At 44.1% G+C, this 72,089-nt stretch overlaps 1 protein-coding gene across 3 annotated transcripts; it reads left to right on the top strand.

The window, feature by feature from the left end:
* Positions 1–31,014: 31,014 nt before the first annotated feature.
* dram1 (DNA-damage regulated autophagy modulator 1) lies at positions 31,015–70,404 on the top strand. Of its 3 annotated transcripts, none has more exons than XR_010976808.1 (7): positions 31,015–31,459; positions 39,036–39,103; positions 39,953–40,095; positions 42,337–42,459; positions 49,724–49,820; positions 64,325–64,417; positions 67,834–70,404. XR_010976808.1 is itself a non-coding variant. In XM_068050149.1 (7 exons), the coding sequence occupies exons 1-7, from the start codon at positions 31,329–31,331 to the stop codon at positions 67,900–67,902; spliced, it is 741 nt and encodes a 246-aa protein (XP_067906250.1). In that variant the 5' UTR covers positions 31,023–31,328; the 3' UTR covers positions 67,903–70,404. The 3 variants fall into 3 exon arrangements, 2 of the variants coding, with proteins under 2 accessions (XP_067906251.1, XP_067906250.1); XM_068050149.1 differs by having other exon boundaries at positions 31,023–31,459; positions 42,337–42,514; positions 49,762–49,820; XM_068050150.1 differs by lacking the exon at positions 49,724–49,820 and having other exon boundaries at positions 31,019–31,459.
* The last annotated feature ends 1,685 nt before the right edge of the window (positions 70,405–72,089 follow it).

Below are 72,089 nucleotides of genomic sequence, written 5' to 3'. Positions count from 1 at the left end.
CTCACCACCACCTTCTCAAGGGCAATTAGGGATGGGCAATAAATGTTGGCCTGGTCAGCGATGCCCACATCACATGAATGAAAAAAAAATTTAGGCACTAAGTGAATATTCCTTGCCAAATCAAAACAAGGAGTTAAATAGAAGTCATCATCAAATCTTACTGTCACTCTCTGTTTTTTTTCTTGTCCAGTGCAAATTTCCTGGATTTTCTTTCTTTTTGTAACACTTTTTTTCTTTCTCCTTGAATTCAAACCTTCTCTGTGCAACTTGAAACTGACAGTCTTTTTCCGTTTCTTCTTTATCCAGTTGTCTTATTTAGAAACATAGAAAATAGGAGCAGCAGCAGGCCATTTGGCCCTTTGAGCCTGCTCCGCCATTCAATATGATCATGGCTTATCATACAACTCAGTAGCCTGTTCCCACTTTCGCCCCATAACCTTTGATCCCTTTAGACCCAAGAGCTATATCTAACTCCTTCTCGAAACCTACAATGTTTTGGCCTCAACTGCTTTCTGTGGTAGTGAATTCCACAGGCTCACCACTCTCTGGGTGAAGAAATTTCTCCTCATCTCAGTCCTGAAAGGTTTACCCCTTATCCTTAGACTATGACCCCTGGTTCTGGACTCCCCCACCATCAGAAACATCCTTCCTGCGTGTACCCTGTCAAGTCCTGTTAGAATTTTATAGGTTTCTATCAGATCCCCCCTCACTCTTCTGAATTCCAGCGAATATAATGCTAACCGACTCAATCTCCCGCCATCCCAGGAATCAGTCTGGTAAACCTTTGCTGCACTCCCTCTATAGCTAGAACATCCGTCCTCAGATAAGGAGAGTAAAACTGCACGCAATATTCCAGGTGTGGCCTCACCAAGGCCCTGCATAATTGCAGCAAGACATCCCTGCTCCTGTACTTGAATCGTCTTGCTATGAAGGCCAACATACCATTTGCCTTTTTTACCACCTATTGCACCTGCATGCTTATCTTCAGCGACTGGTGTACGAGAACACCCAGGTCTCGCTGCCTATTCCCCTCTCTCAGTTTATAGCCATTCAGATAATAATCTGCCTTCCTTTTTTTTGCTACCAAAGTGGGTAACCTCACATTTATCCACATTATACTGCATCTACCATGCATTAGCCCACTCACTCAACTTGTCCAAATCACCCTGAAGCCTCTCTGCATCCTCATCACAACTCACCCTCCTACCCAGTTTTGTGTCGTCTGCAAATTTGCAGATATTACATTTAGTTCCCTCATCTAAATCATGAATTTATATTGTGAATAGCTGGGGTCCTAGCACCGATCCCTGCGGTACCCCACTAGTCACTACCTTCCATTCAGAAAAAGACCCATTTATCCCTACTCTTTGTTTCCTGTCCATCAACCAATTTTCTATCCATCGCAATACACTACCCCCAATCCCATGCGCTGTCATTTTACACGCTAACCTCTTATGTGGGACTTTGTCGAAAGTCTTCTGAAAGTCCAAATAAACCACATCCACTGTCTCCCCCTCATCAACTCTACTAGTTACATCCTCGAAGAGTTCTAGTAGATTTGGCAAGCATGATTTCCCTTTCGTAAATCCATGCTGACTCTGCCCGATTCTACCACTGTTCTCTAAGTGATCTGCTATAAAATCTTTGATGATGGACTCTCGAATTTTCCCCACTACCAACGGCAGGCTGACTGGTCTATAATTCCCTGCTTTCTCTCTATCTCCCTTTTTAAATAGAGGGGTTACATTAGCTACCCTCCAATCTGTAGGAACTGTTCCAGACTCTATAGAATCTTGGAAGATGACCCCCAATGCATCCACTATTTCTAGGGTCACTTCCTTAAGTACTCTGGGATGCATAACATCAGGATAAAAGCAAAATACTGCGGATGCTGGAAATCTGAAACAAAAACAAGAAATGCTGGATTCACTCAGCAGGTCTGGCAGCATCTGTGGAAAGAGAAGCAGAGTTAACGTTTCGGGTCAGTGACCCTTCTTCGGAACTGACAAATATTAGAAAAATTTTCTAATATTTGTCAGTTCCGAAGAAGGGTCACTGACCCGAAACTTTAACTCTGCTTCTCTTTCCACAGATGCTGCCAGACCTGCTGAGTGAATCCAGCATTTCTTGTTTTTGTTGCATAACATCAGGCCCTGGGGATTTATCGGCCTTCAATCCATTAATTTCCCCAACACCATTTCTCTACTAATACTGATTTCTTTCAGTTCCTCTCTCTCACTAAACCCTGTGTTCCCCAACCTTTCTGGTATGATATTTGTGACCTCCTTTGTGAAGACAGAACCAAAGTATGCATTTAGTTGGTCAGCCATTTCTTTATTCCCCATCATAAATTCTTCTGTTTATGACTGTAAGGGACCTACATTTGTTTTCACCAATCTTTTTCTCTTTGCATACCTATAGAAACTTTTACAGTCAGTTTTTATGTTCCCCGCAAGCTTGCTCTCGTACTCTATTTTCCCTTTCTTAATCAATCCCTTGGTCCTCCTTTGCTGAATTCTAAACTGCTCCCAATCCTCAGGTCTGTTGTTTTTTCTGGCAGATTTATATGCCTCTTCCTTGGATCTAATGCTATCTTTAATTTCCCTTGAAAGCCATGGTTTGGCTACCTTTCCCATTTTACTTTTGCGCCAGACAGGGATAAACAATTGTTGCAGTTCATCCATGTGCTCTTTAAATGTTTGCCATTGCCTATCCACCGTCATCCCTTTAAGTAACATTTCCCAATCCGTCATGGCCAACTCACGCCTCATACCTTCGTAGTTTCCTTTACTAAGATTCAGGACCCTTGTCTCAGAATCAACTACGTCACTCTCCACCTTGATGAAGAATTCTATCATATTATGGTCGCTCCTCCCCAAGGGGTCTCGCACCACTCGATTGTCAATTATTCCTCTCTCATTACTCAATACCCATTCTAGGATGGCCTGTTCTCTAGTTGGTTCCTCAACGTTTTGGTCCAGAAAAACATCCCGTATACACTCCAAGAATTCCTCCTCTACCGTATTGTGACGAATTTGATTTGCCCAATCTATATGCAGATTAACGTCATCCATAATTACAGATGTTCCTTTATCGCATGCATCTCTAATTTTCTGTTTAATGCCATTCCCAACATCACCACTACAGTTTGGGGGTCTATATACAACCTCCACTAACGTTTTTTGCCCCTTCGTGTTTCTCAGCTCTACCCATACAGATTCCACATCATCAGAGCTAATATGCGTCCTCACTATTGCGTTAATTTCCTCTTTAACCAGCAATGCAACTCCACCGCCTTTTTCTTTTTGTCTGTCCTTCCTAAATACTGAATACCCCTGGATGCTCATTTCCCATTCCTGGTCACCTTGCAGCCACGTCTCCGTAATCCCAACTTTCTCATACCCGTTTACATCTATTTGCGCGATTAATTCATCCACTTTATTGCAAATGCTCTGCGGGTTAAAGCACAAAGCCTAAAGGCTTGTCTTTTTATCTTCGTAATGGAATTCTAGCTAACTCAACCTGAGAGCTACCAGAATCACCCTTTCCTGCCTCAAGATTAAAATGCTGAGCTAACACTTCAATAATTTCTGCCTTTTTAGATTTTGATTTTAAACGAACTCCCATTTGCTCTGCTACAGCCATTAACGTATCCACTGTTAATTGTGTTAAATCTTCCCTCTCCACAAAGGCTTGAACATTAAAAGTAGACATGCTGACTTTTCCTGATGAGTATAGCAAATGTAATTGTGAAATCTTGTTCATTTAAATTCTAGCAAATTCCAATGTACTTGTTTTACAGCCTCTGAATTCATATCCCGGTCCTGATTCCTCAGTTTATGACCCAGTGAGACCGTTAACATGAAAAATATGAGATATCAATCCCCAGACCAATTTAAAGAACTACACAACGGTAGTTCATGGTTTAAAACTTTTATTACAACAACTAAACTGAATGAAATCCCCATTAACTAAATAATACTTTGTGAGTAGCTGTTACCCCAAATACAGTGAAAGATATTTTCTTTACTTATTAAAATACTTGAAAACCTGACACCACACTTATACATTACTCAGTCCTTTCTGATGGTGAAATTCTTTGCTGTTAAAAATCCCAAGCTCCTTCCAGTTGCAATGGGTTGGATCTCCCAGACCTTTCGCAAAGTGAACATCCTCTTCGCTTCCTTCTCCGAGCACTTTCGACCTGGACGTCGTGAATAAAGTGATTCCTGGCGATCCTGTTGGCCATTTATTTCTCCACAAAACTCAACTTTCAAAACAGGGTCAAGTCTTTGCAGCTTTTCGCTGTATCAGTATTCTCTGAGAGCAGGTCTTCCCTCTCTCTCCCTTTAGGCTGCCACCACTGGTTGTCTTCCTTACAGCCTGCTCTGAGACTGCCACCGCTCGTTTCCTTTCTAACAGCCTTTATGCCTTTAGAAAATCTGTTAAATTTACCTGGACTCAAAAGTCAATATCCTCTTGTCCTTTTCCAATATGCAAAGTCCAGAAGGCTGGTTTCAGCCAAGCCACCGGGGCCTTCCATTGTTCCCAAGTGTAAACAGCTGCCTGGTACATTTGCATCCTCAGAATCACTGACTCCTTGTTTATGATCCGAAAGTTTGGGAGGGTGAAGCCCCTTGTTCTTCAGGTGTTTCCCCTGCAGTCTCTGTTTTTCAAAAAAAGTCTTTGATCCCTGTTCTCTGTTGTCCTGGTAACCAAGATTTCCATCTTGTCCCTGAGCAGAGGGGATGTGAGGTCACCTGATTTCTCAGACTCCATCTTAAACTTTTAAAAATCACAATTTTAAAACATAATCATGTTACAAAGTCCAACATTCATAAAAATTCTATATTCCACACAATTGAACTTTTGATTCATCCTTCACTCAAGCTGCCTGAATGATCCTTTCTTCCTTTGGCACAAATGTATGCTTTTAATTCAGGTACCTGGTAACATGCCATAATTCACTGGCGTTCTCAAAAGCCTGAGTGCTTTACCAACAGGGCAAAGTTTGAAGGAGAATGGGGTAATCCTTTGCAGATTCTTGAGCACATAGAATGGCTGTCTTAAGAATCTTAAGAAGATTGCCTTTAAAGATCATCAATCTATCCTGTTATTTCATCATTAAACACAAGGTGCACCTAACTATTTTTATTACTAATTGGGCATTGGGCGTTGCTGGCAAGACCAGCATTTATTGCCCATCCCTAATTGCCCTTGAGAAGGTGGTGGTGAGCTGCCTTCTTGAACCGCTGCAGTCCTTGCAGGTACACCCACAGTGCTGTTAAGAAGGGAGTTCCAGGATTTTGACCCAGTGACGGTGAATGAACGGCGATATAGTTCCAAGTCAGGATTGTTCTATTCCAGATGGCCAGGTCGTGAAGGGTAGAACTGGAACCTAGTCTTTAAACATTTACACGCTTTTATTTAGAGAGACAGACATTACAAACATGCAGCTCCAATCCTAACAAAGACAGTTTCATTCTGCTCCTATGTTTCGGAGAACAAGTGAATCCCCAGTTAATGCCCACCACCTGAATACAATTAGCACTCAGTTAATATACAATTAACAAAAATGATGTGTGACTTGCAGGAGAAGTTGCACGTGTTGGTGTTCCCATGCTTCTGCTGTCCTTGTCCTTCTAGGTCGCAGGTTTGGAAGGTGCTGTTGAAGGAGCCTTGGTGAATTGCTGCAGTGCACTTTGTAAATGGTACACACTGCTGTCACTGTGCATTGGTGGTGGAGGAAATGAATGTTTAAGATGGTGGATAGGGTGCCAATCAAGTGGGCTAATTTGTCCTGGATGGTGTCGAGCTTCTTGAGCGTTCTTAGAGCTGCACTCATCCAGGCAAGTGGAGAGTATTCCATCACACTCTTGACTTGTGCCTTGTAGATGGTGAACAGGCTTTGGGGAATCAGAAGATGAGTTACTTGCTGCAGAATTCCCAGCCTCTGACCTGCTGTTGTAGGCACAGTATTTATATGGCTGATCCAGTTAAGTTTCTGGTTATTGGTGACTCCAGGATGTTAATGGTGATGAATTCAGTGATGGTACTGCTGTTGAATGTCAAGGGGAGGTGGTTAGATTCTCTCCTGTTGAACATGGTCTTTGTCTGGCACTTTTATGGCACGAATGTTACTACATTTTGTAAACATCACACATTTTAGTGATTGACACGAGGCTTAGTTCGCTAATTGTTAGATGAGGGAGGGCTTCCGGTGCAGTTTTGAGAGAAGCAGTCTCGAGTACTAGCAGACAAGCCAGAATAAGCAATTCAAAAATGGACACAATCATTACTGCAGCTCATCGAGTGAAACAATTTGGAAGCCAAATTCTGCATACTGATGATGGTATACTGTTTTGTACAAGCTTCAATGTACTTTGCATCACACATGTCAGGCAACAGTTCAGTGCCACTTAGGGTCCGAAAGCCATCGCAGCAGAAAGAGAGCATCCGACATTGCACTGATGGAACACTCAAAAAGACGAGCAACAATTTCATCTCTTTTTAAGAAGTTGACTGAGAGCTCAGAAAATCGTCAGTTGGTTACATTGGAACTAGTGGATGCTCTTGCAAGTGCCAACATATCACTGGAAAAACTTGATCACCCAAAACTGCAGGTATTCATCCAACGTGATGTGTAAAATAGCGGTTGCTTGCCAAGTGCAAACAAACTACAACAGGACTACCTGCCAAAGGTTTTGCTATACATTGTGAAATGAAGTCTCAGGTTAACGCATGTGAATCTTGTGCAATTATTTGTGATGCGCGACCAATGAGCAAGACAACTACATGCAGCAGGTTTTGTTTGATTTTATGTCTAGTAGGGCTGAAGATGTACAGACAGGAAAGCTAACAACAGTGCTCACACATTGCATTCACTTAGAAGCTGTTAATTACACCACAGTTTCCCAAACAATGTCAAAACCATTTCAAAATGGTGCAGATATCAACAAAGTGTCTGCTTTCATTAGTGACAATGCAACTTACATGAAAAAATCTTTCCAATCTGTGCTCCAACGTGTAATCCCTAATGTTGTCCATATTACATGTAATGCACTTATAATTTGTCTTGTCACTGAGCTGTGGAAAAACGAGTTTGGTAAAGTCGACCAACTGGTCAGCTGTGTGAAAAAGATCTTCAAACACTGCTCTAGCCGCAAGCTTTGATACAGGCAATACATTTCAAATGTGGCTGAAGTGGCTGAAATTGGGGAACAAAACATTGCCCTTTCTCCAGAGCCAGTGATTACACCTTAGAATTCTTTGTTTTGGGCAGTACAGTATCATGCAACACACCTGAAATACTACTCGGGCTTCATCTCAAGAGCTCACACTGACAGCAAAAACACAGCTTTTCACAGACATTGTAACCTTTAGAAATGATGCTCAGCCTAATGAGGTTCAGTTTGTTGCCAAGAATGCTAAGTGACTGATGGATTGAATCACTTGGTTTGAATTTCAACATGTCACAATCCATAAAGTTTACAATAAAGTAATAGATGTACTGTTCTGGGCTGAAGCTCAGTCAAATGAGCAACACTCTGATGCTGAATTAAATGTTTGCTCAACAGGTGTTTTCTTGCATGGCAAAAAAGCTCAAACAATGTTATTGCTGTAGGAAGAGACAAGCGGTGAAGAAAAAGTGGCTCAGAGATTTCAACAACCACCTGCAGCATTCCTGAAAGCTGTGCATATCTTTGATCTTGCAGAAATGCACCTGTTGATGGTGGATTTAAACTCATTTGATGCGATTCCTGGCTTTAACAAGAACTGTAGGCTTCAGATTCCTGCTTAAAAATATTACAAGAGAAATGGATTGTACTTTGCCTGTGCTGCAGTTTTGGAACACTATGGAATGCAGAATCCCCCATCTTGTAAGGCTAGCATGACACTGTCTGATGATTCAAACAAACTTTGGACCAGGAGAGAGCTATGTTCTAAACACGGACAGGTGTTCACAGCATACAGACAGGGAATGAAGAAAGAGACATTTGTAGATAGCTACATGCTCACATTCAACCACTGATCTCAGTGAGTAAAGAATGTGACCTGTTTCTCGTCAGCTTTTTACAATAGTTTTTGAGTATACAATAAATACCATTTGAAACCAGAACCTCCCTTGTCTTTTTTTTGTTTCAAATAGATCACTTTCATGGTTTGTTGCGCCACTGTGAAATTTACGATTTAAATATGTGAAATCGTGAAATTCACGATTCTCAAAAATGCTGTGACTGTGAAACTTGTAAAATTTGACAGTGAATTTGGTAGGACCTTAGTCATTGATGAAGCAGCTGAAGATGGTTGGGCCTCGGACATTACCCTGAGGAGCTCCTGCAGTGATGTCCTGGGGCTGAGATGATTGGCCTCCAACAACCACAACCATCTTCCTTTGTGTTCGATATGACTCCAACCAGCAGAGAGTTTTCCTGTGATTCCCATTGACTTCAATTTTGCTAGGGCTCCCTGTTGGTGCAATGATGCCATGGGCAGTTACTCTCACCTCACCTCTGGAATTCAGCTCTTTTGGACCAAGGCTGCAACGAGGTTTGGAACTGAGTGGCTCTGGTGGAACCTAAACTGGGCATTGGGGAGCAGGTTATTGCTGTGTAAGTGACGCTTGATAGCACTGTTGATGACATGTAGACTGATGGGCGGTAATTGGTCGGATTGGATTGGTCCTGCTTTTTCTGGACAGGGCATACCTAGTCAATTTTCCACTTTATCAGGTAGATAACAGTGTTGCAACTGTACTGGAACTGTACTGTTTGGCTAGGGATGCAGCTAGTTCTAGAGCACAAGTCTTCAATACTACTGCAGGATGTTGTCAGGGCCCATAGCTTTTGCTGTATCCAGTGCGTTCAGCCATTTCTTGATATCACATGGATTGATTCGAATTGGCTCACGACTGGCATCCATGGTGTTGGAGACCTCAGCAGGAGGCTGAGCTTGCCCTGGGTTGTGTATTACATAGAATTACTATATGTACAGTTCAACTAGTCCATGTCTGTTTGTGATTCATATAGTCCTCCACCAGTCCTATTTCATCTCATTCCATCAAAATATCCTTCTCCCTTTGGGATGGAAATCAGACATACTTGGGATGGGCAATAATTTGCACAGCACTTTTCCATTTTGCTTGGAAAGGGACATCTGAGAAGTGATCTTGTTAAAGGATTATGAAAATGTAACCTGGAATATTACTTTAATTGAAGCTGTAGGAGTGGAATTAGGAGGGCACAAGTTTAAACGAGTAAAAATTTTAGGAGCAATATCAGGAAATTCTTCTTCACAGACTGAACAACCAGTTTGTGGAATAAACATTCAGGTAGAGAAGTGGAGGCAAAACGCCCCCAGGAGTTAATGATAACTTTGGGTGATCAATGGGAATGAAAATTAGGAGAAATGTGTGCAGCTGAATCAATATTTCCTATTTTACAATACACCCACCTTCAAAATTATCCTGCCTTGATTTTTCTCAACAGTACAAAGTGTTTTCTCAAGATAAAACACTCTGCTTGGTATACCATACGTTTAACACAACAACTCAGGTTTTAATCACACCGTACCTCAAAAGTAACATTTCCAAAGATGTGAGATTTTTATATCATTCATTTCTTGTTAACACAGAGACAGAATCTGAAGCGCCACTACCAACTGTTTCAAAATAGATTTATTCATCATTTAAAAAAATGTAACAGACCAATTAAAAAAGACTAAAAGATTTGTATGTTGTTCCTAAATATATCTTTAATTTTTAGGTTGAGCAAATTACATTAAGAATACCCCAAAAATCAAAATTACTCCCTTCCCCTGTCAGCATTCTGAAGGGATCATTCCCTCCGCGACACCCTGGTCCACTCCTCCATTACCCCCACCACCTCGTCCCCTTCCCACGGCACCTTCCCCTGCAATCGCAGGAGGTGTAATACCTGCCCATTTACCTCCTCTCTCCTCACTATCCCAGGCCCCAAACACTCCTTTCAGGTGAAGCAGCGATTTACTTGTACTTCTTTCAATGTAGTATACTGTATCCACTGCTCACAATGTGGTCTCCTCTACATTGGGGAGACCAAACACAGACCGGGTGACCGCTTTGCGGAACACCTCCGCTCAGTCCGCAAGCAGGACCCTGAGCTTCCGGTTGCTGGCCATTTCAACACTCCCCCCTGCTCTCGTGCTCACATCTCTGCCCTGGGATTGCTGTAATGTTCCAGTGAACATCAATGCAAGCTCGAGGAACAGCATCGCATTTACCGATTAGGCACACTACAGCCTGCCGGACCGAACATTGAGTTCAATAATTTCAGAGCATGACGGGCCCCCCTTTTTACTTTTATTTTTAGTTATTTTTTTCTTTTTCCTTTTTAAAATTTTTTTTTTGTGTTTATTTTGTTTTATTTCATCTTAGTTTGTTCAGTTTGCTTACCCACTGTTTTTTTCATGTTTGTACTTGCGGCTGTTCAATTTTCAGTCCGTTAGCACCCTTTCTGTACTAATGCTTTTTCTTTCAACACACCATTAACATATCCTTGCTCCATGACCTTCTAGTCAGCTATTCTGTGACCTTGTCCTATCTACACCTTCTCCTTTGTTATCTCTTGCCGCACCCCCACTTTACTTGCTTATAACCTTTTGACATTTCTAATATTTGCCAGTTCTGAAGAAGGGTCACTGACCTGAAACGTTAACTCTGCTTCTCTTTCCACAGATGCTGCCAGACCTGCTGAGTATTTCCAGCATTTCTTGTTTTTATTTCAGATTTCAGCATCCGCAGTATTTTGCTTTTAGTTCAATAAATTTATTTTGAACAACCAGTTTAAAGAATCAAGAATCTACTCTACTTTATTCAAACAAAATGATCACACAATAGTGGAAGTAATTAATATCTTTGTGTAACTATATCCTTTGTACAAAAGAGGGAGTGCTCCTAATTTTAAAATTGAGTCATTGTAGGAGAATGCAACTTTACATGATCTCACAAGCAGATCTGAGGCTATGGAAATAATTAATGAAGGCAAAAGAACAACAGCCAGTGATGAATAAGTCAGATAATCACAAAAGGAATTAAAGGGAATAGGAAAAAAATTCTTTAAACAATGTGAAATTGTCTGACACAAACTGTTGCTGATGCAGAATCTGTAAATTATTTTAAAAGAGCATTAGAAAGCAGCTTGAAAGGGAGGAATATTAAGGATTATGGGGAGCAAACAGCAGAGTGGAAAGAGACTGGGTGGGATATTAAAGGGGATGGGGAGTGAGTGGGAGAGTGGGATTAGACTGGGTGGGATATTAAAGGGAGTGGGGAGTGAGGGGGAGAGTGGGATTAGACTGGGTGGGATATTAAAAGGTGTGGGGAGTGAGGGGAGAGTGGGATTAGACTGGGTGGGATATTAAAGGGTGTGGGAGTGAGGGGAGAGTGGGATTAGACTGGGTGGGATATTAAAGGGTGCGGGGAGTGAGCAAGAGAGTGGGATTAGACTGGGTGGGATATTATGGGGAGTGAAGGGGAGAGTGGGATTAGACTGGCTGGGATACTAAAGGGTACGGGGAGTGAGGGGGTGAGTGGGATTAGACTGGGTGGAATATTAAAGGGTGTGGGGAGTGAGGGGGAGAGTGGGATTAGACTGGGTGGGATATCAAAGGGTGTGGGGAGTGAGGGGAGAGTGGGATTAGACTGGGTGGAATATCAAAGGGTGTGGGGAGTGAGGGGGAGAGTGGGATTAGACTGGGTGGGATATTAAAGGGTGCGGAGAGTGAGCAGGAGAGTGGGATTAGACTGGGTGGGATAGTAAAGGGTATGGGGAGTGAGCAAGAGAGTGGGATTAGACTGGGTGGGATATTATGGGGAGTGAAGGGGAAAGCGGGATTAGATTGGGTGGGATATTAAAGGGTATGGGGAGTGAGCAAGAGAGTGGGATTAGACTGGGTGGGATATTATGGGGAGTGAAGGGGAAAGGTGGATTAGACTGGGTGGGATACTAAAGGGTACGGGGAGTGAGCGGGATTCGACTGGGTGGGATATTATGGGGAGTGAAGGGGAGAGCAGGATTAGACTGGGTAGGATATTAAAGGGTACGGGGAGTGAGGGGGAGAGTGGGATTAGACTGGGTGGGGTATTAAAGGGTGTGGCGAGTGAGGGGGAGAGAGTGATTAGACTGGGTGGGATATCAAAGGGTGTGGGGAGTGAGGGGAGAGTGGGATTAGACTGGGTGGGATATTAAAGGGTGCGGGGAGTGAGCGGGAGTGTGGGATTAGACTGGGTGGGATATTAAAGGGTATGGGGAGTGAGGGGGAGAGTGGGGTTAGACTGGGTGTGATATTAAAGGGTATGGGGAGTGAGGGGAGAGTGGGATTAGACTGGGTGGGATATTAAAGGGTATGGGGAGTGAGGTGAGAGTGGGTAGACTGGGTGGGATATTAAAGGGTATGGGGAGTGAGGTGAGAGTGGGATTACACTGGGTGGGATATTAAAGGGTGTAGGGAGTGAGCGGGAGAGTGGGATTAGACTGGGTGGGATATTATGGGAAGTGAGTGGGAGAGTGGGATTTAACTAAGTGGAATATTAAAGGGTATGGGGAGTGAGCAGGATAGCGGGATTAGATCAGGCTCAGGGAGAAAATTATTTTACAAACCTGCTGGGCGGAACAGCCCATTTCAGTACTGAAATATTTTATGTTTCTATTTGTTGGGACCATTAATGAAGTGTAATATTACTATTAATTTTCCATACAAAGATTTGCATTACATTTTGTCAGCTATTCTCATTCTCCAGTGATAACTGTGCAATAAATATCCATAGTAGAAATGTTGGTTGTGACATGTTGGTGTCACGTACTGTGTCACCACATTTTAGAACAAATTATAACAGATGTGTAAACAGCGGTGGAATTTTGTGAAGTCCGTTCGAGTACAAATCAGAAAATTGAAATTTTGAAAGAAGTTCTTGCATTTATTTCACACCTTTCACATCCTGAGGATGCCCCACAGTGCTTCACAGCTAATTAATTACTTTGATTAAGGAAAATCCCAAGGCTTTTTATACATATATAAAGAGCAAGAGGGTAACCAAGGAAAGGGTTGGCCCACTCAAGGACAGAGAAGGGAATCTATGCGTGGAGCCAGAGGAAATGGGTGAGGTGCTAAATGAGTACTTTGCATCAGTATTCACCAAGGAGAAGATGGAAGATGAGCCTAGGGAAGGGAGTGCAGATAGTCTCAGTCATCTCATTATCAAAAAGGAGGAGGTGTTGGGTGTCTTGCAAAGCATTAAGGTAGATACGTCCCCAGGGCCTGATGGGATTTACCCTAGAATACTGAGGGAGGCAAGGGAAGAAATTGCCGGGGCCTTGACAGAAATCTTTGCATCCTCATTGGCTACAGGTGAGGTCCCAGAGGACTGGAGAATAGCCAATGTTGTTCCTTTGTTTAAGAAGGGTGGTAAGGATAATCCAGGAAATTATAGGCCGGTGAACCTTACGTCAGTGGTAGGGAAACTATTAGAGAAGATTCTTCGGGACAGGATTTACTCTCATTTGGAAACAAACGAACTTATTAGTGAGAGGCAGCATGGTTTTGTGAAGGGGAGGTCGTGTCTTACTAATTTGATTGAGTTTTTTGAGGAAGTGACGAAGATGATTGATGAGGGAAGGGCGGTGGATGTTGTCTATATGGACTTTAATAAAGACCTTGACAAGGTCCCTCATGGCAGACTGGTACAAAAGGTGAAGTCACATGGGATCAGAGGTGAGCTGGCAAGATGGATACAGAACTGGCTCAGTCACAGAAGACAGAGGGTAACAGTGGATGGGTGTTTTTCTGAATGGAGGGATGTGACTAGTGGTGTTCCGCAGGGATCAGTGCTGGGACCTTTGCTGTTTGCAGTATATATAAATGATTTGGAGGAAAATGTAGCGGTCTGATTAGTAAGTTTGCGGACGACACAAAGGTTGGTGGAGTTGTGGATAATGATGAGGATTGTCAGAGGATACAGCAGGATATAGATCGGTTGGAGACTTGGGCGGAGAAATGGCAGATGGAGTTTAATCCGGACAAATGTGAGGTAATGCATTTTGGAAGGTCTAATACAGGTGGGACGTATACAGTAAATGGCAGAACCCTTAGGAGTATTGACAGGCAGAGAGATCTGGGAGTACAGGTCCACAGGTCACTGAAAGTGGCAACGCAGGTGGATAAGGTAGTCAAGAAGGCATACGGCATGCTTGCCTTCATCGGTCGGGGCATAGAGTATAAAAATTGGCAAGTCATGTTGCAGCTGTACAGAACCTTACTTAGGCCACACTTAGAATATTGCGTACAATTCTGGCCGCCACACTACCAGAAGGACATGGAGGCTTTGGAGAGGGTACAGAAGAGGTTTACCAGGATGTTGCCTGGTCTGGAGGGCATTAGCTATGAGGAGAGGTTGGAAAAACTCGGATTGTTTTCACTGGAATGACGGAGGTGGAGGGGCGACATGATAGAGGTTTACAAAGTTATGAGTGGCATGGACAGAGTGGATAGTCAGAAGCTTTTTCCCAGGGTGGAAGAGTCAGTTACTAGGGGACATAGGTTTAAGGTGAGAGGGGCAAAGTTTAGAGGGAATGTGCGAGGCAAGTTCTTTACACAGAGGGTGGTGAATGCCTGGAACTTGCTGCCAGGGGAGGTAGTGGAAGCAGATACCATAGAGACGTTTAAGAGACATCTTGACAAATATATGAATAGGAAGGGAATAGAGGGATATGGGCCCCGGAAGTGCAGAAGGTGTTAGTTTAGGCAGGCATCAAGATCGGCGCAGGCTTGGAGGGCCGAATGGCCTGTTCCTGTGCTGTACTGTTCTTTGTTCTTTGAAGTGGAATTACTTTTGTAATGCAGGCAAATGCGGCAGCCAGATTGTACATAGCAAAATCCCCAAAACAGCAATGAAATAAATTACCAATCGATCTGTTTTTGGTGACGTCAAGGTGTTGGAATAAAACTCCTATTTGGAGTTGGTCTCTCAGACCTGAAGCATTGATTTTCAGCTGATCTTCAGATGAGAAATACAGAGTGGCTGGATAATGATACTGTCCACCATCTACAAGGCACAATCAGGAGTGTGATGAAATACTCTCCACTTACCTGGATGGGTGCAGCTCCAACAGCACTCAAGAAGCTCGACACCATCCAGGACAAAGCAGCCCACTGGATTGGCTCCCCATCCACAAACATTCACTCCCTCCACCATCGACGCACAGCGGCAGCTACAAGATGCACTGCAGCAACCCACCAAGATGCCTCAGACAGCAATTTCCAAATCCCTCAACCTCTGCCACCACATGTGAACACCATCACCTGCAAGTTCCCCTCCAACTCACACACCATCCTGACTTGGAACTATATCGCCATTCCTTCACTGTCGCTGTGTCAAAATCCTGAAACTCCCTTCCTAACAGCACTGTGGGTGTACCAACACCCCAAGAACTGCAGCGATTCAAGAAGGCAGCTCACCACCACCTTCTCATGGGCAATTCGGGTTGGACAACAAATGCTGGCTTTGCAGTGACACTCATAGCTCATGAATGAATAGAAAACAAGATACCAGTTAAAGCTGCTGGTTCTCCTGCTTTAAGAACCAATTGTCCCTGAAAGTCACTTAAAAATAACCGACACTATTATATTTTTCTCTTTTAAATGGATAACTAAACCCTCGTTTCCATCTGGTCTCCTGATTCGAGAATATTCTTGCAGATTATCAAGAATGCAGATAAATGTGATTCTGATGTACGTGTTAAATTGAGATCACTGTAGGTCTCTTTAAAAAGTGAACTGACAGTTTCCAAGTGTATCTTTTCAATGTTGTAAAACAGCTTGTGCTTTGCACATGCTTGATCAGGCTGTTTGCACATTGCAATCACGCATGTGATGTACAAGGATTTGAAATGACCACGGAAGGAAGAAAGAGGATGTGGAACTTCATACATACGTTTTTTTTAACATTTGCCGTAAATGGTTTTTGGTACCCAGACTGTGGTGTTGCATTTCCTGCAGATAGCTCATGCTACTTAAGAATTAAATAAATTTGTTCAATTCAGTGAGAAAATTGCCATAGAATCAGGGGACACAGACTCACCCTTTCAAATGAGAAGGAGCACAAATATTTTCAGTATAATTAGAGAGGTGGTGGCGTAGTGGTATTGTCACTGGACGAGTAACCCAGAGACCCAGGGTATTTCTCTGGGGACATGGGTTCAAACCCCACCACAGCAGAAGGTGGAATTTGAATTTAATTAATAAATCTGGAATTAAAAAACTAGTCTAATGATGGCTGTGAAACCATTGTCGATTGTTGTAAAAACCCATCTGGTTCACTAATGTCCTTGAGGGAAGGAAATGTGCTGTCCTTACCTGGTCTGGCCTACATGTGACTCCAGACGCACAGCAATGTGGTTAACTCTTACATGCCCTCTGAAATGGCCTAGCAAGACACTCAGTTGTACCTAACCACGACAAAGTCAATAAAAAGGAATGAAACCGGACGGACCACCCAGCATTGACCTAGGCACCGGAAACGACAACGGTAACCCCAGCCCTGTCGACCCTGCAAAGTCCTCCTTACTACCATCTGGGGGCTTGTGCCAAAGTTGGGAGAGCTGTCCCACAGACTAGTCAAGCAACAGCCTGACGTAGTCATACTCACAGAATCATACCTTACAGACAATGTCCCAGACACTGCCATCACCATCCCCGGGTACATCCTGTCCCACCGGCAGGACAGACCCACCAGAGGTGGTGGCACAGTGGTATACAGTAGGGAGGGAGTTGCCCTGGGAGTCCGCAACATCGACTCCGGAACCCATGAAGTCTCATATCATTAAGTCAAACATGGGCAAGGTAACCTCCTACTGATTACCACCTACCGCGCTCCCTCAGCTGGTGACTCAGTACTCCTCCATGTTGAACACCACTTGGAGGAAGCACTGAGGGTGGCAAGGGCACAAAATGTACTCTGGGTGGGGGACTACAATGCCCATCACCAAGAGTGGCTCGGTAGCACCACTACTGACCGAGCTGGCCGAGTCCTAAGGACAGAGCTGCTAGACTGGGTCTGCGGCAGGTGGTGGGGGAACCAACACGAGGGAAAAACATACTTGACCTCGTCCTCACCAATCTGCCTGCCGCAGATGCTTCTGTCCATGACAGTATTGGTAGGAGTGACTATCGCACAGTCCTTGTGGAGACGAAGTCCCACCTTCACATTGAGGATACCATCCATCGTGTTGTGTGGCATTATCACCATGCTGAATGGGATAGATTTCGAACAGATCTAGCAATGCACAATTGGACATCCATGAGGCACTGTGGGCCATCAGCAGCAGCAGAATTGTGCTCAACCAGAGTCTGTAACCTCATGGCCCGGCATATCCCCCACTCTACCATTACCATCAAGCCAGGAGACCAACCCTGGTTCAATGAAGAGTGCAGGAGGGCATGCCAGGAGCAGCACCAGGCATACCTCAAAATGAGGTGTCAACCTGGTGAAGCTACAACACAGGACTATCTACGTGCCAAACTGCATAAGCAGCATGCAATAGACAGAGCTAAGCGATCCCATAACCAACGGATCAGATCTAAGCTCTGCAGTCCTGCCACATCCAGCTGTGAATGGTGGTGGACAATTAAACAACTAACTGGAGGAGGTGGCTCCACAAATATCCCCATCCTCAATGATGGGGGAGTCCAGCACATCAGTGCGAAAGATCAGGCTGAAGCATTTGCAACAATCTTCAGCCAGAAGTGCTGAGTTGATGATCCACCTTGGCCTCCTCCTGAAGTCCCCAGCATCGCAGATGCCAGACTTCAGCCATTTCGATTCACTCCGCGTGATATCAAGAAACGACTGAAGGCACTGGATACTGCAAAAGCTATGGGCCCTGACAATATTCCGGCAATAGTACTGAAGACCTGTGCTCCAGAACTTGCCGCGCCCTTGCCAAGCTGTTCCAGTACAGCTACAACACTGACATCTCCCCTGCAATGTGGAAAATTGGCAGGTATGTCCTGTACACAAAAAGCAGGACAAGTCCAACCTGACCAATTACCGCCCCATCAGCCTACTCTCAATCATCAGTAGAGTGATGGAAGGTGTCATCAACAGTGCCATCAAGCGGCACTTGCTTAGCAATAACCTGCTCAGTGACGCTCAGTTTGGGTTCCGCCAGAGCCACTCAGCTCCTGACCTCATTACAGCCTTGGTTCAAACATGGACAGCTCTTTTAGCTGAACTCAAGAGGTGAGGTGAAAGTGACTGCCCTTGACATCAAGGCAGCATTTGACCGAGTATGGCATCAAGGAGCCCTAACAAAACTGAGGTCAATGGGAATCAGGGGGAAAAACCCTCCACTGGCTGGAGTCATACCTAGCGCAAAGGAAGATGGTTGTGGTTGTTGAAGGTCAATCATCTGAGCTCCAGGACATCACTGCAGGAGTTCCTCAGAGTAGTGTCCTAGGCCCAACCATCTTCAGCTGCTTCATCAATGACCTTCCTTCAATCATAAGGTCAGAAGTGGGGATGTTCGCTGATGATTGCACAATGTTCAGCACCATTTGTGACTCCTCAAATACTGAAGCAGTCCATGTAGAAATGCAGCAAGACCTGGACAATATCCAGGCTTGGGCTGATAAGTGGCAAGTAACATTTGCGCCACACAAGTGCCAGGCAATGACCATCTCCAACAAGAGAGAATCTAACCATCTCCCCTTGACATTCAACGGCATTACCATCGCTGAATCCCCCACTATCAACATCCTGGGGGCTACCATTGACCAGAAACTGAACTGGAGTAGCCATATAAATACCGTGGCTACAAGAGCAGGTCAGAGGCTAGGAATCCTGAGACGAGTAACTCACCTCCTGATTCCCCAAAGCCTGTCCACCATCTACAAGGCACAAGTCAGGAGTGTGATGGAATACTCTCCACTTGCCTGGATGGGTGCAGCTCCAACAACACTCAAGAAGCTCGACACCATCCAGCACAAAGCAGCCCGCTTGATTGTCGCTCCATCTACAAACATTCACTCCCTCCACCACCGGCGCACAGTGGCAGCAGTGTGTACCATCTTCAAGATGCACTGCAGCAATGCACCAAGGCTCCTTAGACAGTACCTTCCATACCCGCGACCTCTACCAACTAGAAGGACAAGTGCAGCAAATGCATGGGAACTCCACCACCTGCAAGTTCCCCTCCAAGCCACACACCATCCTGACTTGGAACTATATCGCCGTTCCTTCACTGTCACTGGGTCAAAATCCTGGAACTCCCTTCCTAACAGCACTGTGGGTGTACCTACTCCAAATGGACTGCAGCGGTTCAAGAAGGCAGCTCACCACCACCACCTCAAGGGCAATTAGGGATGGGCAATAAATCCTGGCCTGGCTAGCGACACCCACATCCCATGAATGAATAAAAAAAAGAGAGTGCGATGAATGTGTGGAATGGACAGTTCGGGGAGAAAATGAGGAAAAACTTAAAGGAGGATTCAATAGATATTTGAGTGAGTGGCAGATTATTCATTTTTCCTAGAATCATAAAATAATACAGCACAGAAATAGGCCATTCGGCCCATCTTCCCGGTGCCTGTTCTCTAAAAGAGTTATCCAATTAGTCCCACATCCCCCTGCTCTTTCCTCATGGTGCTGAAAACACTTTCTTTTCAAGTATTTATCCAATTCTCTTTTGAAAATTACTTCTGAATCTGCTTCACTGCCCTTTCAGGCAGCGCTTTCCAGATCCAACAACTCACTGTGTCAAAATATTCTCCTTGTCTCTACTGGTTTCTTCTTGGTGCAAGTTAAGACATGAACAGCAGAAATTTGGATGATCTCAAGATTACGGAGGGCAGAATGTAGGAGATCAGCCAGCAGTGTGTTGGAATAATCAAGTCTAGAGATAACAAAGAGGAGGGTAATGAGGGTTTCATGCTTGGTCATTAAATGTCTCTGTAATTTGGATGTTTTCAAAAAAATCATTGGACAGTACTTGTGCACAAATGTCACACTATGGTTGAGGTATATTTCCACTTCCTATACAAATAAAACTGAAAATCAAGTTGCTGTCTTTGTATTTCCTTAATTCTGCAGGGTTAATGGTGGCTTTATATTTTTTTATTTGCACCTCCACATCCTCAATGTTCTTCAGCCTTTGTGGTTGAGCTTGATGAAGAAGGTTCTATATCATCGCTTGTGGGTTTTGTTATTTTGAAGCTTTTTAAAATTCATTCATGGGATGTGGATGTCATTAACTATTTCAGCATTTATTGCCCATCCCTAATTGCCCTTTAGAAGGTGGTGGTGAGCTGCCTTCCTGAACCACTGCAGTCCATGTGAGGTAGGTACACCCACAGTGCTGTTCGGAAAGGAGTTCCAGGATTTTGACCCAGCGACAGTGAAGGAACGGCAATATAGTTTCAAGTCAGGATGGTGTGTGGCTTGGAGGGGAACTTGCAGGTGGTGGTGTTCCCATGCACCTGCTGCCCTTGTCCTTCTAGGTGGCAGAGGCCATGGGTTTGTAAGGTGCTGTCTAAGGAGCCTTGGTGAGTTATTGCAGTGCATCTTGCAGATGGTACACACTGCTGCCATTGTGTGTCTGTGGTCGAAGGAGTGAATGTTTGTGGATGGAGTGCCAAGCTGATGGTCACGTTAAAAATGTATCTATATCTGGTATGTATTGTGTGCCAAACAAAAACAAGAAATGCTGGAATCACTCAGTAGGTCTGGCAGCATCTGTGGAAAGAGAAGCAGAGTTAACGTTTCGGGTCAGTGACCCTGTATTGTGTGCCTTTACATTTACTGTTCCTGTACTTTATCATTTATCATGCTCCTGCTGAGTTAGCTGTCTTACACCTTAGGTAATGAAGAATTTATTAATTCCGAAATTTACATTATGTGCCCATTTGCTGCCCAAGGTCTGCTCCACCCCAAGAACCATGAGTTGACAACATGGGTAAATAATGAGACTGGCACTAACACCACGGGAAAGTTGCCATCATAGGATTACATTCTTTTCATATTTCGTACCAGCAAGTTTATGCATCCTACATTAATAAACACAGATCTTCCTCTGTTTATCACAATACTGATATAGAACAGATCTTCCAAATCTAGAAAGCAAAATTGCACAATCACTGGATTACTGGGTCAACTTGTACAGAACACCAGATGAGATGGGAGTGGTGTTAAATGGGTTAGATTTTGCCCTTACAATGTTTAGATTGGACAAATAAACAACGAAACTCGAGGCATCAGTTCAAGGGCATTTTAGAGCCTGAAAGAGACTAAGTTTTGGAAAATGTTAACCCCTCAATTACAATGTGAAATTAAACCATAAAAGTTACAGAAGAGGCCATTCAGTCCATCCTGCCTGCATTGGTACTAACCCTTCAACTTCAGCTAGCTACTCTGATCCCATATCCTTGCCCTTTCACTGTATCATAGAATGATAATACCACACACAAGGAGGCCATCATGCCTGTCTGTACTGTCTATCTGAAAGAGTGTCCAATTATCATAGAATCATAGAAGATTTATGGCGCAGAAAGAGGCCACTTGGTCCATCGTGTCTGTGCAGGCTGAAAAACGATCCACCCACTCTAATCCCACCTTCCAGTATTTGGTCAATAGCCCTGCAGATTACAGCACTTGAGGTGCATGTCCAGACTCCTTTTAAATGAGTTGAGGGTTTCTGCCCCTACTACCCTTTCAGGTGGTGAGTTCCAGACCCCCACCTCCCTCTGGGTGAAAAAGTTTCCCCTCATCTCCCTTCTAATCTTTCTACCAATCACTTTAAATCTATGCCCCCTAGTCACTGACCTCTCTGTTAAGGTAAATAGGCCCTTCACCTCCACTCTATCCAGGCCCCTCAAAATTTTGTACATTTCAATCAGATCTCCCCTCAGCCTTCTCTGTTCCAAGGAGCAAAATCCCAGCCTATCCAATCTTTCCTCACAGCTGCACTTTTCCAGTCCTGGCAACATCCTCGTAAATCTCCTCTGTATCCTCTCTAGTGCAATTACATCCTTTCTTTAATGAGGTGACCAGAACTGCACAGAGTACTCAGGTTGTGGCCTAACCAATGATTTATACAGTTCCAGCATAACCTCCCTGCTCTTGCATTCGAAACAAACAAAGAACAGTGCAGCACAGGAACAGGCCATTCGGCCCTCCAAGCCTGCGCCGATCTTGATGCCTGCCTAAACTAAAATCTTCTGCACTTCCGGGGACTGTATCCCTCTATTCCCATCCTATTCATGTATTTGTCAAGATGTCTCTTAAACGTCGCTATCGTATCTGCTTCCACCACCTCCCCCGGCAGCAAGTTCCAGGCACTCACCACCCTCTGTGTAAAAAACTTGCCTCGCACATCCCCTCTAAACTTTGCCCCTCTCACCTTAAACCTATGTCCCCCTAGTAACTGACTCTTCCACCCTGGGAAAAAACTTCTGACTATTCACTCTGTCCATGCCACTAATAACTTTGTAAACCTCTATCATGTCGCCCCTCCACCTCCGTTGTTCCAGTGAAAACAATCCGAGTTTTTCCAACCTCTCCTCATAGCTAATGCCCTCCAGACCAGGCAACATCCTGGTAAACCTCTTCTGTACCCTCTCCAAAGCCTCCATGTCCTTCTGGTAGTGTGGCGACCAGAATTGCATGCAATATTCTAAGTGTGGCCTAACTAAAGTTCTGTACAGCTGCAGCATGACTTGCCAATTGTTATACTCTATTCCCCGACTGATGAAGGCAAGCATGCCGTATGCCTTCTTGACTACCTTATCCACCTACGTTGCCACTTTCAGTGACCTGTGGACCTGTACGCCCAGATCTCTCTACCTGTCAATACTCCTAAGGGTTCTGCCATTTACTGTATACTTCCCACCTGCATTAGACCTTCCAAAATGCATTACCTCACATTTGTCCAGATTAAACTCTATCTACCATTTCTCCGCCCAAGTCTCTAACCGATCTATATCCTGCTGTATCCTCTGACAATCCTCATCACTATCCGCAACTCCACCAACCTTTGTGTCGTCTGCAAACTTACTAATCAGACCAGCTACATTTTCCTCCAAATCATTTATATATACTACAAAGAGCAAAGGTCCCAGCACTGATCCCTGCGGAACACCACTAGTCACAGCCCTCCATTCAGAAAAGCACCCTTCCACTGCTACCCTCTGTCTTCTATGACAGAGCCAGTTCTGTATCCATCTTGCCAGCTCACCTCTGATCCCGTGTGACTTCACCTTTTGCACCAGTCTGCCATGAGGGAACTTGTCAAAGGCTTTACTGAAGTCCATATAGACAACATCCACTGCCCTTCCTTCATCAATCATCTTCGTCACTTCCTCAAAAAACTCAATCAAATGAGTGAGACGCGACCTCCCCTTCACAAAACCATGCTGCCTCTCGCTAATAAGTTTGTTTGTTTCCAAATGGGAGTAAATCCTGTCCCGAAGAATCCTCTCTAATAATTTCCCTCCCACTGACGTAAGGCTCACCGGCCTATAATTTCCTGGATTATCCTTGCTACCCTTCTTAAATAAAGGAGTAACATTGGCTATTCTCCAGCCCTCTGGGACCTCACCTGTAGCCAATGAGGATGCAAAGATTTCTGTCAAGACGCCAGCAATTTCTTCCCTTGCCTCCCTCAATATTCTGGGGTAGATCCCATCAGGCCCTGGGGACTTATCTACCTTAATGCTTTGCAAGACACCCAACACCTCCTCCTTTTTGATAATGAGATGACTGAGATTATCTACACTCCCTTCCCGAGGCTCATCATCCACCAAGTCCTTCTCTTTGGTGAATACTGATGCAAAGTACTCATTTAGTACCTCGCCCATTTCCTCTGGCTCCACACATAGATTCCCATCTCTGTCCCTGAGTGGGCCAACCCTTTCCCTAGTTACCCTCTTGCTCTTTATATACGTATAAAAAGTCTTGGGATTTTCCTCAATCATGTTTGCCAATGACTTTTCATGACCCCTTTTAGCCCTCCTGACTCCTTGCTTAAGGTCCTTCCTACTGTCTTTATATTACTCAAGTGCTTCATCTGTTCCTAGCCTTCCAGCCCTTACGAATGCTTCCTTTTTCTTTTTGACGAGGCTCACAGTATCCTGTGTTATCCAAGGTTCCCGAAACTTGCCAAACTTATCCTTCTTCCTCACAGGAACATGCCAGTCCTGGATTCTAATCAGCTGACGTTTGAAAGACTCCCACATGTCAGATGTTGATTTACCCTCAAACAGCTGCCTCCAATCTAAATTCTTCAGTTCCTGTCTAATATTGTTATAATTAGCCTTCCCCCAATTTAGCACCTTCACCCGAGGACTACTCTTATCCTTATCCACAAGTATCTTAAAACTTATGGAATTATGGTCTTTGCTCCCGAAATGCTCTCCCACTGAAACTTCGATCACCTGGCCGGGCTTATTCCTCAATACCAGGTCCGTATGGCCCCATTCCTAGTTGGACTATCTACATATTGTTTCAAGAAGCCCTCCTGGATGCTCCTTACAAATTCTGCCCCATCCAAGCCCCGAGCACTAAGTGAGTCCCAGTCAATATAGGGGAAGTTAAAATCACCCACCACTACAACCCTGTTACCTTTACAACTTTCCAAAATCTGTCTACATATCTGCTCCTCTACCTCCCACTGGCTGTTGGGAGGCCTGTAGTAAACCCCCAACATCGTGACTGCACCCTTCCTCTTCCTGAGCTCCACCCATATTGCCTCGCTGCATGACCCCTCCGAGGTGTCCTCCTGCAATACAGCTATGATATTCTCCTTAACCAGTAATGCAACTCCCCCACTCCTTTTACATCCCCCTCTATCCTGTCTGAAGCTTCTAAATCCTGGAACATTTAGCTGCCAATCCTGTCCTTCCCTCAACCAAGTCTCTGTAATAGCAACACTATAATAGTTCCAAGTACTAATCCAAGGTCTAAGTTCATCTGCCTTACCTGTTATACCTCGGCTAATAAAGGAAAGGAGCCCATATGCCTTCTTAACCACCTTATTGACCTGTCCTGCTACCTTCAGGAATCTGTGGAAATTCACTCCAAGGTCCCTCACTTCCTCTACACTTCTCAGTATTTTCCCATTAATCATGTATTCCTTTGCCTTGTTTGACCTCCCCAAATGCATCATCTCACACTTCTCCAAGTTACATTCTATTTGCCACTTTTCTGCCCATTTGACCAGATCATCGATATCTTCCTGCAGCCTCCAGCTATCCTCCTCGCTTTCTACCACACGGCCAATCTTTGTGTTGTATGCAAACCTCTTGAACATGCCGACTACATTTACATCCAAATTGTTAATATCTTCTTGGCATCCTTGTCTTGAGAGACAATGGGTAAGCACCTGGAGGTGATCAGTGGTTTGTGAAGCAGTGCCTGGAGTGGCTATAAAGGCCAATTCTAGAGTGACAGACTCTTCCACAGGTGCTGCAGATAAAATTGGTTGTTGGGGCTGTTACACAGTTGGCTCTCCCCTTGCGCTTCAGTCTTTTTTCCTGCCAACTGCTAAGTCTCTTTGACTCGCCACACTTTAGCCCTGTCTTTATGGTTGCCCGCCAGCTCTGGCCATCGCTGGTAACTGACTACCATGACTTGTGGCCAATGTCACAGGACTTCATGTCGCGTTTGCAGACGTCTTTAAAGCAAAGACATGGACGGCCAGTGGGTCTGATACCAGTGACGAGCTCACTGTACAATGTGTCCTTGGGGATCCTGCCATCTTCCATGCAGTTCACATGGCCAAGCCATCTCAAGCGCCGTTGGCTCAGTAGGGTGTATATGCTGGAGATATTGGCCGCCTCGAGGACTTCTGCGTTGGACATACGGTCCTGCCACCTGATGCCAAGGATTCTCCGGAGGCAGCGAAGATGGAATGAATTGAGACGTTGTTCTTGGCTGACATACGTTGTCCAGGCCTCGCTGTCATAGAGCAAGGTACTGAGGACACAGGCCTGATACACTCGGACTTTTGTGTTCCGTGTCAGTGTGTCATTTTCCCACAACCTCTTGGCCAGCCTGGACGTAGCAGTGGAAGCCTTTCCCATGCACTTGTCGACTTCTGCATCGAGAGACAGGTTACTGGTGATAGTTGAGCCTAGGTAGGTGAACTCTTGAACCACTTCCAGAGCGTGTTTGCCGATATTGATGGATGGAGCATTTCTGACGTCCTGTCCCATGATGTTCGTTTTCTTAAGGCTGATGGTTAGGCCAAATTCGTTGCAGGCAGCCGCAATCCTGTCTATGAGTCTCTGCAGACACTCTTCTGTGTGAGATGTTAATGCAGCATCGTCGGCAAAGAGGAGTTCCCTGATGAAGACTTTCCGTACTTTGGTCTTCGCTCTTAGACGGGCAAGGTTGAACAGCCTGCCACCACATCCTGTGTGGAGGAAAATTCCTTCTTCTGAAGACTTGAACACATGTGAGAACAGCAGTGAGAAGAAGATCCCAAACAGTGTAGGTGCGAGAACACAGCCCTGTTTCACGCCACTCAGGATAGGAAAGGGGTCTGATGAGGCGCCGCTATGCTGAATTGTGCCTTTCATATTGTCATGGAATGAGGTGATGATACTTAGTAGCTTTGGTGGACATCCGATCTTTTCTAGTAGTCTGAAGAGATCACGTCTGCTGACGAGGTCAAAGGCTTTGGTGAGATCTATGAAAGCAACGTAGAGAGGCATCTGTTGTTCACGGCATTTCTCCTGTATCTGGCGAAGGGAGAACAGCATGTCAATGGTAGATCTCTGCTCAAAAGCTGCACTGTGCCTCAGGGTAGACATGCTCAGCCAGCTTCTGGAGCCTGTTTAAAGCGACTTGAGTGAAGACTTTCCCCACTATATCGAGCAGGGAGATTCCATGGTAATTGTTGCAGTCACCGCGGTCACCCTGGTTCTTATAGAGGGTGATGATATTGGCATCGCACATGTCCTGTGGTACTGCTCCCTTGTCCCAGCACAGGCAAAGCAGCTCGTAGAGTGCTGTGAGTATAGCAGGCTTGGCACTCTTGATTATTTCAGGGGTAATGCCGTCCTTCCCAGGGGCTTTTCCGCTGGCTAGAAAATCAATGGCATCACTGAGTTCCGATTTTGTTGGCTGTTCGTCCAGCTCATCCATGACTGGCAGAGACTGGGCTGCATTGAGGGCGGTCTCAGTGACAACATTCTCCCTGGAGTACAGTTCTAGGTAGTGCTCCACCCAGCGGTCCATTTGCTTGCATTGGTCAGTGATTGTGTTCCCTGATTTAGATTTGAGGGGAGCGATCTTCTTGATGGTTGGTTCAAAAGCTCTCTTAATGCCATCATACATTCCTCTGATGTTTCCAGTGTCGGAGGCCAGCTGAATATGACTGCATATGTGTTGCCAGTAGTCATTTGCGCAGCGCCTGGCTGCTCTTTGTGCAACACTTCCGGCTGCTTTAAGTGCTACGGATGTTAACTCGCTGGGGGCTTTCTTGTAGTTCAGCAGTGCAATGCGCTTAGCGGCTATGACAGGTTCCAGCTCTTCAAAGTGAGATTGAAACCAGTCTGCATTCTGCTTCTCACGTTTTCCATAGGTGGTCATTGCAGAGTCATAGATGGCGTCTCTGATGTGGGCCCACTTGGTCTCTGCATCCCCTGTAGGAGTGTTCTGAAGGGCTTTTTCAAGTGAATTTCGAAACCGCTGTAACAGCTGTGGATGAGAAATTCTGTTAGTGTTGATACGCGGGCTGCCCTTCTGCTTGGAATGATGCAGATTCTTTGGTTTGAGTCTAACCTTGCTGCACACCAGGGAGTGGTCAGTGTCACAGTCTGCACTGCGGAAGCTGTGTGTGATTTGAACGCTGTTTAAAAAGGCTCGCCTTGTGAAGATGAGGTCCAGCTGGTGCCAACAACGTGATCTTGGGTGTCTCCATGAAACCTGGTGACAGGGTTTAGTGTGAAAGAATGAGTTGGTGATGCAGAGGTTATGATAGGTACACAACTCCAGCAGTCTCTGTCCATTCTCATTCATCCTTCCAATATACACCACAAAAAACAGGGTACCCAGTACTGAGCCCTGCAGAACACCACTGGAAACAGCCCCCAAGTAGCTAAAACACCCATCAACAACTACCCTTTGTTTCCTGCCACTGAGCCAATTTTGTACCCACCTTGCTGCACTTCCCTGGATCCCGTGGGATTTTATTTTTTTAACTAGTCTGCCATGTGGGACCTTGTCAAAAGCCTTGCAAAAATCCATGTAGACCACATCAACTTCACTACCTTCATCTATCTTCTTTGTTACTTCTGCAAAAAATTTGATCAAGTTGGTCAGACAAGATCTTCCCTTAACAAATCCATGCTGACTATCCTTGATTAACCTGTGCCTTTCTAAGTGACAGTTTATCCTGTCTCCCAGAATTGATACAATAATTTGCCCACTACTGAGGTTAGACTGACTGGCCTGTACTTATTCGGTCTATCCTTCGCTCCCTTTTTAAATAATTAGTCCCACTCTCCCTGTTCTTTCCCCATAGCCCTGCAATTTTGTTCTCTTTCAACTATTTATCCAATTCCCTTTTGAAAGCTACTATTGAATCTGTTTCCACTGCCCTTTTCAGGCAGCGCTTTCCAGATCATACCCTTTTAAACTCATCCTTTTCCAATTCTCTTTTAAGTGACGAATGTGTCAGATTGACAAAAGTTTTATTTGACCTTGAGAAAAAAAATGAACAATTTCCCTTTAGTTTTTCTTGAAAGATCAGTTCAGACTTGAGAAGATTCCAGGAGAAATTAATGGCAGTCTGTTGAATAGATAAACAGTGTTCTGCTCACCCCCTCAATCAAAACTGATTGTCTTGTCTATGGAGCAGTGGCAACACATGCCATACCCTATGGAACACTGATAATTCAAACCATACCCTCTGGAATAGTAGTGAAAGATGCAGCATACTCTATGGAACAAGTAGTAATATATGGAGCATAGCCTGTGGAACAGTGGGGATATATAGATCATACACAATGAAACAGTGGTACCAGCAGTTCGAGCACATTGCTCCAGCAATCCTGTTGCTTGTTTCTCTGTGATCCTATCCCATTAGGGACCAAGCCCTAAATATATAAGCAGGTGCTCGCATACCCAGTCACCAGGTAACACCTTTCAGCAGCTGTTGTCCCCTGTCTCTCGTTTCTTTTTGACTATTTGACAGACACCTTCCTTCCACAGCAGTGGTGGAAAGGCCGTGAAAGAAGAGCATGCAATATACCCACCACCTTGATGTCCAGGTCCAGCGCTGCATGTCAGACTTGCTCATTATCAAAGCTTATTGTGTGAGGGGTTTTGGCAAAGAATGCCGTGCCCCGCCCACCCCCGGGGCTACTCCAAACAAAGTTTTCTCTCCCTGCAAACCACTTCCTCTTCTTTATCACAAATTTAGCTCAGGCAGTCTGTTCCTAGATCTGCAAACACAGTGCTGTAGAAATTCTTCTGTCAAATCCTAGAAACTCTGAACCATGAGGGGACAATTGTTTTCCAAGCAAGTCTGCCTTAGATTTCAGACCTGCAAACATGGCATTAAACTCACTTGGAGGCTGAGCTTCAATAAAGGATATCTAAAAAATCTACTGAACTCATAGAGTAATACAGCACAGAATGAGGCCATTCAGGCCATCATACCTGTGCTGGCTCGCTGAGCGAGTTTTCCAATTAGTTCAATTCCCCTCTTGAGCAAATTTTTCCTTTTCAATTTCCTTTGGAAAGTTACTATTGAATCTGCTTCCACTGCTCTTTCAAACAGCACATTCCAGATCACAACAACTCACGGTGTAAAAAAAGAAATTCTCCTCGTCTCCACTGGTTTCTTTTGCCAATTATCTTAAATCTGTGTCCTCTGGTTACCAATCTTCCTGCCAGTGGAAACAGTTTCTCCTTATTTACTCTATTAAAAGCCTTTATAATTTTGAACATGTCTATTAAATGTTCCCTTAACCTTCTCTGTTCAAAGGAGAAAAACCTCAGTTTCTCCATTCTCTCTATATAATTGAAGTCCTTCATCCCGATTATCATTCTAGTAAATTTCCCCTGTGCCCTCTCTTTAGGCCTTGACTTCCTTCCTGAAGTGTGGTGCCTAGAATTGCACACAATTCTCTAACTGAGGTCTAACCAGTGATATATCAAGGTTTAGTATCATTTCCTTTCTTCTGTACTTTATGTCTGGATTTATAAAGCCCAAGATCCTGTATGCTTTTTGAAACAGGTTATTATTCTGTCCTAAAAACAAAAAGTGCTGGAAATACTCAGCAGGTCTGGCAGCATCTGTGGAGAGAGAAGCAAAGATAGTGTTTCAGGTCTTTCAGTTCTGATGAAAGGTCATTGACCTGAAACGTTAACTCTGTTTCTCTCTCCACAGATCCTGCCAGACCTGCTGAGTATTTCCAACATTTTCTGTTTTGATTTCAGATTTTCAGCATCTGCAGTATTTTGCTTTTGTAATCTGTTTTTAGATGTCGATTGAGAGACAAATTTTGGCCAGGACACCTGGGAGAACTCCCTTGCTCTTCTTCAAATAGTGGCCATGGAATCTTTTATGTCCACCTGAGATGGTAGATGGGGCCTTGGTTTAACCTCTCATTCGAAAGGTGGCACCTCTGACAGTGTAGCACTGCCTCAGTACTGCACTGGAGCGTCAGCCTGGATTTGCTGCTCAAGTCCCTTTGGGTTTGTTGAAATGCGACTTTGTCAGTTTGATTGGGTCATATGTCAGACTGCATTGATGATGCCCTTCAAAGGAATAATTCTGTCACACCTCTATTGTCACAAATAAAACAGACCTCAGCTGGTTCTATCCCTTGCATTTTTCCCTGTGAAGTCTTTCGCACATGTTAATTAAATTTTGCAAAGTACATCCTATCTCCGGCGATGTGGCTTGCAGTTTCGTATTTCTGAAGTATTCAAAGCTGTTCCTTAAACGTGCTGTGCTCTGAAAGTGATTAAGTGTTCTTGTACCAGATCAGAACACACTCCTGCTCCTGACATCAAAACTTTCACCAGAAGTTCACCGAAGGATTTAAATCATCATCACGTGAGAGCCGAAAAGGAAGTTGCTAAATCTCATAACCCATTTTCTCAAACTTCTTAAAACTAACTACATGTAGTTTGTGGTCATTTGGGGGAGTGTTTTTGTTCGACTCTTTGTTTTAGAAACTTCACAGCTGGATGAGTCACCGCATTTTACAATTATACCAGATCCGGAAGGACAAGCAAACAGGGACTTGTGTTAGTGATTAGTTTAAGAGGCAGTAGAATAGGGGAGATGTGGTGGTTTACAATAGGGACGAGCTATCTACCAGTCGCGTTGGTCATCTGGTCCTGTGCTGCGTTTGCCATTTCATTCATCATAGCTGTGCTGACCAGACACGTTGAGCCATTGGTTCCCTTCATCAGGTAAGTGACCTCTGAGCTGGGTTTCAGTTTAAAGGAACCGCTATCGCCTTTGGGCTCGGGAAAATGTAGCCGTCCTATCACTGTGATCTACAATTACCCCACCCCAACTGAGAAAGCAAATTGATCCTGCTGGCCGGATGCCTGGCTCTTTAACTCCTTGTTTGCCAAAGGATGCAAGAGGAGGGGAAATGCTCTTTTTATTGGGTTTGAATAATATTTCAAATTAGTTGCCAGTTGGACTTTCCTGGGCCAGGCGGAGACTCTGAAAATCTATCTGCCAATTCCTCCCCGCCCTGAGCCTTTTCCATCTTCCCATTTGGAAGTTGCCGAAGTTTCACTTTCCATATGTACAAGGACCTCTCCCCTCCATCCCCTGTGACATTGCAGTCTCGGTTCCGTCTGATTGGAGCTTTGTTTTTTTTTTAGATTTGGAATAATTCCCTCGGAAGATAAACTACCTGTTGTCCTGTTTTAAAAAAAAACTGCCCACCGTGTTCGGGGTTTCCTTGAATCAGTCTGTGAACAGTTTATAGTTTATACTCTGCTCCAGGAAATCAGTAAGAAGGGTTTCCGCTGTTAAATGTAAATATACTCATCTCTCGCCGTCACAACTACACAAACTGGTCTGTAGAGCAGATTAATTTTCATAGATATCCCCTTCCTGTTTCTTTTTTGAGGGCGGGGGGATATGTTTGTAATATATTTGTTTTTGAGTGAAGAATTAAACTGATTTCAGGCAATAAGTGAAAAGTGGTCATTCTCGCAGAGAGGTTTCAGCAGAGTTGGATCAGCCTCTCATTCAGTTCAAGAATGGGATTAGATTGGGCGGTTAGTGTTTTCAGCTGGCGCAGACACGATGGGCTGAATGGGCCCCTTTCTGTTTCATAACTTTTCTATGGTTCGACCCCATCAGTCCCTCAGGTAGACCGAAAAGATCCACTGCCGCTATTGCAAGAAGAGAACGAGAATTCACTCACATACTCTATCAATGTCACTTGGGGAAAGAGGGAGGATGCAAATTCTCTCTTTCTCTAGAATAAGCACATTTTTGTCCTGGGACATCAAGAGGATGGGGCTTTTAGACAGGCTTAGAGTGATAGCATTATTCTGGCACAAAAGGAGACCATTTGGCCCATCAAGTCCTTGCCAGCTCTCTGTAGAGCAATCCAATCAGTCCCACTCCCCCGCTCTATCCCCGTAACCCTGCAAAGCTATTTTCCCCAAGTGCCCATCCAATTTCCTTTTGAAGTCATTGATTGCCCAAGAGGATGGTGGAAGCGGAGACAATGAGTTCCAGGTCATTACCACTCGCTGCGTAAAAAAAGGTTCTTCCTCACATTCCCCCTGTATCTCTTGCCCAAACCTTCAATCTGTGTCCCCTAGTCCTTGTACCATCAGCTAACGGGAACAGCTTTTCTTTGTCTACCTTATCTCTTTGGCCTCCTTATCTCGAGAGACAATGGGTAAGCGCCTGGGGGTGGTCAGTGGTGTGTGGAGCAGCGCCTGGACTGGCTAATAAGGCCAATTCTAGAGTGACAGACTCTTCCCACAGGTGCTGCAGAGAAATTTGTTTGTCGGGGCTGTTACACAGTTGGCTCTCCCCTTGCGCCTCTGTCTTTTTTCCTGCCAACTACTAAGTCTCTTCGACTCGCCACACTTTAGCCCCGCCTTTATGGCTGCCCGCCAGCTCTGGCGAACGCTGGCAACTGACTCCCACGACTTGTGATCAATGTCACAGGATTTCATGTCGCGTTTGCAGACCTACCTTATCTAAACCTGTCATAATCTTGTACACCTCTATCAAATCTCTTTGCTTCAAGGAGAACAAACCCAGCTTCAACTTAACTTTGTAACCTTCCAAAAAGGAACATAGAAACAGGAGGAGGCCATTCAGCCCCTCAAGCCTGTTCTGCCATTCAGTTAGATCATGGCTGATCTGTATCTCAACTCCATTTACTGGCCTTTATTTCATATCCTTTGACACTCTTACCCAATAGGTATCTATCAATTTCAGTCTTGAAAGCTGAAATTGACTCTCAGCATCCACAAACTTTTAGGGGAGAGAGTTCCAGATTTCCACTCCCCTTTGTGTGAAAAAGTGCTTCCCGATTTCACTCCAGAATGGCCTGGCTCTAATTTAAAGATTATGCCCCCTTTTGTTCTCGATTCCACCAGCAAAGGAAATAGTTTCTGTGTATCGATCCCATCAAATTCATTTTCAACATTTTAAACATCTTGATTAGATCACTCCTCAACTTTCTAAACTCATGGGAATACCAGCAAACCTATGCTCATAACTTAAGGAAATCATAACCCAGAGGACACTGATTTGTGATTGGCAAAAGAACCAGAAGCAACGTGAGTGGTTAGAATCGGGAATGCACTGCTTGATTCAATCAAGGCTTTCAAAAGGGAATTGGATAATTATCCAAAGAGAAAACATTTGCAGAGCTACAGGGAAAAGGTGGGTGAGTCGGACTAGCTGAGTATCTCTGACAGAGAGCCGGCATGGACATGTTGGGCCAAATGGCCTCCTTCTGTGCTCTAGCCATTCTCTGATTAATTTAACCAGGCATCATCCATTTTCAAAGGAAAGGTTAAACAATGGAATCAATTATCAGGATTTTCTGTACATTAATAGTCTAGTAAGAAACAGCTTGCGCCCTGTTTTCAGAAAGAGAAGATTTAACCTGACTAAGCTTTTTATTTTGAGGAAGTGATAGTTCAAATGTGGAAAGTTAGATGTCTCGTTGCAGTTGATTTCCAGAAAATCTGTGCCATCATGAGACGCTGCTACTGAAAGTGAAACTGGGCTTTCAAGACAAAACCTGCGTTTGGAGAAGAAACGGGTCAAAGGAATGGATTGAACTTGTCAGTGAAATTACTGAGTGGAGTTCCCAGGATCACTTGCTTGGGGCTACAATTTGTTCCCAATCTACATTTTAAGGGCTTGGATTCAGAAACCCAAATACAATTGTGGCCAGATTCACAAATGACACACGAAACCTGTGAAGGGGGGAAGGGAGGAGAGGAAGAAGCCCACATATTGGATTTAATGGTAGCAAATGTCATTTTATTAGACAAGTGCAAAGAACTGCTGTTTGGAAGAATAGGACATTGGTGATATGTCTGAACCATGGATGGTGTAGAAATAGATAAAGGTGAAGTTAAAAGAGATTGGAAGTCATGGTATTGCATTATATTTGTTGGATCAGTAGAATCCTGCAACACTGTAGGAGGCCATTCAGTCCATTGAAAGAACTGTCCAATTTAGTCCCACATCCCAGCTTCCCCCCCCCCCCCCCCCCCCCCCACCTCACTCTGGTTGACAGGGCCCTCAACCGTGTCCAGCCCATTTCCCGCACCTCTACCCTCACCCCTTCCCCTCCCTCCCAGAACCACGACAAGGTTTCCCTTGTCCTCACTTTCCACCCCAGCAGCCTCCACATCCAAAGAATCATCCTCCGCCATTTCCGCCACCTCCAGCGTGATGCCACCTTCAAACACATCTTTCCCTCCCTTCCTGTCAGCATTCCGAAGGGATCGTACTCTCCGTGACACCCTGATCCACTCCTCCATTATCCCCACCACCTCGTCCCCGTCCCAGGGCACCTTCCCTTGCAATCGCAGGAGGTGTAATACCTGCCCATTTACCTCCTCTCTCCTCACTATCCCAGGCCCCAAACACTCCTTTCAGGTGAAGCAGCGATTTACTTGTACTTCTTTCAATGTAGTATACTGTATTCGCTGCTCACAATGCGGTCTCCTTTACGTTGAGGAGACCAAACGCAGATTGGGTGACCACTTTGCAGAACACCTCCGCTCAGTCCGAATGACTCCGAGATCAGAACTTCAATGCACCGTTAACATACCGTTTGCCTTTGCTTCATGACCTTCTGGTCAGTTATTCTCTGTGACCTTGTCCTATCAACACCTTCACTTGTTATCTCTTACCCCACTCCCGCTTTATTTGCTTAAAACTTATTACATTTCTAACCTCTGTCAGTTCTGATGAAGGGTCACTGACCTGAAACGTTAACTCTGCTTTTCTCTCCACAGATGCTGCCAGACCTGCTGAGTATTTCCAGCATGTCTTGTAGAAATAAATTGAAGTGTGAGCAAATATTGGAGGAATGGCTTTATCCTTGTGAGAAAGTGGTTTAGAGGAGCCCTTATCTAATAGCAGATATTAAACAATAATGCCTAGGTTAATGAAGGAATTTACCACTAGACTTGATTATTCCAATGCACTAGTGGCCAGCTTCACACATTCCACCCTCCATAAACTTCAGCCCATCCAAAACTCCATTGCCCGTGACTTAACTTGCACCAAGTCCCATTCACCCATCACCCCCATTCTCACTGACCAAATTGGCTTCTGGTCCAACAACACTCTCTATTTTAAAATTCTTATTCTCGAATTCAAATCCCTCCATGGCCTTGCCCCTCCCTATCTCTGTCTCCAGCCCTACAACCATCTGAGATCTCTCTGCACTCCTCTAATTCTGGCCTCTTGTGCATCCCTGATTTTAATCTCTCCACCATTGGTGGCTGTGCTTTCAGCTGCCTAAGCTCTAAGCTCTGGATTTCCCTTCCTAAACCTCTCCACCTCTCTACATGTCTTTCCTCCTTTATGTCACTCCTTAAAACCTATCTCTTTGACCAAGCTTTTGGCCATCTGCCCTAATATCTAAAGTCAAGCTCCTAAATTGGAAGTGGGCTAACTTCAATCGGATGAGTGGAGATCTAGCCAGGGTAAAATAGAACTGAAGACTGACAGAAAAAACTGTAACAGAACAATTAGGTGATCTTTAGGGAGGAGATGTTTCAGGTACAGGCTAGGTACATTCCAACAAGGGTGAAAGTTAAGGAAACCAAAACCAGGACTTCCTAGATGATGAGGGAGATAGACAATATGATGAAACCAAAAAGAGGGTGTATGATGCATATCAGGTATATTCTTCGCAAGAACCAGATCAAATACAGTAAGTTGAGAGGGGAAGTGAAGAGGAAAATATGACTGGCAAAGAGAGAATATGAGAATAGAATGGCAGTTAACATAAAAGGGAACACAAAGATCTTCTACTAGCTTGTAAATAGTAAGCAGGGATTAAGAGGTTGGTTGGGTCCTTTTAGGGACAAAGAGGGTGATATATGCTTAGAGGTGCAGGGCAAGGCTAGAATACTGAATGAGTACTTTGTAAAGTGTTTACTAAGGAAGAGGATGCTGACAATATATCAGGAGAAACACAGATGGTCAGAACATAGAAACATAGGAGCAGGAGTAGGCCATTCAGCCCATCGAACCTGTCCCACCATTCAATATGACTATGGCTGATCATCCACTTCAATGCCCTTTTCCCCACACACTCCCCATATCCCTTTATGTCTTTTGTATTTAGAAATCTGTCAATCTCTGCTTGAAACATGCTCAATGATTGAGCTTCCACAGCCCTCTGGGGTAGAGAATTCCAAAGATTCACAACCCTCTGAGTAAAGAAATTTCTCCTCATCTCTGTCCCTTATTTTGAAATTGTGTCCCCTGGTTCAGAGTCCTCAACCAGGGGAAACATCTTACCTGCATCTACCCTGTCTATCCCTTTAGGTATTTTGTAGGTTTCAATGAGATCACCTCTCATTCTTCGAAACTCTAGAGAATACAGGCCCAGTTTCCCCAATCTCGCTTCATAGGACAGTCCCGCCATCCCGGGAACAAGTCTGGTGAACGTTCATTGCACTCCCTCTATGTCAATAATTTCCTTCCTAAAATAAGGGGACCAAAACTGCATACAGTAGAGATAATGGATGAGGTGAAAATTGATAGGCAGGATGTACTGGAAAGGCTGGCTATGCTTAGAGTGGATAAGTTGCCTTGGGCTGGATGTCTTGAATCCCAGGTTGCTAAAGGAAGTGAGGATAGAGATAGTGAAAGGACTTGCCATAATCTTCCAATTTTCCCAAGATATGGGGAGATGCCAGAAGATTGGAGAGTGGCAAATGTGACACCTTTATTCAAGAAAGGGCGTGGGGGCATTCCTCATAACTATAGGCTGGTCAGTTTAACATCTGTGGTGGCTAAGGTTTTAGAAACAATAATCAGGGGGGAAAAAAATCAACAGACACTTAAAGAGGTTGAGTTAATTAGGGAGAGCCAGCACGGATTTGTAAAAGGCAGATCATGCTTCACTAATCTAATTAATTTTTTTGAGTAAGAGAGAAAGTTGCTGAAGGGAAAGCAATTTATGTTGTCTATATGGATTTTAAGAAAGCCTTTGACAAAGTACCACATAAAAGGCTGGATACCAAAACTGAGGCTCATAGAATAGGAGGGTAAGTGTCAGCTTGGATAACAAATTGGCTTAAGGACAGAAAACAGAAATTCATAGTAAATAGTTGTTTTTCAGACTGGAGGATGGTAGACAGTGGTGTTCTCCAAGGTTCACTGCTCGAACCACTGCTTTTTTGATATATATATAAATGACTTGGGTATTGGAATACAGAGTAAAATTTAAAAATTTGCCAATGACACCAATGACAAAACTTGGAGGTGTGGCAAACATTAAGGATGATACCAATCAACTGCAATAGGACATAGATAGGCTAGCAGAATGGGAAGAACAAGTGGCAGATGGAAGTTAATCCAGAGAAATGTGAGGTGTTGCATTTTGGAAGAAGGGATAGCTAGAGGCATTGTACACTAAATGATACAGTTCTGAAAAATGTACAGGGAGAGAGGGACCTGGGGGTTCATGTTCATCGATCTTTGAAGTTGGCATGACATTATTGAGAGAGTGGTTAGTAAAGCATATGGGATCTTGGGCTTCATAAATAGAGGCATTGAGTACAAAAACAGAGAAGTTATGCTGAACCTTTATAAAGCCCTGGTTAGGCCCTAACTAGAGTATAGTGTCCATGTCAGTTCACCACACTTTAGGAAGGATGTGAAGGTCCTTGAGAGGATACAGAGGATATTTACCAGAATGGTTCCAGGGATGGGGGGGTTTATTTACAAGGTTAGGTTGAAGAAACTGGGGTTGTTCTCCCTGGAGCCAAGGAGATTGAGGGGGGATTTGATAGAGGTGTACAATATTATGGCAGGTTTGATAGGGTAAACAAAGAAGAGCTGTTCCCATTAGCTGATGGTACAAGGACTAGGGGACACAAATTTAAGGTTTTGGGTAAGAGATACTGGGAACAGTCTGCTCTGTGCTGCCTACGTGCTGGTTGGACTGCACTCCTGGCTTGCACTAAGTGCTCGCCTCCGGCCACCGCTCAATTATTCCGCAGACCGCTCCCCTCCCCCCAACTCCGGAAAGTCTCTACAGACCCCGAGGGGTCCTGCTGACCCCATATGAGAACCACTGGGTGAGATGAAGAAGGGTGGGAGGAGACTCGTGTGGAGCATAAATACTGGCACGGATCAGTTGGGCCGACTGCTATAAATTGTATGTATTATGCAAAAATAATGCAAATTGACTTAGACAGTGGACAGAATGTCTAACCAATTTTTACATCACCTATTTTTAAATAAAGTTGCATTTCATCCTTAATCCTTTTTAAAAAAAATTTCTTGTAGTGATACTGGGACACTTCCTCCAGAAAGATGCATTTTTGGGCTCATGATAAATCTGTCTGCTTTTCTGGGTAAGTACAGAATTATCACCTTATTTTTACAGCAGAATTTGATTTCAGATTGTGCTTTCCTGCTCACTCTGCTTGCCATTGGTAGTTTTCTTATTGGGTTCTCTCTGTTTTCTGTATCCATACACGTAAGATCACAGCGCGAGAAATATGGAAGCGATTAAACTGTATATCTAAAGCAATCAAATTCACAAGGGCCTCAGGCCATTGGATGAGGTACAGGCAAGACGACCACAAGATCTGCAGAGACTCCAGTGAGAAACGGGCAGCTCGGGGGAAACACAGCAGCGGTGACCTGCATTAAATAGAACATACAGCACTGAAACAGGCCATTTGGCCCAACTGGTCTATATTGATATCTATGCTCCACATGAGCCTCCTTCCACCCCTCTTCATCTCTCCCTATCTGCAGGTCCTTCTATTCCTTTCGCCCTCGTGTGTTTATCTGGCTGCCCCTTATATGCATCTACGCGATTCACCACACCTACTCTTCTTTTTCTCTATCTGTCTCTCTGCCTCTTCCCCAAACCCACCTGCATCAACTCCTCTGCCTAGGTCTAATTATTCCCACCCTCTAACCCTGCTTGACTTCAATATTTAAAATGGTCTTCATTCACTATGTGCAAAAACACAGATCGACTAGTAATATATTAAAAATCTTGTGCGTGCATTCATGTCTTGCACCAAAATCTCAATTTCTTGGGGGGACAGTTTTTACTTAAAGTGTTTCTGGCAAGTATCACAGGATCTGAAACACCAGTCTCTCTCTAAAAGCAGGTATCATCTAACTTACCAGGAACAGTGCCTTGGGAGGTCTGCTTGTCAGTTGATTTTTTTTTCATCCATTTTCAGGTTTGGTGGTTATGTGCACTCGATACAAGTTGCTGAAAACCTTGAACGACAGGGAGACTACTATTAGCCCTAAGCTGAATTGTGCTGCGCTCGTATGTGGTGCATTGGGGTGTCTTGGGATGTGCATCGTAGCAAATTTTCAGGTACAATATAGACTCTAATGTCGGAGGATCAGGGCCAATTGATGTGTCAATGCCTGCAATTCATTGACATATAGAAAGTATTTTGAGGCATCAATCGAGTGTCCCAACCTCTGCCCCATTTCCCAACATGAGCTCCGGCAAAACAAAGGAAACAAAGAACAAACTTACACGACCTCAGGGCATTTCACAGCCAATGAAGTACTTTTGACATGCAGTCACTTTTAATGTCGGAAATGTGCAGCCAATTTGTGCACTGCAAGATCCCACAAGCAGCAATGTGATAATAGTCTGTTTTAGTGATGTTGATTGAGGAATAAATATTGAGAAGAACTCTCCTGCTCTTCTTCAACATAGTGCTGTGAGATCTTTCACATCCACCTGAGAGGGCAGACAGGGTTTACCATCTCATCTGAAAGGTGGCACCTCCGAGTGCAGCACTCTCTCACTACTGTACTACTCAGCCTCCTTGGATTATTATCTCAAATCCTTAGAGTGGGACTTGAACCCACAACCTTCTGACTCAGAGGCAAGAGTGGATGACACATGAATGCTGAATGGTATGATTTACCCCGTAAAGAAGATATCCTAGACAAGCTGCACAAATGAAACTGGTTTAAATTAATAAGTGAGTTGTTGTCCTTACCAATAGGGATGTATTTTTTAAAAATCCAAATATAAAAAAATTGTGGTTATTTCAGTATTTCCTTTGTCTTATGATTAATTTCATGAAGGTGCAATCTGATTTTCAAGACAATTCTATGAAGGATTTTTTTTTATTCATGGGATGTGGGCGTCACTGGCAATGCCAGCATTTATTGCCCATCCCTAATTGCCCTTGAGAAGGTGGTGGTGAGCTGCCTTTTTGAATACAACTGAGTGGCTTACTCAGCCGTTTCAGAGAGCAGTTAAGTTCAACCACATCATGTGACTCCAGACCCACAGCACAGGCCAGACCAGATAAAGACAGCAGATTTCCTGCACTAAGGGATAACAGTGAACCAGATGGGTTTTTACATCAATCCAGTAGACTCATGACCACCATTACTGAGACTAGCTTTTTAATTCAGGTTTGTTTCACTAATTGAATTTATTCCTCAGCTGTTCAGGTGGGATTTGTAATCAACTCTTTGAATCATTTGTCCAGTAACTTAACCACTATGCTGATCTTAGTTAAGTGGATTGCTATGTTTCTAGACACGTATGGTGTTATTTGAAGGGAGTTGATGAAGATGCAACACCTCCTTTGTCCCTGCTCCATCACAGACCTTCTCTGTGACCTTATCCTATCTACACCTTCTCCTTTGTTATCTCTTGCCCCACCCCCACTTTACTTGCTTAAAACCTTTCACATTTCTAATATCTGCTAGTTCTGAAGAAGGGCCACTGACCTGAAACGTTAACTCTGCTTCTCTCTCCACAGATGCTGCCAGACCTGCTGGGTAGTTCCAGCATTCCGTGTTTTTATTTTAAATTTCCAGCATCCACAGTATTTTGCTTTTATTCTGTTGTCATTGTAACTTGTTACCATAGTCAATGGTGCATTCCTATATAAAATATATCATACGGGTTAAAGTTTACAGAACAGACTAGACTCAACGATAAAATTTTACATCCCGCCAACCGCTTCCCCACCACTGATATCTTAATGAAGAATGAGTTCTAGAGTCTGTGTGTTTCCCCGTTTGGCCACAAACTGGGTCACTGCACTGCTTCGGGAAATTGGGAGCTTGTCAAGAACATCCACATCCTGAGAGTAAATATATGAAAAATGTTGGTGATTATTTGTATTTCTAATGAAGGGACAAACCACTCCAATGTTTGAATGATATAGTCATACAGCACAGAAGGAGGCCTTTCAGCCCATCATGCATCTGCCAGCTGTTTGAAAGGATGTTCCAATTAGTCCCACTCCCCTGCTCTTTCCCTATAACCCTGCAATGTTTTCCTTATCAAGTATTTCTCCAATTCCCTTTTGAAAGTTACTATTGAATCTGCTTCCACCGCCCTTGCAGGCAGCACATTCCAGATCACAACAACTCAGTGTAAAATTTAATTCTCCTCATCGCCCCCTCTGGTTCTTTTGCCAATTACCTTAAATCTCTGCCCTCTAGTTATCGACCCTCCTGCCAGGACATACAGTTTCTCCTTATTTACTCTGATCAAATGATTTGATTTTATTGATGCCAGAACTTTCAATTTCCAGTCATCTTATTTTTTTTTAATTCTTTGTCTTGTGTTTAGGAAACTACTTTGAGAGTAGTTCATGATTTTGGGGCACTACTGTCTTTCATCATGGGAACCACATACCTTGTGCTGCAGACTTGGATTTCCTTCAAGATGAGGCCTTACTATCACACTCAGCTGGTATGTTGCTTTAGGGCAATGCTGTCGACAGTGTCTGTCATAGCCACCGTCCCTAGTATCCTTTTTGTGGAGGGTTTCAGGTTAACAAATTGAACTGATCTTATAAGTAGATGAGAGTCATTTAGACTATGTGCACTGGTGTAAAAGGGGTGACAGAAAATCTGCAGTCAGTTTTGAATAGAATCATACAGCACAAAGGAGGCCATTCGGCCCATCATCCCTTTGGAAAGCCCCACCAACTCTCTTGCTCTACCCCGCAATTTTGTTCCCCTTCAAGTATTTATCCAATTCCCTTTTGAAAGTTACTACTGAATCTGCTTCTACCTCCCTTTCAATCAATTAATTTCAGATTATAACAACTCGCTGTGTTTAAAAAAAAAAAATCTCCCCCTCTGGTTCTTTTGCCAATAACGTTAAATCTGTGTTCTCTAATTACTAACCCTCATGCTACTGGAAGCAGAGTAAATAAAGAGAAACTATTCAAACCCCTTCCTAATTTTGAATGCCTCGATTAAATCTGCTCTAAGAACAACTATCCCATCTTCTCTAGTCTCCTAAATTATAATCAGGAGAGCTGTAAAATCTTTCTGGACTGCACTATCCCTAAAAGTCAAAATGACCTGCACATTGTGGACTTTGTTGAGTTTTGCAGCATCAGATTATCGATGGTTACCAGAAAATGCTATCCGATTCCCCGTTTATTTTAAAGCATTTTTTGAAAAGACCCAGGTCATGATTGCTGATGCTGTTTTTTACAGATGTAACACTAAAGGGGACAATGAAGGCCTCATTTCATTGAGAATGGAAGGTTTGTCTTAACAAAGCAATAGTAATTGGTCCATCTAATCCGAGATTTGATGCTGCTCTTAAGTCTCATCAATGTCCATTGTCTTTCTCTTTGTGGATGTTGGTCATTTTTTTCTAATTGGTTATTTTCTATTTTGCTATTCACCAATCATGTTGCACAGATGCTTTCTTCCAGATTTTTCAAACCCAGTCGCATATCTGCCAAAGAAACTCTGTCCATAAACCACCACGGCTATAAACTAATTTTAAGTGATACAGCCAACGTCACAGTGGCTGCCCTGTAGAATAATTAGTAGGCTCATCTCTCTTTGCATGGTGGAAATAACCAAGTAAATATTGTTCCAGGTTTCCCTACTGTTGAGGCTCTGGTCTCCCGACTCCCTTTATCCCTCCATTCCCTGCGCTGCTTGCTAGCCTGTCTTGCTGGGTTCCAGTATCAGAAAGCAGTGCTACCATCCCCTGTAATCTGCTTGATCTCTCCTACAGCCACTGATTAGAGAGGACTGAGGGGTGAACTGAAAGAGGGCTGCAAGATGATGAAAGGATTCAAAAGGGTAGACGTAGAGAAGATGTTTCCATTTGTGGCAAGACTAAGGATCTAAGAACTAATGGACATAAAATAGCCACTAACAATTCCAATAGGGAATTTAGGCGAAACTTCATTACCCAGAGAGTGATTACAATGTGCAACTCACTACTGCAGGAGTGGTTGAAGCCAGTAGATTAACTCAAAGGGAAGCTGGATAAACAAAAGAGGGAGAAAGGAATAGAAGGATATGCTGGTAGGGTGAGATGCAGTAGGGTGGGAGGAATCTCATGTACAGCATTGACTTGTTGGGCTGAATGGATTGTTTCTGTGATGTAAATACCATGTACTACTGTGTGAGTAGCTATAACTATAAACTCCGTGCCCATTCGAAGCTGGAGTAGCATTGCTTCTGGAATTCAGCCAGGTAAAATGGCACAAAGTTAGTTTCTGCTCAGAGGCCATGAACTGGAGACATGGTAAACATAAGGAGCTACATTCCAAGAGCACAAACACCATGTCAGCAACATCACGGGACATTTATTGGTGAAAATTAACAGAAAACGAACTAGCAGAAAAGCCAACATTGGGTAATTATAGTGTAGAGTTCAACAAAGTCCCAAGTTTTTTGGAATGTACAGGATTGCAGAAAAAAAATGAATAATCTAGGTGAGGCTATCTCATTAATGGGAAAGTCCAGCTGCACTCCCTGCCTCCTCCACATGCTGCAGTGTGGAAGTATTTTGAACCTTGTGTGTTCTGGTCAGTGATGCAAACTGTTTCCAATGTGCTTTTGAATTGAGTGGAAAATCCCCGTGCCATGGTGGCAACGATATTTAACAAAAGTCTTTGAGGTACAGTGGTCAATGTTGATGATTCATAATCACTTCTTGTGCATTAAGTCAGATACTCCAGAGCTGGTTAATGAGTCTTCGCAGTTTTCAATCAGGACAGGCAGTGTACCTTTACACCATTAATCCAGGAAAGTGTCAACTCATCCACTTTGGACCTAAGAAAGATAGATCAGAATATTTTCCAAATGTGTGTGAAGTGAGGAGCAGAGAGATTTAGGGAACCAAGTACAGAAATCACTAAAAGCTTGGGCAGAACCAAAGAAAATTGTTAAAAAGGCTAATGAAATGTTGGTCTTTAACTCGAGGGCTGGAATACAAAGGCATGCAAGTTATATTACAGCTGTAGAGGGGTCTAGTCAGACCCCATCTGGAGTAGCAGTTGTTTTCTGGGCATTGTATCTCAGGAAGGATAGATTGACCTTGGAGGGGGTGCAGTGCAGATTCACAAGAATGATACCAGGGCTAAAAGGGTTAAATCATGGAGAGGTTGCATAGACTAGGCTTGTATTCCCTTGAAGATGATAAAGGGGTAATCTAATTAAGGTGTTTTACTGTAATAATGAAAAACTATTTCCTCTGGTGGAGGAGTCCAGAACAAGGGGGCATAACCTTAAAATTAGAGCCAGGCTGTTCAGGGGTGATGTCAGGAGCACTTCTTCACACAAAGGGTAGTGGAAATCTGGAACTCTCTCCCCTAGAAAGCTGTCAAGGCTGGGGGCCAATCAAAAATTTGAAAGCTGAGATTGATAGATTTTTCTTTGACAAGGGTCTTAACGGTTATGGAATAGATGGACTTAAGCCCCGATCTGATTGAATAGTAGAACAAGCTGGAGGGGCTGAATGATGCTATCACCATTCCAAAAGAGGCAAAGCAAGACCAGAATGATTGAGACATCCAATGTGAAGGAAGATCCGCCGTCTGTGAAATTGGGGGATTCGGGTTTCAACCTGGTGAACACCCTGAACAAGAGGATTTGGTTGTGGCAATTTCCCTAAATGTTGCTGTTGTTGGGGAAGCCTTGTCTTCCACCTGTGCATTGGAGAATTGTGAATGACCATGATCTCCTCAATGTGTGGCTTGGATTCAAGCTTCCTGGCAGCAGCATAAACTCAAAGATTACTCCTCCCGCCCATCACTGTTAGGAACCCTCTCCAGGAGATGCTGCAGAAACGAAACAGATTGGCAAAGGAACATATTAACCACAGTCTACATGTACCTTCCACGGCAGCATCTCCATTACACTCAGACCATGCAGGATGAAAGCATTGGATAGATATTGGGCCATTCAAACCATGTTTATAAAACTACAGTTAGGTTTCACCCTGATGTACAGACAATATTTGCGAAAGAGTCGGGCTTTGTGCAAGACTGAATCTGTAGTCAATCTATTTACTACACAGATTAGCTCACTTCCTCTCAGCTCTAGGATGTTAGAAAGAAACTTGGAACCAATATAACGCCTCTTAGCATCTGTTAGAAGTGTCCCAAAGTATTTCACAATTACTTTCACTATTGTTGTGTTGGCAGCACGTCAACTGTTTTGCACATAGCAAGATCCCACAAACAGCAGTGAGATGAATGAGCAGGTTATTTTTCTGTTAGTTGTATTGCTTGAAGAAGGAATGTTGACCAGGACACTGGGAAAAATGACTATTCTTCAAATCATCTGTGGTTAATGTCCACTTGAACAGGCGGGTGGGATCTTGGGTAAATGTCTCAAAGAAAGAAGAACTCGCAATTCTATAGTACCTTCCACAGCTTTAGGACGTCCTAAAGCACTTTACAGCCAATGAAGTCCTTTTTTATTTTGAAGTGTAGTCACTGTTGTAATGCAGGAAACACAGCAGCAATTTGCACACAGAAAGATTCCACAAACCGCAATGAGATAATAACCAGATAATCTGTTTATTGTAATTTTGGTTGAGGAATAAATGTTGACCAGAACACACCGTCTCATCTGAAAGAGGGCATCGCTGGTAAGGTGGCACTGCTTCGGTACTGCACTGGAGTGTCAGTCCAGAATATATACTCGAGTCCTAGAGGGATATTTCAAACCACAACCTTCTGATCTAGATGTGAGTGCTACAAACCAAGCCAAGCTAATGGTCAGTCTGCTCCTGTTCAGAGTCTTCTTCAGTCGTGTGCAGGAGTCGAGGGACAAAGCACCTGGGTTCACAGTAGCTGATGTATCACTGTTGCCAGTGTGGGTTCCTCTACTGAATCCTTTAGGTGATGGGTCCTAGCAGATACTTCTTTGCAAATTCTGTCAATCGCCCACATTTAATCATTACAGGCAAAACATTAACATTTATTCATTCTTCAAAAAATACTTTGTTTTAATTGGTGGGCATAATAGCACAGCTTCAGTTTGATTTCGTGTAATTTGAAGAAACATGCAAAGCAATTCAGTGAGCTACCTCTTGGAGCACACAATAGACCTTGTTCCCTAAATAGCTTCCAGTCCAGTGATATTGTATTCAGCATTTGCTAATTTACCTATTACACTTATTTGGCTACCTTTACATACTGAGATGAGATTAACTATTTTTTAAACAATGGAATCTCTAAGAATGACTTATTTTCTTATCAAATTATTGACAGCTTTGGTATTTTGTTAAACCCTATCTAAGTAGGTAGTATGCCAGTTAATTCAGAAAATGACCAATCAGCGGAGGGAGTACTGAGCAGCAGTAAATCACAGAACGATGATGAAATTATTCTAAGCTAGAGAAACTGTGCAGCACAAAGTAGCTTAAATCTCATTTTTCAATTGGTCCATGTCTTCATCTCCCTATCTCCGTAACCACCTCCAGCCCTGCAATCTCCCAGGAACTCTGCTTCCTTCCCCTCTGTCTCCTGCTCCCCACATTCATTCACTCCGCCCCCCCCCCCTCCCGCCACTCCCTTTATCCCACTATTGGTGGCTGTGCCTTCGGCTGTCTACACTCTAATTCCCTCCCTAAATTACTCCACCTCCCTCCCCCTCCTTTAAAAATCATTAAAACCTATCTCTTTGATCAAGCATTTGGTCACCTATTTTAATGTCTCTTTCTTTGGTTACCTATTTTAATGTCTCTTTCTTTGGTTACCTATTTTAATGTCTCTTTCTTTGGCTCAATGTCAATTATGTGTGCTATCACTCCTGTGAAGTGCCTTGAGACGTTTTCATGTGTTAAAGGCACTATATAAATGCAACTTGTTAAAATAAGGTTTACATGCCACATGCTGTTTTTGGTGTTAGAGTGATCCCTGAGACAGGATATTCATGAGACACCATTATTAGAGCAAAACCACAAAAGGGCTTGTGTGGTAAATTTAAGCAAAGATTCTCATGGCCTCAGAATGTTCCAAAGCACATCACATCATGGGCTTTATCGAAGTGGTGCAGTCATCATTGTCACATAGGCAAGCATGTAAGCCAAGTTATACACAGCAATGAGATACAAGACCAAGGAATGTGATATTGGTTGAGGGGTAAATGTTCATCAGGACACTCCCCATGGTGTCAGCCCTAGCACAGTGGGTATCACTCTCACCTCTGAGTCTGAAGGTTGTGCTCAAATCCCACTTCAGCGACTTAAGCATTACTGCAAATCACCAGGAGTGTGACTGCATTCAGATATCATTGTTATTTATTGACAGGATGTGGGCATCGCTGGCTAGGCCAGCATTTACTGCCCATCCCCAATTGCCCTTGAGAAGGTGGTGTTAAGCACCACTACAGTCCACATGGTGTAGGTACACCTACAGTGCTGTTAGGGAGAGTGTTCCAGGATTTTAACCCAGTGGCAGTGAAGGAACAGGGATTATATTTCCAAGTCAGAATTGTGCCAATCAAGCAGGCTGCTTTGTCCTGGATGGTGTCGAGATTTTCTTGAGTGTTGTTGGAGCTGCACCCATCCAGGCAAGGCGAGAGTATTCCATCACACTCCTGACTTGTGCCTTGTAGATGGTGGACAGACTTTGGGGAGTCAGGAAGTGAGTTACTCACCACAGAATTCCCAGCCCCTGACCTGCTCTTGTAGGCACAGTATTTATATGGCTGGTGCAGTTCAGTTTTTGGTCAATGGTAACCCCCAGGATGTTGACAGTAGGGGATTCAGTGACCGTAATGCCATTGAATGTCAAGGGGCGATGGTTGGATTCTCTCTTGTTTGAGATGGTCATTACCTGTCACTTGTGTGACGCGAATGTTACTTGCCACTTATCAGACCAATCCTAAGTGTTATCCAGGGCTTGCTGCATCTGGACACAGACTGCTTCAGTATCTGAGGAGTTGTGAATGATGCTGAACATTGTGCAGTCATCAGCGAACATCCCCACTTCTGACCTTATGATGGAGGGAAGGTCATTGATAAAGCAGCTAAAGATGGTTGGGCCCAGGACCCTAATATTCACAGCCAATAAATTAGTATAAGGGAAACAAAGCAGCCAATCAGTGCACAGAAAGCTTGCACAAACAGCAATGAATGAATGACCAGTTAATTTTTGAATGATGTTGAGTGATATGTTGTCGGATGGAAGGAGAACCGCTCCGCTCTGGTTTAAATGCAACTTTTTACACCAACCAGAACAGGCAGACGGGGCCTCAGTCTGAAACCTCAACCAAAGGACAGCACTCCCTTTGTCCCGAACTGGGAGTGCCAGCTTCAGTTATGCGCTTGGGTCTGGATTGGGGCCTCTGCTAGTCTGGGCCAGTGGGAAGACCCACAATAGGGAGCATCCAACCCACAATCTGAACCCCTCTGCTTCAGCGGCCTTGTTTGGTTTGGGCTGAGGATTCAACTGCAATCAATAGCAATTGGATAGTGCTGGGGAAGGCCAGGGCTGGGCTGACCCAGGGCCCCATCTCGTTTTCAGCCCTCATGCCCCACTCTTGGTACTAATGAACATACAGTGTCAGGCAGGAAGAGATTGATTTACCCATCTAGCCTGCCTCCCATAATTATTCACAGGATAAGGTTCCGTATAGAAATACAGGAATGATTATACTTCTAATGTCCACAACTACATATCTTGCCATGTGCCTGCGAGGTCAGGTCTAACCCATGAATGAGTACTTTTAATTTCTTACAGAAATTGTGTTGCCTTTCCTTGACCTCTGCCCTCTCCAGTGATTGTGTGCTATTTTCTCAGCAGCAATTCAACTTTACATTGGAAGCCAGAACAGAAGGTATGGCCATGCCTGTCAACCAACAGACCCTCTTTTTTTTTTTGGAGTGTGCAATTTGTTTAAGTGCGCGGATCTTATTTATTTCTGCGGTGCCGTGTACCTTGGTAACTTAAAGAGGCCGACCCGTGTGCGGCAACTTTCAGAATGTTGGGCAAGCACCTAGCTTAGAGGGAAGGCAGCTGTCAGCAGGAGAGATGCAGAGTGATAGATTTTCACATTCACTGCATAGGCAGTGATTGGACAGAGTGGATAGCCTGCCTCTTATAGATCCCACCTGATCTTCACCCTATTGATTTGGAAAATCAGATGGGTTCAATAACCAATGTACCCTCTAATTTGTTTTGGGAGTGCACGGACCCTTTAAATTCTTTACGTGGCTGCACACATGCAGTAATTTAAAGGGGCCGACTTGTAAGCGGCCTGTGCATGAACTTTCAGGTTTCTGTATGGCCATGCAGCTGCCCAGCTCAGAGACAACATTGTTTATAACAGACAGGCAATCCCAGGCTGTCGAGGCAAATATTTTCCCCACTGTGTTCTGACACTGAATAACCACTTGGTGGGAAAGTCATTAAAAGCAGCCAAACATGTAGGCGCAATTTTAACCTGACTCAGGTGGGTAAACCACAGGATCAGGTGGAACACTGATTTTACACCCACCCAAAGGGGGCAGTTTTACCCGGTCCTACCAGTCGGGAAACTGACGGGATTGGAGTCAACTTTGGTTTTACCCCATGCCTGATTTTTACTTGTCTTTGAAGTCAACAAGGAATATTAGGGATGTGTAAAATCAGGTTTGCCTGATCCCAGGGGTTCCCACCCGCACAGTGAGGTTAAAATTGCCCCCTGTGGTGTTTGAGCCAAGGCCATATATGTAACATACAAGTATCTGAATCAGATACTACTGTTAGAGTCCTACAATCTTGGAGCTTCCTTCCCCCGACAAGAGACCCTTCAAGTTCCAAACACCATTTTTTTAAAATGCATGCAACACACAGCAAGACCACACGGTACATCTTTCAGCTGTCCCCTCTTCTCTTGAACCTTGACCTTTTAAGCTCAGCTGTCCGGGGAAAGTCTCCTCTCACTCCAGGTGCAATTATACTTTCAAGGGGATGTTCTTAAAGGGGCCATTTCCTTCCTTTGGGATCAGCATCCTCAGCTTCTGACTGACATACTGGCCCTTAGTCGAAACTAACAGTATCAGGGTCCCGCATGTAATCTATACAATTAGAGAGAGATTTTCAATAATAATTACAGTGGCATCATATTCCTATGGAGCCAGAAAATATGACATAGTTGCAATGAGACACAATGCAATCAAATAATATTGGCAGAGCAGTCTAACTTAAAACATGTTTTGAAATTTGAGGAGATTGGACTTGGATTTCTAATGAGAGTAATTAGACACAAAGTAATACGACTCATGAGGAAACAGTAGTGAGCATGTACAGCAAAAAAAAAAGACAGGGTAGAAATGTTGATAACAGATTAAGCAAATTCCCTAGGGGTGAAATGTTTCTGTGACGGTCGTGGGTGTAAAAAGAGCAGCCGATTCACAATGACACAGTTTTACTCTCCACCAAAGACCGATTTCACTCTTCCATTCCCCACCCCCACCCCCAGTGTCCTTATTCTTTGCTTTGCTTGAGTTGGTGTGCACCCACAGTTTCGCTCCCTGGAAATGTACAAAGTTAATTATTTACTCAGCTTGGCCGCTTGTAATGACTCATGGTTAGACTGCAAATGGAGACATGACACTTGTGCAGCCTAAATCCAGAGTCAGTTCCTGAGCAGACTATTTTCTGCAGAGAATCTCACTCTGTGTCTCTCTCAGGTACCAGGTGCAGCCCTGACACTGGACTCGGGAATGGATTTGCACTATAGTTGTAGCATTGGTATGAAGCAAAACCATTTTGAACCTGATGCTACAGTTGTTTAAATGCAGCCTAACTGATTAAATGTGAATTACCTTTTTGAGTTTAGCAGGGATGAGGGACTTCAGTTACATGGACAGTTTGGAGAAGCTGGGGCAATTCTCCTTCGAGAAGGCTGTGAGGAGATTTGATTGAGGTATTCAAAATCATGAGGGTCTGGACAGAGTTGATAGGGAGACACTGCTCCCATTGGTGGAAGGGTCGAGAACAATAGGGCACAGATTTAAGGTGATTGGCAAAAGAAGCAATGGTGAGTTGGGGAAAAACTTTTTCACACAGCGAGTGTTTAGGATCTGGAATGCACTGTCTGAGAGTGTGGTGGAGGCAGGTTCAGTGAGTGTTTAGGATCTGGAATGCACTGCCTTAGAGTGCGGTGGAGGCAGGTTCAGTGAGTGTTTAGGATCTGGAATGCACTGTCTGAGAGTGTGGTGGAGGCAGGTTCAGTGAGTGTTTAGGATCTGGAATGCACTGCCTTAGAGTGCGGTGGAGGCAGGTTGAGTGAGTTTTTAGGATCTGGAATGCACTGCCTTAGAGTGTGGCGGAGGCAGGTTCAGTGAGTGTTTAGGATCTGGAATGCACTGTCTGAGAGTGTGGTGGAGGCAGGTTCAATCAAGGCTTTCAAAAGAGAACTGGATATCTGGAGAGAAAAGATTTGCAAGGCAATGGGAAAAGGGCAGGAGAGTTGGACTCACTGAGTTGCTCTTGCAGAGAGCCAGCATGAATGTGACAGGCTGAATGGCCTCCTTCTGTGCTGTAACCATTCTATGATAATAGTCCCACTTTTGAAACAAATTACTCCCTTTCCACATCAGCGGTTAAAATGAATGCTTGGGCGGGGCTGGGCAGGCGATTGCTACTTGTGTCCAATCTGAAAGGTCAGAGCAGAGTTTTTGGCAGAGGCTGTCGGATGCTGCACTAATTGACAAGTGAGGCAGAAAGTGTAACACAGTACGAGCTTAGTTAGCAAACTTCAGTCTGACAGTTACTTGCATTCTATCAAACTCAGGTTGCTGTTAATCTAGAATTCTGTGCAAACAAACCTTTAAAAGCCACAAACAATAATAATTTCTCATGCATGGGCAAGACCGCAGCTTCAGCTTGCCTGCTTTGTAAACCATGGTTAGAAATTAGCTCACTGAAAGTTTCTAAACTGATTCCTGCACTAGATAACTGAGGGCCAATAAACTTAAAGCAAATGTTTTACCTTCTCCTGTGGGCTATATAGCAAAACCCCAACAGCACAACACTGAGGAGTCAAGACAGGGAGAGGAGTGGAGGGGCAGTGGGATTGGGAGAGAGAGGGAGTAGCGGGATCAAGGGAGGGAGAGGAGCACTGGGATCAGGGGTGTGGGGGGGCCACTGGGATCAGGGAAGAGAAAGAGGCACTTAGATTAGGAGAGAGCGCACTGGGATCTGGGGTGTGGGGGAGCACTGGGATCAGGGGTTGGGGGGGGGCACTGGGATCAGGGCAGAGAAAGAGGCACTTAGATTAGGGGAGAGAGCACTGGGGTGTTGGGGGGTGGGGTGCACTGGGGTTTGGGAGGGAGGAGAAATTACATGAATTAGGCTTGTCTTTGCCATTTTAGGAATTGTTTAAATCTCACTACTTGTGGAGAAAAATAATTTATTGGTATTGAAATCCTGTTTCACCTAATGAATCTTATAGTTAATTCGATTAATGAGCTCCAAAGTGGTGCAAGTTAGATTACAGCTATTGACTGAAATACCTATGAAATGAAAACATGTCTACTAAATTGTCTCACATCCTTTGTAAGACCTGGCCAGTAATAATGTTTGCTTATGTGTGATTTGGTCTTTCGAATTCCCCTATGTCCTACAAAAGAAATCTTGTGTGCTAACCTTAATAATCCTTGGTGATATTTAGGTGGTACCACTATCTGTTCAACAACTGTCCAGTCTTCATCAATAGGTCTATGAGGTGGTCTCCATTTCATAAGATCATAAGAACTAGGAGCAGGAGTAGGTCGTCCGGCCCCTCGAGCCTGCTCTGCCATTCAATAAGATCATGGCTGATCTTTTCGTGGACTCAGATCCACTTACCCACGCTCCCACCGCATCCCTTAATTCCTTTATTGTTCAAAAGGATATCTACCTTAGCTTTAAAGACGTTTACTGAAGAAGCGTCAACTACTTCACTGGGCAAGGAATTCCAAAGATTAACAACTCTCTGGGTGAAGAAGTTCCTTCTCAATTAAGTCCTAAATCTGCTCCCTCTGATCTTGAGGCTATGCCCTCTTGTCCTAGCTTCACCTGCCAGTGGAAACATCCTTTCTACTTGTATCTTTATTCCCTTCATGATTTTATATGTTTCTATAAGATCCCCCCTCATTTTTCTGAACTCCAATGAATATAATCCCAATCTACTCAGTCTCTCCTCATAAGCCAACCCCCTCAACTCCGGAATCAACCTAGTGAACCTCCTCTGCACCCTCTCCAGTGCCAGTATATCCTTTCTCAAGTAAGGAGACCAAAACTGCACACAGTACTCCAGGTGCGGCCTCACCAGTACCTTATACAGCTGCAACATAACCTCTCTGCTTTTAAACTCAATCCCTTTAGCAATGAAGGACAAAATTCCATTTGCCTTCCTAATTACTTGCTGTACATGCAGACCAACCTTCTGCGATTCATGCACAAGGACACCCAGGTCCCTCTGCATAGCAGCATGCTGCAACTTTTTACCATTCAAGTAATAATCCTTTTTACTGTTACTCCTACCGAAATAAATGACTTCACATTTATTAACATTGTATTCCATCTGCCAGACCTTTGCCCACTCACTCAATGTATCTATGTTCCTCTGCAAAGTTTCAGAGTCATCTGCACATTTTTCTCTGCCACTCATCTTAGTGTCTTCTTCAAACTTTGACACCCTACACGTGGTCCCCAACTCCAAATCACCTATATAAATTGTAAATAATTGCGGTCCCAACACCAATCCCTGAGGCACACCACTAGTGACTGATTGCCACCCAGAATAGCACTCATTTATCCCCACTCTCTGCTTCCTGTTAGTCAACCAATCCTTTATCCATGCTAATACTTTACCCCTAACGCCATGCCTCCTTATCTTATGCAGCAGCCTCTTGTGCGGCACCTTGTCGAAGGCCTTTTGGAAATCTAGGTACACCACATCCACTGGGTCCCCATTGTCCACCTTGCTCGTAATGTCATCATAGAATTCCAAAAGATTTGTCAAGCTGACCTGCCCTTCATGAACCCATGCTGCGTCTGCCTAAAGGGACAATTTCTATCGAGATGCCCTATTTCTTCCTTGATAATAGACTCAAGCATCTTCCCCACTACAGAGGTTAAGTTAACCGGTCTATAATTCCCCATCCTTTGTCTACCTCCCTTTTTAAACAGTGGCATCACATCTGCTGTTTTCCAATCAGCTGGGACTACCCCAGAGTCCAGCGAATTTTGGAAAATTACCATCAGTGCACCTGCTATTTCTACCGCCATCTCTTTTAGTACCCTGGGATGCATTCCATCAGGGCCAGGAGACTTATCAATCCTTAGCTCCATTAGCTTGCCCAACACTACCTCTTCCGTAATAATGATTGTTTCCAGGTCCTCACCTACGTTCGTCTCTTTGTCAATTACTGGCATGTTATTAATGTCCTCCACTGTGAAGACCGATACAAAATACCTGTTCAATGCCTCAGCCATTTCATCATATCCCATAACTAAATTCCCCTTCTCATCCTCTAAAGGACCAACGTTTACTTTAGCCACTCTTTTTTGTTTTATATATTTATAGAAACTTTTGCTATCTGTCTTTATATTCTGTGCTAGTTTTTTCTCATGTTCTATCTTACTTTTCTTTATAGCTCTTTTTGTAGCTTTCTGTTGACCTTTAAAGTTTTCCCAATCTTCTAGTTTCATGCTGCTTTTGGCCACTTTGTAAGCCTTCTCTTTCAATTTGATAGCCTCCCTTATTTCCTGAGACACCCATGGCAGATTACCCCTTTTCTTCCAGTCCTTCCTTTTCACTGGAATATACTTTTGCTGAACACTTTGAAAAATTGCTTTGAAAGTCCTCCACTGCTCGTCAACTGTCCCACCGTAAAATCTTTGTTTCCAGTCCACTTTAGCCAAGTCCTCCCTCATTCTATTGTAGTCCCCCTTGTTCAAGCACAGGACCCTGGTATTGGATTTTATCTTCACACTCTCCATCTGTATTCTAAATTCAACCATACTGTGATCACTCCTTCCAAGAGGATCCCTAACTATGAGGTCATTAATTATTCCTGTCTCATTACACAGGACTAGATCTAGGATAGCTTGCTCCCTCGTCTGTTCCATTACATACTGTTCAAGAAAACTATCACGGATACACTCAACGAACTCCTCCTCAAGGCTACCCTGACTGAGCTGGTTCGATCAATCCACATGTAGATTAAAATCCCCCATGATAATTGCCGTACCATTTTTATAGGCAATAGTTATTTCTTTGTTTATTGCCCGCCCCAATGTGATATTATTTGGTGGCCTATAGACTACGCCTATCAATGACTTTTTCTTCTTAGAGTTTCTAATTTCCACCCAAATGGATTCAACCTCATTCTCCATAGAACCTATATCATCTCTCAGCACCGCCCTGATGTCGTCCTTGAATATCAGAGCTACACCACCTCCCTTACCTTCCTGTCTGTCCTTCCGAATAGTCTGGTACCCCTGGATATTTAACTCCCAGTCGTGACCAACCTGTAACCATGTCTCCGTAATGGCTACCAAATCATTTTCATTCGCGATGATTTGTGTCGTTAACTCATCAACCTTGTTACGAATGCTACGAGCATTCAGGTAAAGTGCCTTTATGCTAGCTTTCTTACCCTCATGATTTCCAACATCTCTAATAATAAATCCTGAGTTAACCTTCCTTTCTGCTTCTTTCATAGTCTGCCTTGAACTTAAACCCTCCTGCACACGTTAGCCTGCTGCTTACCTTTTTATTTATCATCATACTCCCTGTCGTTTTCCCTTTCCCTTCCCCCCGACTCACTAGTTTAAAGTCCTAGAGACCACCCGATTTATCTGTTTCTCTAGAACACTGGTTCCAGATCGGTTCAGGTGGAGACCGTCCCATCGGTACAGATCCCCCCGGTTCCAAAACTGATGCCAATGCCCCATGAAATGGAACCCCTCTTTCCCACACCACTCCCTTAGCCACATGTTTACTTCCCTAATATTCTTATCCCTAAGCCAATTTGCACGTGGCTCGGGCAGTAATCCGGAGATTATGACCCTCGAGGACCTGTTCCTTAATTTCGCTCCTAGTGCTTTATAATCCCCAAACAGGTCCTCCATCCTAGCCTTGCCTATGTTGTTAGTCCCAACGTGGACCACAACAACTGGATCCTCCCCCTCCCGCTCCAATATCCTTTCAAGCTGGTCAGAGATGTCCTGCACCCTGACACCGGGCAGGCAACACACCATGCGGGACTCCCGATCCGGCTTGCAAAGGATACTATCTATTCCCCTAGAACAAAGAACAAAGAAAATTACAGCACAGGAACAGGCCCTTCGGCCCTCCAAGCCTGCGCCGATCCAGATCCTCTATCTAAATATGTCGCCTATTTTCTAAGGGTCTGTATCTCTTTACTTCCTGCCCATTCATGTATCTGTCCAGATACATCTTAAAAGACGCTATCGTGCCCGCGTCTACCACCTCCGCTGGCAACGTGTTACAGGCACCCACCACCCTCTGTGTAAAGAACTTTCCACGCATATCCCCCCTAAACTTTTCCCCTTTCACTTTGAACTCGTGACCCCTAGTAATTGAATCCCCCACTCTGGGAAAAAGCTTCTTGCTATCCAACCTGTCTATGCCTCTCATAATTATAGAATCTCCTATAACTACCACTTGTTTTTTTGCTCCCCCCTCTTGAATGGCCTTCTGCACCATGGTTAGTTGGCTCATCCTCCCCGCAGCCCTTTTCCTCATCCACACAGGGAGCAAGTATCTCGTACCTGTTGGATAAGGTCAAAGGCTGAGGCTCCTCCACTCCTGAACTCAGGATCCCCCTACCTGCCTCACTTGCAATCACACCCTGTTGTCCCTGATCACTAACTGAATTTGAATTCCCATTTAGAAAGTACCCTGCTCTATCCTTTTTTGGTCCAAAATGGATAATCTCACACTTGCCCACATTGAAATCCATCTGCCACAGTTTTGCCCATTCACCTAGTCTGTCAATATCTCTTTGCAATTTTATGCTATCATCTAGACTGTCTACAATGCCGCCTAACTTTGTATCATCAGCAAATTTGGATATATGACTTACTATGCCATCATCCAAGTCGTTAATGAATAATGTGAATAATTGAGGCCCCAACACAGATCCCTGCGGGACACCACTAGTTACATCCTGCCAGTCGAAGTACTTACCATTATCCCCACTCTCAAATCTGCAGAAGCCTCTTCAGAAAGCATGGCATAAACTTCATGAGCTCTGCCTACCAGCCTGCCCTGCATGAGCAATGTCCAGCTTTCTTTTGGCCATTTCATCTGTTTGGCTATTTTTTCAAAAGATATGAAAAATGCCTCTACGTCCCTTTCCCCAAACTTAGGAACAGCCTGTATAAATTTAAACAACTTCTTGCTGGTTCCTGATCTAAACTCAGATTCTTTCTGACCCTAATTTTCCCGGGATTCTTTTAACTTAAATTCCCTCTCTTTTCTTTCACTGTCTCTCTGAAATGCTCTCTCTTTCTCCCGTTCCTCTTTTTTCATTTCAAGTTTTATTAATTCTTTTTTCATGTTGAAGCTCCAGTTTTTTCATTTCTAACTTAATCCTAGCCAATTCCACTGCATTACTCTCGGACCTACTGCCCTCTTGTCTCTCATATTCCTTTTCTTGTTCCTAGTATTGCCCTTCATCTGTATCATCATCATCTTCTACTAATTCCAGATGTTTGGCTGTCACTTATCTCTGCTTTTTGCCACCTGATTTCAATTTCAACCCTAATTTCTTTTAATTTGTCTTTGTTAAAGTTATCAAGTCACTCAGGGAAACATTCTGCTTTCCCAAAAACTCTGCTATAACCACTAATGCCATTACAATGGTATAGCCTGAATCTTATTATACAAGAGACCTGGTTCCTTTTAATAATTTCTTTGTAATTGGTGTTAGATTTAGATCCCAGCAATTGGGTTTCCAATTGATATGATCCCAGACTTGAGAGCAATTAATATGATGCCAAACGCAATTTAAATATGTTATCCCAGAGACGAGTAATTACTATGATTCCAAATGCAAGCCTACAAATTAGTCTGATTCTGATCCCAGACGCGAGCCACCAAATTAAATATGATTCAACTGCGAGGAAGCCCCCAATTAAGATATGATTCAAATCCTGAGAAACCCAATTAATGTGATTCAAATCACGAGCGAGCCCCCAATTAATTTTACAACCGACCGCTCCAGTCAAAGCTCCCAATCAAAATATACAATTCTGATTGTGGTGGGAGAAACGCACTGTTAATTCAATCCCGTCCCTCCACAGATTGCCTAACATATCATTTAAAATTTTCCAAATTAAAGGCCCAGCCAAATTGTACCATCTATTAACTGGAGGAGCTCTAATATCCTGGCTGCAAGGTTTGCTAGCGTCACTCGGGAGGGTTTAAACTAGTGTGGCAGGGGGGTAGGAACCAGAGCAGTAGGACAGCTAGTGAAATAAATGAGGACATAGTAAATAAGGCCAGTAGGACTAAGAGGAAGAGCAGGCAGGGAGATGTTGCTGAGCACAGCGGGACTGGTGGTCTGAAGTGCATTTGTTTCAATGCGAGAAGTATAACAGGTAAGGCAGATGAACTTGGAGCTTGGATTAGTACTTGGAAATATGATGCTGTTGCTATTACAGAGACTTGGTTGAGGGAAGGGCTGGATTGGCAGCTAAATGTTCCAGGCTTTAGAAGCTTCAGGCGGGATAGAGGGGGATGTAAAAAGGAGTGGGGGAGTTGCATTACTGGTTAAGGAGAATATCACAGCTGTACTACGGGAGGACACCTCAGAGGGGTCATGCAGTGAGGCCATATGGGTGGAGCTCAGGAATAGGAAGGGTGCAGTCACGATGTTGGAGGTTTACTACAGGCCTCCCAACAGCCAGCAGGAGGTAGAGGAGCAGATATATAGACAGATTTTGGAAAGATATAAAGGTAACAGGGTTGTGGTTGTGGGTGATTTTAACTTCACCTATATTGACTGGGACTCACTTAGTGCTCGGAGCTTGGATGGGGCAGAATTTGTGAGGAGCATCCAGGAGGGCTTCTTGAAACAGTATGTAGATAGTCCAATTAGGAATGGGGCCATTCTGGACCTGGTATTGGGGATGCGCCCGGCCAGGTGGTCGAAGCTTCAGTGGGGGAGCATTTCGGGAGCAGTGACCATAATTCCATAAGTTTTAAGGTACTTGTGGATAAGGATAAGAGTAGTTCTCGGGTGAAGGTGCTAAATTGGGGGAAGGCTAATTATAATATTAGGCAGGAACTGAAGAATTTAGATTGGGGGCGGCTGTTTGAGGGTAAATCAGCATCTGACATGTGGGAGTCTTTCAAACGTCAGCTGATTAGAATCCAGGACCAGCATGTTCCTGTGAGGAAGAAAGACAAGTTTGGAAAGTTTCGGGAAGCTTGGATAATGTGGGATATTGTGAGCCTAGTCAAAAAGAAAAAGGAAGCATTTGTAAGGGCTGGAAGGCTGGGGACAGACGAAGCACTTGAGGAATATAAAGACAGTAGGAAGGAACTTAAGCAAGGAGTTAGGAGGGCTAAAAGGGGTCATGAAAAGTCATTGGCAAACAGGATTAAGGAAAATCCCAAGGCTTTTTATACGTATATAAAGAGCAAGAGGGTAACCAGGGAAAGGGTTGGCCCACTCAAGGACAGAGATGGGAAACTATGTGTGGAGCCAGAGGAAATGGGCGAGGTGCTAAATGAGTACTTTGCATCAGTATTCACCAAAGAGAAGGACTTGGTGGATGATGAGCCTAGGGAAGGGAGTGCAGATAGTCTCAGTCATCTCATTATCAAAAAAGAGGTGGTGTTGGGTGTCTTGCAAAGCATTAAGGTAGATAAGTCCCCAGGGCCGGATGGGATCTACCCCAGAATACTGAGGGAGGCAAGGGAGGAAATTGCTGGGGCCTTGACAGAAATCTTTGCATCCTCAATGGCTACAGGTGAGGTCCCAGAGGACTGGAGAATAGCCAATGTTGTTCCTTTGTTTAAGAAGGGTGGCAAGGATAATCCAGGAAATTATAGGCCGGTGAACCTTACGTCAGTGGTAGGGAAACTATTGGAGAGGATTCTTCGGGACAGGATTTACTCTCATTTGGAAACAAACAAACTTATTAGCGAGAGACAGCATGGTTTTGTGAAGGGGAGGTCGTGTCTTACTAATTTGATTGAGTTTTTTGAGGAAGTGACGGAAATGATTGATGAAGGAAGGGCAGTGGATGTTATCTAAATGGACTTCAGTAAAGTCTTTGACAAGGTCCCGCATGGCAGACTGGTACAAAAGTTGAAGTCACACGGGATCAGCTGGCAAGATGGATACAGAACTGGCTCTGTCATAGAAGACAGAGGATATCAGTGGAAGGGTGTTTTTCTGAATGGAGGGATGTGACTAGTGGTGTTCCGCAGGGATCAGTGCTGGGACCTTTGCTGTTTGTAGTATATATAAATGATTTGGAGGAAAATGTAGCTGGTCTGATTAGTAAGTTTGTGGACGACACAAAGGTTGGTGGAGTTGCGGATAATGATGAGGATTGTCAGAGGATACAGCAGGATTTAGATCGGTTGGAGACTTGGGCGGAGAAATGGCAGATGGAGTTTAATCCGGACAAATATGAGGTAATGCATTTTGAAAGGTCTAATGCAGGTGGGACGTATACAGTAAATGGCAGAACCCTTAGGAGTATTGACAGGCAGAGAGATCTGGGCGTACAGGTCCACAGGTCACTGAAAGTGGCAACGCAGGTGGATAAGGTAGTCAAGAAGGCATACGGCATGCTTGCCTTCATCGGTCGGGGCATAGAGTATAAAAATTGGCAAGTCATGTTGCAGCTGTACAGAACCTTCGTTAGGCCACACTTAGAATATTGCGTGCAATTCTGGTCGCCACACTACCAGAAGGATGTGGAGGCTTTGGAGAGGGGGTTTACCAGGATGTTGCCTGGTCTGGAGGGCATTAGCTAGGAGGGGAGGTTGGCAAAACACGGATTGTTTTCACTGGAACGACGGAGGTGGAGGGGTGACATGATAGAGGTTTACAAAGTTATGAGTGGCATGGACAGAGTGGATAGTCAGAAGCTTTTTCCCAGGGTGGAAGAGTCAGTTACTAGGGGACATAGGTTTAAGGTGCAAGGGGCATAGTTTAGAGGGGATTTGCGAGGCAAGTTTTTTTTTTTTTTTTACAGAGGGTGGTGAGTGCCTGGAGCTTGCTGCCAGGGGAGGTGGTGGAAGCAGATACGATAGCAACGTTTAAGAGACATCTTGACAAATACATGAATCGGAAGGGAATAGAGGGATATGGGCCCCGGAAGTGCAGAAGATTTTAGTTTAGGCAGGCATCAAGATCGGCGCAGGCTTGGAGGGCTGAATGGCCTGTTCCTGTGCTGTACTGTTCTTTGTTAACCCCCAAATGAGTCTAACCAAATCAGGTGTCTTTAAATCAACAAATTAACTGTTTTAAGAATTTAGTTTTTCCAATTAAACACTATGAAGATATAAACAACATTTAAAATAGAAAAAATAAAAGTCCTTGCAAATTTACAGTCCAATGTTGCTTGAAGTCCTCACAGCCTCGCGAAAAAAGGTTCAACTGTAGTCTACTTCTAGCAATAAGTGATACTTTCTTTCTCCAGCGATGGATTTCAACAATTAGCAACTTGCAAACACTTTCAACAGAATCAATCTTACTTTAGAGTTTTAGAGGGATAAAGATTGTCACAGTCTAACTTCCCTTCCTTCAGTTTAAATCATCAGAGATCTCCATTTTGACTTGATCTTTTTTTTTTTCGAATTTTGAGAAATAACGAAACAGACTAAATTCTCTTCCTTCAGTTTAAATGGCTGAGAACTCTTCTTTCAGATGCTAACACCAGCAGTCTCTCTGCGTTCCCTGTTAGAGCAGTCTGTCTTCAACTAAGAAGCCAGTTCAAAAAATAATTGCAACCTTGTATATCCGGTCCTGGGTCCCTGAATAGCTGTTGCTGGGTAACCAGGATGCATTCTCTGAAGCTGGTTGGTTCCCTCTCCATATGGTTGTACCCAACAGCAACCAAAATGCACTCTCTCTAACTCCTGAGGCTTGCTGGTTCTTAAAGCAGTACGGCTCAATTTCCAGCCTTAAAGGCACACCTTCTTAGTTTAGTTTAGTTTAGAGATACAGCACTGAAACAGGCCCTTCGGCCCACCGAGTCTGTGCCGACCATCAACCACCCATTTATACTAATCCTACACTAACCCCATATTACTACCAAACATCCCCACCTGTCCCTATATTCCCCTACCATCTACCTATACTCGGGGCAATTTATAATGACCAATTAACCTATCAACCTGCAAGTCTTTTGGTATGTGGGAGGAAACCGGAGCACCCGGAGGAAACCCACGCAGACACAGGGAGAACTTGCAAACTCCACACAGGCAGTACCCAGAATTGAACCCGGGTCGCTGGAGCTGTGAGGCTGCGGTGCTAACCACTGCGCCACTGTGCCGCCCCTAAAAGAAAAACTACAAGACCATGACAAGACACAGGATCGAGGAGGGCGGGGGGAGAGAGAAACGCATGGAGGGACCGGGAGACATGCGCGGGACCGGTGGGGGGGTTGGGGAGAGATGTGTGGGACTGGGGGGGGGGGAAGAAGAGACGCGTGGGACCAAGGGTAGGGTGGGGAGAGACGCGCGGGACCAAGGGGGGCGAGGAGGGAACTGCAGCACTTAAGGGGGTGGTGGTCAAGTGCAGGACTCAGGATAGACAGGGTAGGAAGCACAAAGGAGGGGCCCTGGGCTGAGAAGGACTAGACACCGAGAGAGACACTGGAGGAACCTTGCAATGCTTATGACACTGTGACGAGACCCAAGCCTACATTTAATGCACTCGAACACAACTGAGATTAATACCAGAGTGTGAATCGGGGAATGGTTTATTCTGTAAATGCTCAGTCCAACATCCGTGACCTATTGTCTATATGATTTGACATGGTGGGGTAGATGTTGACTATGTGATTGTGTAAAACAGGTTATGGTGAGTGGGGGCCATTTCCATTGAAATCACTGCAGCGAGATGTAAAACACATTTTATATTCTCACGCAAAGTCAAAACCTACCTGGTGCATCATTGCAACACTGAAATTTCCTTTAAAAAAAAACTTTCCTTGCTGTAGTTAACATTTGGATTTTGGAGTAAGTCACACTTGATAACCAAGAACAGCAACCTCTGGGTGACTACTCATCAATTCCATTTGCTTGTGTTTTTTAGTTATTGTTTAAATAAATGTTTTTTAAACTGTTGCCTCTCGGTTCCTTCTCACCAGGGCTATGGTTACCACGTGACGAGTGCAGTTTGTGAGTGGCTGGTTGCATTCACCTTTAATTTCTTCTTCTTAACATATATCAGGGACTTTCAGGTAAGAAGTGGTCTGAAATAATCAAGATTACAAGAGTTCAGCCATCTCTTAGGGTGGTTCACAAAATGTTGGTGTGAAGCTGTTTCATGCTGCAGTAATGGTTCCCTACTTTACAACAGTGACCACACATCAAAAATACTTCATTCTCTATAAAGCACTTTGGGACATTAGTGAGGTTGTGAAAGACAGGCTTGTTCTTTTAGTGTAGGCATGGTGCTGGTAGTTGCTCCAACAACACTCAAGAAGCTCGACACCATCAAGCACAAAGCAGCCCACTTGATTGACACCCCATCCATCACCTTAAACATTCACTCCCTCCATCACTGGCGCACAGTGGCAGCAGTGTGTACCATCTACAAGATGCACTGCAGCAACGCACCAACGCTCTTTTGACAGCACCTTCCAAACCCGTGACTTCTACCACCTAAAAGGACAAGGGCAGCATGGAAACACCACTACCTGCAAGTTCCCCTCCAAGCCACACACCATCCTGACTTGGAACTATATCGCCGTTCCTTCACTGTCACTGGGTCAAAATCCTGGAACTCCCTTCCTAACAGCACTGTGGGTGTACCTACCCCACATGGACTGCAGCGGTTCAAGAAGGCAGCTCACCACCACCTTCTCAAGGGCAATTAGGGATGGGCAATAAATGCTGGCCTTGCCAGTTTCGCTCACGTCCCATGAATGAATTAAAGTAGAGGGTTAGTTCCTCCAAACAGTGCATCATGAGATTACTGAAGTAAATGTTACTGTGTGTATGCGTCTGGGATTGGGATCCCAAGTTTGCATTGATACTGCCCCTTCAAACCTCTCACATGAACACATCTCATTCCTGGTAAGTGGGAGCCCCAATTTCTGCCAGGGTCCCTAACCTGCCCCTCTCCCTTCCCACCCACATGGATCTCTTGCTTCTTCACTCCTTACACTAAAGCTAGGGGTGTCAAATTATTTCCCATATCCGTGCTTACTGGGCACTCCTGGGCACCCAGCCATTACCAAGTTAGAAAATCGTTGATCTAGGAGCTAACTAAAAAGTCTTAATTGGAGAGGCTTCTTACCCTGTTGTTTCCTCCCCAGCATTTAACTGTAACGTATTCAAAGTTTTCTTTTCAATGAATTATCAGGATGTGGCACAGCTGGCATTTATTGCCCATCCCTGGCATCCCCAAGAATTAGCGGTTCTTGAATCACTGGTAGTGGTTTGATGCAACAACATGCTTTGCGAGGTCTCTTCAGAGGGCAATTAAAGAGTTAACCAGGGTTGGTATTAGGACTGGAATCATATCTAGAAAGATTTGCATTTCTGTAGCGCCTTTCACCACCTCAGGACATCCCAAAGCCCTTCACAGCCAATGAAGTACTTTTGAAGTGTAGTCACTGTTGTAATGCAGGAAACACAACAGCCAATTTGCACACAGGAAGCTCCCACAAACAACAATGTGATACTGACCAAAAAATCTGTTTTTAACGACGTTGACCTGGATTAGACCAGGTAAGAACGGCAGGCTTCCTTCCCTAAAGACATGAGTGAACCAGTTGGGTTTTTATGACAATCCGACAGCTTCATGGTCACTTTCACCAAGACCAGCTTTTTATTTCCAGATTTTTTTAAAACCAAACTCAAATTCCCAAACTGCCATGGTGGGAATTTATCTCACGTTCCCTGGATCACTAGTCCAGCATTTCACATCGCCAATATCTTTATAACTAATGTCTGAAAAGAAAAAGACATCTTTTTAATTTCTCCTGGGTTTTTGCTCCCAGCAGTGCTCTGGAGATTAATCATCTATTCCTGGAGACTCCAGACCAATCCTCCGGCGAGACAGCAACCCCTTTGTTCCCTGGTAATTTTTGACCCGAGTGCAGCAGAAATCTCCCCCCAACCCCCACCCCAGTCAGGAGCATCCAGTCTACTGGTGCTGGCTTTGATCCGCCATTGGAATCAGGCAGTCAGTTTGCCAGGAGGGCTGGTTGTGCACTGCTGTGATTTCCCTCCCATTTCCCTTTCAGTGGTTGGATGATTGAGGGCTAAACTCACAGGGTGTAAATCTCTGGGGTGGGAATACAGAAAATCTATTGTGTTACTGTCGGAAGCCAATCCGGACCCTTGGGATTAGCCCCATTGCTAAGTCCAAAGGGTGGTTACAACATTCCCTCTAAGCTGCACCAGAGCACAGCCATGCAGCAATCGGAAATATGTCACGCAGGGGACAAATGGGCCGCCCACAAGCAGGCACACGTCCGTCTTAACGGGACCACAGAGTGTAACAAACGGGTGTAGCACAGCGAAGGGAAATTTGAGGGAAAATTGGTTGGTTATCATGGTTATACAGAGGGGAGAGAAGCGACATCACCCGTCTACAACTACCTCGAATTTACAGCACAGAAACAGGCCGCGGGGCTCGTGGTTTCCGAATTGGGATTTCTCCACCAATAAGGCAACTGTGCTAAGAAAAGTCCTTTCACAAACCTCCAGCATCATGAAATTCAAACTGGACAAACAACAACTTGTATTTATATAGTACCATTAACATGCCCAAGGTGCTTCACAGGAGTGTTATCAAACAAAAAGTGGCACCGAGCCACATAAGCTATTAGGCCACATGCAAAAGCTTGGTCAGAGGTAGGTTTTAACAAGCCTCTTAAAGGAGGAAAGAGAAGTAATAGGCGGAGAGGTTTAAGGAGGGAGTTCCAGAGCTTGGGGCCTTGATTGCCAATGGTATTGCGATTAAAATCAGAGATGCTCAAGAGGCCAGCAAGTGAGAAATATAGAAGCAACTGAGACAGGGCTCCCAAGCCAAAGCTTGAACATTCACCTCAATATCCACCCACAAGTGTGTACACAGCTGACACACACACACAATATTAATATTTATATAATCAAAGATCTTCCGTTTCATAGCCTTTGCCCCAAAGTGCTTTACAACCAGTTGTGTTTTAAAGTGTAGTCACTTTTGTAACCTAGGAAACACCACAGCAGCAATGAGCTAATGACCAGGCAATCTGTTCTAGTGATATTGGTTAGGGATAAAAATTGGAGAACTTGCCTGCTCTTTTTGGAATAGTGCCATTTGATTTTCTACATCGACCTGAAAGGGTAGACAGGGCCTTAGTTTAAAGTCTTATCTGAAAAACAGCACCTCAGACAGTGCAGCACTCTCTCAATACTGCACTGGAAATGTCAGCCTGAATTGTGGGTTCAAGTCCCACTCCAGAAGTCTTCAGCCTCAGAGCTGAGGGTGTTACCCACCGAGCCATGGCTAACACCCACTTCTTTACTTCTAAGTTCTGACATATCACCTAGCTGACTGGTGTTGGTCTACGGCCTATGCTGTTAGCTGAGAGCTTGTTGGGATTTAAAATGCTTCTGTGAACCACTGTGAATCAATGTTTCTTTTCTTTCTGTTTAACAGGCATTCACTATCAAAGTGAAAACAGTTTTACTACAAGACTCTCAGGATGAATCATACAATACATTATAAAAACCATTTCACTCTCCCCAGTCAGTGTATTCAGTGACCATTTCTGGGGCCAAGGAACATGTTACAAAGTGAAAGTCACCATCAGTATCCTTGCCTGTCTTTTTTTTTAAATGCTTTGCATCTTATTGTAGCCAATCCCATGCTATATGCCTTCCAACTACAGCTTGTATCTTTATAGCACCTTTAACATAGGAAAACATCCCAAAGCACTCCACAAGAGCATAGATGAAAACTGACATCAAGCCAAAGGAAGAGACATTAGGGCAGATGAGAATAGCTTGGTTAAACAGGTAGGTTTTAAGGAGAGGTTTCAGGATAGATATCGAAAGGCACAGCCACCAACGCTAGGGCAAGAGAAGGTGTGGATGCACAAAAGGTCAGAATTGGAGAAACATTCTCAGAGGGTTCTAGAGCTGGAGGAGATAAGACATAGGAAGGGCAGGGGATTAGGCCATGGATTGACTTGAATTCCAGGCTAGATGTTGCTTAACTGGGAGCTAATGTAATTGAGCGAGCTCAGAGGTGTTGGGTGAACAGGACTTGGTGTGAGTTAGAATACAGGCTGAAGAGTTTTGGAAGAGTTTAAGTTTATTGAGGGTGGAAGATGGGAGGTCAGCCAGGAGAGTGTTGGAATGAAGGAGTTTGGAAGTACCAAAAGCATAGATGAAGAGTTTCAGCAGCAGATGAGCTGAGGCAGGGGCGGAGACGAGTGATATTACGAAGTAGGCATTCTTAGTGATGTAGAGGATACGAAGCTCATCTCGGTCAATTATGACCCCAAGGTTACAAACAGTTAGAGGCCTGGATGGAGTTGGTGGCTGGGGAATGCAGTTTGTCTTGGAGACCGAAGACAATTGCTTTGCTGTTCCCGAATATTTATTTGGGGTGCATTTCTGCTCATCTAGGACTGGATGTCAGACAAACATGCTACACAGTGACTGGGTCGAGAGCGCTGGCGGTGAGGTAGAGCTGGGTGTCATCAGCATACATGTGGAAACTGGCGCTATGTTTTCGGATGATGTTGCTGAGGGACAATATATAGATGAGATAGATTATTGGAGACTCCACTCATAACTCATCATCCAATTCTCGTGCGAGGGTCTGATTCCAACTTCCTCAAAATATTTTGCTACTTTAAACTTGCTTTGTATATAGTTAGATTCCTTTGAAGGTAAAGCAGATGCATTCTGAATGATGCTTGACCAGCCTGAATCATCAATCCATTTACCAGCCAAAAACCTGAATGCAAACAATCCAGATTTAGGATGGTTTAAACTGAGACCAAGTACATCTTGAGTTGACTGAGAGCTTGGACAGTTAATTTAAGGCAGCTGTTCAAATCTGTTCTCAACTCTTCTACCTGTGATGCCCTGACTTCACAACACTGCCTGCAAAAGGCTGTAAGAATTCAGAACCCAAATTGCTAAAGGCTGCATTCACACTGGGGCCATAAACCTGCAGTTCAAGTGTGAAACCACTGCTGCTGCTCCCAGTGTGCTTACAACAACTTGCATTTATATAGCATCTTTAATGTAGTTAAACATCCCAAGGCTCTTCATTGGAGAGTAATCAAACACAAGACACTGAGACATGTAGAGACTGAAGGACAGGTGACCAAAATCTTGGTCAAAGAGGTAATTTTTAAAGGAACATCTTAGAAGAGGGGTGGGGTAGAGAGACAGAGAGGTTTAAGAAAGGAACTGCAGAGCTTCAGGCCTTAAACAGCTGAAGGCACACTTAAAATTGAGGATGTGCAGGCGGCCCGAATTGGATGAGCAGAGAGATTGCAGAGGACTGCAGGGTTGGTAGAAGTTACAGAGGTAGGAAAGGATGAGGCCATGGAAAGATTTGAAAGAAAAAGGATGAGAATTTTAATTTTGAGTTGTCAAGCGGGAGCCGAAGAGCAGAGGGGATGATGGGTGAATGGGACTTGGTGCGAGTTAGGATACAGGTAGCAGAGCTTTGGATGAGTTGACATTTACGGAGGGTGGAAAACGGGAGGCGGCCAGAATATTGGAATAATCGAGGCTTGAGCTGACAAAAGACACGGATGAGGGTTTCAGCAGCAGGTGGGCTCACTTGACAGTCACAGGAAAGTAAAAGCTGCTTTGCTGGGGCACTAACCTTGGTGTATGAATGCATTCCTGCAGTGTGAAAGACGGTAATGAATGCTACCTCTAACCTTTAAACTCATTTTCTCAAAAATACATCAAAATTGATTGGGTTAATCTTGATGGATCATTGACAGGGTCAAACTAACAGAAAATAACTTGTGGGGGAATAATTCCTTCTGTGTGCTAACATGTTTTGTCTGTGAATTATATGGCTTTTAAACTGATGGGTGCAGTATCAGGACAATATTTGTCCGAATGATCAAACTTCGTTTGAAATGGTTTGAGAGAAATTATACAGATTATCTATTTTACTGCCTTAAAGAAAATGTTTCATCACACATACAGTTTGAAACAGAATATTTTATTAATAAACCTATTTTTCAAATCATGTTTGTCAACTTGTTTTACTGACCCACCACCTTCTCTTAAAGTCAGTGATTTCTGCACCAGGTTTCCTGACCTCAGTTGCCCCATTTGACTGGGCAGTTTTTACATGCAGGTTATTGGCACAGGCGATGCATCACATGCTGCTAGCCTCACTCCAGAGTAGAACTTCTGATTGCAGAAGTTCACATATGACGGCTTTAACTCCTAGTACTTGAATGCATAATCTAGAGTGACACTTCCCGAGTGCTCCATTTCCAGTGTTACCATCTGTCAAATGAGGCTTCAAACAGAGACTAAAGATCATCTCTGGCTCTGATCACTTGCTTTCTCCCCACACCATTACCCCCGCTTGCTCACATCTCTCAGCTTGGCCCAGTGGGTAGCACATTTATCTTCAACCCCACTCGAAGGACTTGAGCACACAACTTACCATTGCAGGACTGAGGGAGTGCGACATTACCAGAGATGCTGGCCTTTAGGAACATAGGAACAGGAGTAGGCCATTCAGCCCATCAAGCCTGCTCCGCCATTGAATACAATCATGGCTGATCATCCACTTCAATGCCTTTTCCCCACACACTCCCCATATCCCTTTATATCATTTGTATTTAGAATCTGTCAATCTCTGCTTTAAACATACTCAATGACTGAGCTTCCACAGCCCTCTGGGGTAGAGAATTCCAAAGATTCACAGCCCTCTGAGCAAAGAGGTTCCTCCTCATCTCTGTCCAAAGTGGCTTCCTGTTTATTTTGAAATTGTGTCCCCTGGTTCTGGACTCCCCAACCAGGGAAAACATCTTAGCTGCATCTACCCTGTCTATCCCTTGAAGTATTTTGTAGGTTTCAATGAGATCACCTTTCATTCTTCGAAACTCTAGAGAATACAAGCCCAGTTTCCCCAATCTCTCTTTATAGGACAGTCCCGCCATCCCAGAAACAAGTCTGGTGAACCTTTGTTGCACTCCTACATCAATAATATCCTTCCTGAGGAGAGGGGACCAAAACTGCACATAGTACTCAAGGTGCAGACTGACCAAGGTGCTATACAATTGAAGCAAGACTTCGCTACTCCTGTACTCAAACAATCTTGCAACAAAGGCTAACATACCATTAGCCTTCCTAATTGCTTGCTGCACATGCATGTTAGTTTTCAGTCATTTATTGACAACACCCAGGTCCCTTTGTACATATACACTTTCTAATCTCTATTTAAGAAATACTGTGCACATTTATTCCTCCTACCAAAGTGGATAACCTCACATTTTTCCACATTATATTCTATCTGCTATATTCTTGCCCACTCACTTAGCCTGTCAAAGTCCTCTTGAAGTCTCCTTGCATCCTCCCCACAGCACACATTTCACCTCGTTTTGTCTCATCGGCAAACTTGGAAATATTACATTTGGTCCCCACATCCAAATTACTGACATTTTGTGAACTGGGGCCCAAGTACTGATCCTTGCGGAACCTCACTAGTCACAGCCTGCCAACGCGAGAATGACTCATTCATTCCTTCTCTGTTTTCTGCTTGTTAACCAATCCTTAATCCATGCCTGTATATTACCTCCTATCCCATGAGCTTTAATTTTGCTAACCAACCTCTTGTGGGGGACATCAAAAGCCTTCTGAAAATCCAAGTATACTATGTCCACCCGCTCCCCTTTATCAATTCTGTTAGTAACATTC

Source organism: Heterodontus francisci, chromosome 18 (genome assembly GCF_036365525.1).
Source record: "Heterodontus francisci isolate sHetFra1 chromosome 18, sHetFra1.hap1, whole genome shotgun sequence".
Taxonomy (NCBI): Eukaryota; Metazoa; Chordata; class Chondrichthyes; order Heterodontiformes; family Heterodontidae; genus Heterodontus; species Heterodontus francisci.
This window is presented reverse-complemented; position numbering and strand designations above follow the sequence as displayed.

What these genes read in the sequence shown, in the direction of transcription:
- dram1 (XM_068050149.1), top strand. Translation starts at nt 31,329, where the DNA reads ATGTGGTGGTTTACAATAGGGACGAGCTATCTACCAGTCGCGTTGGTC. An exon ending in AAATCTGTCTGCTTTTCTGG is followed by an intron (nt 39,104 to 39,952) that starts GTAAGTACAGAA and finishes ATCCATTTTCAG; the next exon opens with GTTTGGTGGTTATGTGCACT. An exon ending in CATATATCAGGGACTTTCAG is followed by an intron (nt 64,418 to 67,833) that starts GTAAGAAGTGGT and finishes TCTGTTTAACAG; the next exon opens with GCATTCACTATCAAAGTGAA.